Here is a 72,089-nt window from a genome sequence, read left to right on the forward strand (position 1 = left end):
CCAGTCTAGTTCTTCAATATTTGCAGATGTGATCCTTGCTGTATGGGACCATGCATTATCCTGGTGTAACACAACACCTTTACGATTGATTAAAGCAGGCCTCTTTTCTTTCAGTGCAACATTCAAGTGCTCTAGCTGTTGACAGTAGAAGTCTGATGTAATCGATACACTGAGTGGCAGCAACTCAAAGTAGATCACGTCAACAATATCCCACTAAACGCTTAACAAAACTTTCCTAGGGTGGATGTCCATTTTGGGCTGTGCTTTAGTCAGTTTACCTGCACTGAACCATTGTCTGCGGCGCTTAACATTTTTATAAAATATCCATTTTTCATCTTCAGTCACTAACCTGTCCAAAAATGGTGAGTTAGAGTTACGTTCATGAGAGTGCGGAGAACTGCAAATGTCCATTCTTGCTCTGAGGTTGGCTTCTGTCAAATCATGGAGGACCCATTTTCCAGGTTTTAACACCTTTACAAGATGTTGCAGATAACGGTGAACTGTTGAATGGGTTGAATTAAGCTTCTGTGTTAGTTCTTCAGATGTTACAGCACAATATTCATAAAGTGCAGTCAGTAGCAAGTCATTTTTAAACTCAACAAGACAATCTGAACGTGACGCATCACTTAAGCTGTAGTCACCTGATCTGAACTTCTGAAACCACCTTCGGCATTTTCTTTCAGTTAGAGACTCCGCAACGTAAACACCTTGAATGTTTCGTGTAGTTTCTACTGCACTATTGCCTTTTTTAAACTCATAAAGCATTATATTCCTAATGTGTTCCTCAGACACATCCATCTTTATAAGGGTTTATTTGATTAATGATCTGAAAAAGTGGAGTTGGGTTAGTATATTTTATTTGTCTGAAAATTTTTATACACGTCCTACTACATATTTTAGTCATTAAAGCCTTCTACAAAGACAGAAATGATGATACATTCCTTTCCAAAAGTACTTACAATGATGATGTAATTGCAGTATTTATTTTGAAACGCAGTGTTTTTGAATTAGATGGCTTTCATATCACCATCTTGGTGGTCCATTTTAACGACCTTATATATAAAACTGCTTCCAAGTACAAGCATGATATTTTAATATCTAAAAAAAGCCAACGTCCAAGTTTATTTGTTTTTTGTTGTTTTTTTTTCAAATCTAGAAATGATATTTATAATAAAACAAAACTCAATATGAAATAACCAGGCTTTTCATGACGTTCATCTGAATGGGTGAATACGTGTGGTCTTCTTATCCTTACTTTCCTCTACACAAGAAGAAAAACTCGTATACATTAGTAATGTTAGATGTGTGTGTATATTTATTTTAATTCATTTTAAATATCCTTTGTCTATTAAAGATTTAAGTTTAAATCTGTATTATAAGTAAAGGAAAATAAATGAATAAATATTCAAACCTGTCAGCTTATACATATCGACCGTTTGTTTACTTATTCGACTCCTTCAATGAACCTCTCACCAACCATGTCAAGTCTCCAACACTATTACATTTATTTATAGTCTAGGCCCACAACTAACTACACGCACGTCATCTTCCAACCACGATTGCCCCTGATGATTAATTACTTCTACAGAACCAATTAATTTCAAATCAAAACAACTAACAGATAGAAAAGAAAGGCTTACGAGATATAAAACCAAAACCACTGTCAAGCTATACTGACTGACAGAATATAATCAATCGTCCATTCTTCGCCACTGGACTGTGACACAAATGTCGCTTTTAAACACTTTAGTATACTGAGGAGTGTGTATAGCAAAGAAATGTTAAACATGAAGAAAAGATTGTGAACTCGTAAGATACGTCCTGAATTAAACGCGAAGCAAACAGCTTCACCTTTGCAACTAAAATATTTCTGTTTCGTGAAAGCTACTACCAGTTCAACAATGAATAGGTCAAGCTTTATACGACTCCCAGTATGTTGGTGCGGTAGTTTCACGTATCTTCAGTAATCCAGTTAATAATAGATATCTCTGGTAAAGAAGTCAGATGGAATTGCAAACAGATCAAGTTAAATCACTAGATATTCATTATTAGATGACAGTGAAAACGGTCCCTTTGGTTGTTGTTTTTTCCGATGTAGCAAAGGTAAAACTAAACACCAGAAACCCTCTACCAAAAGAATAACTTAGCTGTTTAAATCAACAGTGACGATACAGCTTTGAATGTTTGCTCAAATAGATGTCCTACAAAGTTACCTATTGATACGATTTTATAATAAAAACAACTAAGTCGAGAATCAGTGGAAACGCAAAATAACTAACCATGAATGTAGTGAAAGACACGATAAATAGTCACAATCAGGGTAAGCATAAAATGATTAATAAACAATCAGTAGAAACACAAGATAATTAACCTACAATCAGTGTAAACACAAAATAATATATTGGCACTCAGTGAAAACACAAAACAGAGAGCCATGAACGAAATGAAATACGAGATAATTATTCAGTAATGAATGAAAATAATAATAAATACGCGGGCTGACATTTATAGATGACGCAATAATGACCTGCCAACCGCTATATCGAAATAAAAGACGATTTCTTAAAGTATAAAATGATAGATTTCACTTTCAAACTGTCGTCATAAATGATAATAAAAGTTGAATCTGGCATTACCTGCTGATCTGGAACCAGACTAGAACAACTTATTTTCTCACATGTATTTGATGTATTACATTTTAGTAGCACGTTACTATAGTTATTAGTTTGATGAAGAATGGTGATGAATATTATTGTAACAACTATTTATGTTCAGAAAAGCGCCTTGAAAGTAGTGAAGGTTTTTACAGGAGGTAAGCAACATTTATCATTTTAAAGTTAAATTGAGCTGTTAAACAATGTAAAATAAGTAAAAAAAGAAGCAAGTAAAACATTATGAGAGATAACATTATGTTATATAACACAAAATATGTATAAAGTGTGAGTTTAAGGTAATTTCAGCTTTTTAAATATAGATTTTCACGCGTATGTGCTGATTATAAATAAAATATTAAAATGTTTTCGACAGGTGAATATGCAAATATATGAAAACTCGAGCAAACAATCAATAACCATTTTTAAGCTGAACAAAATCGGAAACAGGTGTTGCAGTTACCTGTATATTGTAAGTATGATAACACATAAATAAACATAACTCAATAATGGATAGAGATGGCTCTGATTACAAGTGTAGTGAAACAGTTAATTTAAACTTGCTCGGAGTAATAATTCAGCTATTATAGTACACTTTTTACACTAATTTACGTCTTCAAATTGGCAAGTACCTTTCAGTGTTAACCGAGAGGCTGGTGTATTATAGTTTTAATACTCTAGGAAAATGTAGATGATTTAATTTCTTCGTCCGCACATGAACAACAACCCAAATGACATTCATCAATTTCAAACCGTGAAGTACGTACATCAGAAACTGTTTATGGTTAGACATTCCTCTGTTGGTGACATAATTAACAACCTTCGTTGTGGTAATAGTAGCAGAAAACAAATGAATTGTTTCTGTGCTATTGGGTAAACAAAATATACTCTTAGGAAAAGAGTGTTTTCACAGATTCCTGTAGATAAATATGCTTATTTGTTGTTGTTTCTTAAATTTTATTTAGTACGAAAATCTTTCCTCTCTTACCTGTGAATGAACATATTTACATAAAATAGAATACTTTATAAGTTAATTACATGGTTTATACACGTATTGTTGTGAAATAAAAGGTGTCTGGTAACTAAATTAACCTGCGACAGAAAAGTTGAAGGCTTAGTTTCTAAGATAAAACTAATCTGATGAAGCCGTCTGGTGTTAGAACCAGTAATAAAACGAATTTAAATCATTTATGATAAATTTGTTTTTCGTATGTTATGAATTTTAGTGTGTGAGTACAACCAACTTTTAACTTTCAGGAAACGTCGAAACGAGAATGACAAAGAAATTTTAGTTAAAAAACATGCTAATTTTTGTTTTTTTATCTAGTTGACTTACGTTTTTTCTATGAAAATTGTTTGAATTTTGCAAGGAAAATCATCAAGAAACTGTCTAACGATTAAACAGTACAAGGAAGCAAAACACGGTTGTACGAACATGTTGGTCAATCTGGAATCGTTAATAAACACCTCAGTTAAAACTAGTATGAAATAATAAATCAATCGCATGTTATCTCCTATATGTAGTACTGGAAACGTCTGTGCTTTATCAGGCTGTCTGAGATGCAACAAAGATAACAGTGGTAGAAACGCTAACATATTTCTTCACAACCAGTTAAAATGTAATGCACGGTAACAAACACGTCATTTTTTATTATTTTAAAAAGGTTTTGTATCAAGATTTTTTGTTTTTTTTCATAGTCAAACACAAAGCTACACAATGGGCTATCTGCGCTGTGCCCACTACAGGTATAATAATCAAATCAGATTAAGTGTTAATGATAATACTTCGATCAAACTTAAAAGCAATAATTGAAAATGCAAGGTTTAGGCGTTCGTGGTCTACATCAAATCTGAGAAATAAAGTTACGTATTAGGCTTAGTAATCTAAAGAGTTATACGTAATTAAATAAAACTTGAAAATAAGAAACCGTGAAGAAAAAAAGCATGGATAGTAAAACAGGTAAGTAAACATAGTATTGATATAACACAAAAGATGTGTTTATATAACACTCAGTGTAAACACAGTACTAATATACAACATAATAACACAGTTGCAGGCAAGAATAGTAAAATATTAAAACGCTCAGTTACATAAGTTACAAAAGTGAAAAAAAAGAAACATCATTGAATATAGATATGAAACTTTGTACACCATATTTGATAAAGAAACAACTAGAGCTATAAATGATATCCGACGTGTATCTAATAAAACTGTAAGTACTATGAAATATACACACATTTCCAGAAGGTCATGTTGCAGTGAGTTTGTCCATTCTCATGTCCAGAACTTTGGAACAGTTGGAGCTTCTATTGTCAGTATTATGAATATTGTTTTATAAGTACAGTCTAAAGGAGTAAAACTTCCATGAGCAGTTAAAAATTCCAAGGGCATTTGTTTTTTATCTATTATTAAGTACAGTGGGCTATTACGGGTATCTAAATCCGCATTTTGTTTCTTTTATTACGTAAATAAATCATCTTCTTGAAATATAATATGTTAATAATATTACATAACAATAAATAATTGCAATATTCATATTCTAATACACTGCCAGAAGAACGCGGATAAATCATTTGTCAAATAACAAAACGATAAACATTCACATAAACTATCACTGTAACTTCTCACACAGTAGGGCCCGGCATGGCCAAGCGTGTTAAGGCGTGCGACCCGTTATGTGAGGGTCGCGGGTTCGCATCCCCGTGGCGCCAAACATGATCGCCCGTTCAGCCGTGGGGCGTTATAATGTGACGGTCAATCTCACTATTCGTTGGTAAAAGAGTAGCCCAAGAGTTGGCGGTGGGTGGTGATGACTAGCTGCCTTCCCTCTAGTCTTACACTACTAAATTAGGGACGGCTAGCACAGATAGCCCTCGAGTAGCTTTGTGCGAAATTGAAAAAAACAACAAACAAACTCACACAGTACGTTTCCCTGTAGAGCCTCATTCATCAAATGGGCGTGACTGATAGGTTGTTTTAGAGCTTGAACTATAGAAGTCAAAAGAGATTTTACTTTGAAGTCTAGCTTTAAAGAAATGTACAAAATGTGCACGAACACAACATGTCAAAGCCTTAGCATGTGCAAAATACATCACAAATTTTGACAAACACGTAGAGAAGCGGAACAGTTTGTTATGGTGTGAACTCAAACCAGGTAAATATCTAACCAGAGCCAACAATCGTTTTTATTAATCTAATAAAATATGACCCAAAACTATATCCAACAAACAAAACATCAAAGCCTACAAATCCTAGACACTGAATAAACAAATGAACTATAGCTTCGCGAGTTCACTACAGAAGGAACATAACCCTATTGGATGTATAAAAATGTGAAGCAATTTAACATTTGTAGTCACCGCATGATACCAAAGAAGATAGTCTAAATGACAGTAGAAATAACATACAAAATAATCAAAAGGACTTTTCCAAAGAGGCGGCCAATCGATATCAGCTACAATGTGGTACGTGAAGATAAAAGCTATTCTACAATCCGAAAATTTCCTTGTTAAAGAAAAACTGAAATAAAGAAAATCCAAACCATCGTGCTTTTTTGTTTTGTTTTTGAATTTCGCGTAAAACAACACGAGAGCTATCCGCGCTAATCGTTCCTAATTTAGTAGTGTAAGACTAGAGGGAAAGCAGCTAGTCGTCGCCACCCACCGCCGAATAAATAGTGGGATTGACCGTACCGTTATAACGTCCCAATGCTGAAAGGGCGAGCATGTTTGGTGTGACGGGGATTCGAACCCGCAACCCTTGGATTACGGGTCGAGAGCCTTAACTACCTGGCCATGTTGGGCCCCATTACTGTGTGTAAAATACAAAATACACGTATAAGAACACACCTAAAAGTTGAAAGAAACGTTTAGTAACAAACTCCACAGGTAGCACACTATTGTTAGAAAAAAACAACAACTGATAACAACCTATTCCTGAGAAAGAAAAAACGAGGTGTAACTTAATAATGTAAATGTTGGAGTCAGTGATTCCCACAGCAACAAACTGAGCAAATAAAACGTCAACCCACGGTTATTGACAAGATTAGGGTGGTTTCAGGGTATCAAAAAATTATTAGTAGACATATGATACCCCCCAAAAAACGGTTCACAATTTTACAGATCTCAGTAATATATGGAAGTAAAAGTTGTACGAAACGTGGAACTGTTTGATAAGATAAAACATCAACACAAGAGTGCATGTCACCAAATAGTCCTGAATAAAAGTCTAACAACGACTGTAGTACCTCATGACACTGTTTCAGAACACAATTCAATAAGCTTATTTACGAAACCTAATTTCTACAAAATTGAGCCAACCTTCGCGAAGTGGTTTAATCAATACTTCATAACGAATACTGTGAATACCACAATTCCATAAAAACTTCAAAAAATCTGTAATAAAACAAGAACAGACTCTTCCATATGTAAAACCTGAAGATGATTTCATAACATAGAGGCCGCTAAAGCATTAACCATCAGCACTGTACTCTTCAAAGATGATTCTTTGTGCCACCAGGATGTTAAAATATGAGTAACACGTCGACAAATATCACGTAAATTTATATCACAGCACAATCAGGTTGAAACGGGGTACCAAGAACTTTTACCGTTTTTATTCGTTTATAAGACGATTCGCTTATAAGACGGGTCCCAACTTCACCTGAGAGATTGTCGATATTCTGTTTAGACTCGTTTATAAGACGAAGGAAGGAAAGCAGGTAACGAGAGAAAAGTGAAAAAAATGGAAATTAATAGAAACCTAATTTTGGGTTTCGTATACGATATTTCGATTTCAGATTAGAAGGAGAAAAATAGAAGAGATAGAAAAGTGAAAATAAATGAATAAATCCAAACTCGGTGTTCAAGCGTTTAATGGAATTTCATCAACTATTTTATTTACTGTATGATAAATATTCATATTTAAAACACATAACAAAGAACAATCTAACGCACAAAACTTATCACAACATATTTCAGTTTCAAAGTACGTTTATGCTAACTTTTAAACCACATTTCTTCAAAGTATTAAAAGAGTTTACGCAAACTGCACTTTAATAGAACACAGCAAATCAGTATGCAAGTTATGAAATTCAAAAGCCTTCAAATTATTCGTTGTCGCTATCTCCAAACAGTTCATAAAACTGCTCCTCGGACAATCCATCATCGTAGAGGTCACATTCCTCCGTGTTCTCCTCCTGCTCTACATCATCTCTGCCGCCGATAAACTCACTGAAAAGTTCATCATCCTCACTGCCGTCAATGGAATTCGAAATTCCGCATTTGAGGAACGATCTGATAAACTGAGTGAACTAAATTTATTTTCTATGTCTGTAGACCTTGTCTATAAGACGGGCCCCCCAATTTGAGCCAGAAATCTCGAGGAAAAATCCCCGTCTTATAAGCGAGTAAACACGGTAATTGTTAGGAGGATACTGTAATCCTTTCAAAATACCACATCTCGAGGGACCCTAGCCACAGACCCTTACTCTTCCATACAGTTGACAAACTTATGTAACTAAATCTATATAAGTGGCATCATTGAGTGTCAAAGTTGTGTGGGCAGCGTGTTGACACACCTGATGAAAATGGAAAAATCAGAAATATCATTGTGCTTAATTATCATATTAAGGTTCCGCACAAATAATGTACAACAAAGTCGACAGAGGGCACCCCTGGTGAAAATCTCGCAGTTAGCAAAATATCCATTATATTTTACAATACTAGAAACTCCAAAATAACAGGCAATATTCCACCTGAGGAAGTTATCCCTAAACTCACATCTGTTAAACAGAATCTCTTCCTGTTGTTTTAGGTCGAGATAATCCATCAACAACTTCGAAATGAGGGGTACTCCAACTACATCCTCGCCCGGAATACACCCGGACTGGTCCTGTAACATGACATTACCAACAACGCGAGACAACCTATATCTTATAGCCATAATTCAGAATCGTTAACGGACGACAGTTCTCTTGTTTCTTACCTTTGGAAGCAAAATAAGTATTCCACGCTTCATACTATCAAACAAAAAATCCTCCTGTAAAACCTGTACAAAATCTGGAGATGGATTTCCTTTAGAATACTGCAAGATCCTAACTTCATCAACCCTGATATCAGCATCACATATAAGACAATCAGAATTGCTCAACTTGGCGGATACATAAGATAATATCTCTACTAAAGGTGGACCTTCATCATCCTCCAACCTAAAAAGGGTGGAATAAAAGTGGCGTGGAATAGTCCTAATATCTTTAGAATCAGAAACTAACACACTCTCTGGAGTGAACACATGCCGTATTTCCAATTCTCTGTTCAGTAAGTAGGAAATACTTGCTGGAACGTTCACCCTCTTCAAACCACCTCACATAAGACATTAATACTATACCCTCTATCCTTTACATATCTAATTCCTCCTTCTCAGCCTCCACATCGTAGTTTTAGATGGGGCCGAAAAGAACAGGATGAAATCAAAATATGCCCACACTCTATTGTCCTGTTTGAATACGCTTGGCCTGTGTTATAAGTACGAGCATCCTACAACCTGACATACCACTGACAAATATCCTGAAGATAAATAGGACATCCTCGACTTTGTTGTAGTAAAAAAAAAGAATTGTTTCAAAATAATCAATCCCTCAACAAACGATTATTAAAACCCAGGACCACGAGGAACAGTATTAAATCAAGGCAGCATGACCCGTCTGGGGAAACCAAAACCTATTAAAAGGCAACACATTAGGCCTAACCAAAATTTTATCAATCTGAAATTCAATTACGATCCTTGAATTAACTTCCTCCAAGTAGAACTATGTGTATCGCTATAAAGAAAACTAAACACACCTGAAAAACAGAAAGTACCTACCAAGTTATTGAAACTGTGACGACTAGCATCGCAACAATATTTTACTGGAAATTTATCTGACAGGATGTCCGCAACACGATTAAAATATCCTACTACTACTACCAAGTTTTTATCTGTTGGAAAAGTGTAATTAAACCATTATGAAACCTAAACTGTACCATTAACTGCACAATTAATAGCAACAACTCTCCTCAGTTGATCTCCATGATACAAAATGAGAAACTAAGTGATTAACAAACACTATACCCCCTGTCTACATTTACTGCATTAGACAGAATAAAAACACTAACCTGACCAAAACTTGCTAATCAATTGAAAATGGTCATTTGTAAAAAAATGTCTCTTGGAAACAATTCATAGGAAAGCGAGAACTGAAATGTTAAATATTTTCTGTTTTTCAAGTATCTTCAACCCGTTAGTGTTCACCACCCATATTTCAAATGGAAAGGACATAAAATAACAAAAGCATGTCTGAAAGTTAAGCCCCCCGCTAGTACAGCGGTATGTCTTCAGATTTACAGCGCTAAAATCAGCGGTTCGATTCCCCTCGGTGGGCTCAGCAGATAGCCCGATGTGGCTTTGCTGTAAGAAAACACACACTGAAAGTTAAAGTCTATCAGTAGTGTTTTTTTCACACGAGATAAGCGAGTCTTATACCGTGAAGCATTATCGTTTCTATCCGCTAGGCGAACATTACATCCACCTTTTAACCACTTCAAAGTTTTTTTTTCAGCTTTGTGGGGTAGAGAACTCGTGCTTAACATTGTCGGTGTTCGACTCGTAATCTGAGGGTTGAGGGTTTGAATCCCCGTCGCACCTAACATGCTCGCCCTTTCAGCTGTGGGGGCGTTATAAAGTTACGGTCAATTCCACTATTCGTTGATAAAAGAGTAGCCCAAGAGTTGGCGATGGATGGTTATAACTAGCTACCTTCCTTCTAGTCTTACACTGCTAAATTAGGGATGAATAGCACAGACAGCCCTCGTGTAGTTTTGCATGAAATTCAAAAACAAATAATTAATAATGTCCAGCAATGAAGACGTTTATTCACCTTTTGCTTTCTTCCCCAACGGCACAAACAGTATCACCATGAAAACTTCCAGATTGTTCCCGAACCTTTGTTCTTCATCATGTTCAGTACACACGAAGAGCATGGTTGAACGAACCCAATATCTGTGGCAGCAGGAACATTAATGCTACTGTCCCACCCCTACAACCTCAGAACCTAATAGTGCTTCAGGTTCTCTCCTCCTTCCGACAACTTGACCTTGCCAATGATAAGCCAGCTAGGGTTAGACCTTGGACAGATGATCCTCAGTGAAACACAATACACACACGTTGTTGGTGGTAATGTTTTATTTTAATAAAGAAATTTTAACCCAAAGGGTCCAACACTTTAATCACGTAAAATAAAGATGTACGGGAACCACATTCACAAACCTAATACCATTATAAATTCCATGGTCCCGTTTCCACACGATATCACTCTTAACTTCACACTCGAAGTCGTTTAACTTACAAATAAAACTGTCATCAGTGACTGACTTAGATAGACTAAAAACCTAAACAGTCAACGTAATAATGGTCACCCCTTGAGCCATATAATTTTCACCATGAATATTAAGTCCAGAATCTAGCAGAAGGTGAACGTCTTCGGTTAAAATAAATTTAACTCTGGACGAGGTCCAATGGAATCAGAATCAAACTGAATACGAACGGCTTGTATAACCTCGCTTTGATTAACATGAGGTGCCCCCACAAACACAGTTATCTTCGTTAGATCTAAAGAGCCATACTGTCCACCTCGAACATCAGTAGAGGTTCGGTACAGGAACCAACACACTCGAAAAACTAAACAAAATAACAGATTGCAACTCGCGAAGAAAAAAAAGAAAAAGTCGTAAAGCACAAATATAAACAGTAGCCGATTGAAAACATGTCTTTTCAATCCGCAGGCATGCAGTTGTGTCAGCAACAAAAGCTGCTCGTAAAGAAAAAGGGGGAGCAGTTTAAAGGCGAAGACTATGGAAAATATTGAGACTTAATAGGACATGTAATGTTGAATAAATCGTGTTATAATTGTTTAGACGATGGATCACTTTTATATAATCAACCTCAATTTCCTCAACTCATTCTTAGTACTAACTATAGATGACACTATGTAACAAAATTTTTACTTTTTCTTGTTCCTGGACAGAAAGTGCTAAATCCCCAGTTGTCTGTGCCTAAAGTAAACGGAAAATACCTATTTTTCTCTTCAAACTTTGCTTTTGTGACCTGGGAGTGTATAACGAAAACATGAAGGGAGACTACATTTGGGGGCTGATACGTGAAAGTGATTTACATTACAGTCGCAAATCTCGAAAAACTACTCACTTCTATATATTTTTGTTCATTTTTGTATAACTTTAGTATAAATACATGTAAATCTTGATTCATATGTTGTTTTATTCAGACCTTATATAAATGAAAATGTGCAAATTTGCTCGTTTTTATATAGAAAATAGGTTAATTACTAAATTTCATTATCCAGGTCATAAAGCAAAGTTCAAAGGGAATAATGGCCATTTTCTGTACTTCAACAACATACGCGATTAAGAAATAACACATACTATCCAGGAACAAAATTTGTGTTACACAGTGTTATTAAATATGTTTTTGTTATGAAGATTAAAATGCGTTGTTTCATCAGCTGGGCGCCTTCGTTATTAGTGGTGTTTTAGGCCGTAATCCCACAATTGATATAAAACGTATTGGGAACCAAATTTCGTCATATTAAAAATATTCTGGTTCTTCCTATGAATAAACGTAGTTTCATTTAATTGATGAGAACAGAATTTTAAAAATCAGATATATGTAAAGATATGGCCTTTAAAAATCGTACCGCTAAAAATAAGATATTGCATTATAATATTCACACTGAAACATGGAGATATGACAACACGTATACACTGAAACCTAGCGTTAGGAAAAGGTATATACATTGAAACTTGATAATGTGATAACACATACACTATAATCTGGCTCATACACACTGGTTCATTTTTACTTATCTAACCTGACACTCTTGCACATATTACCGATAGTTTAATTCATACTGACTTGATATTCAGTTTATATTGACTAACACTGTTTCAACAGTTTGGTTCACACTGACTTATAATGAGTTTATATCAACTAACATTGACTCAACAGTTTGATTCACACTGACTTTCGATGACTTTATGTTGAGTTTATATTGACTAACATTGACTCGATAGTTTGGTTCACAATGACTTACATTGACTTGATATTGAGTTCACATTGACTAACATTGATTCGACAACTGGATTCACACTGACTTAATATTGAGTTTATATTAACTACCACTGACTCAATAGTTTGATTCATACTGACTTGCATTGACTTTATATTGACTCAATAGTTGCATTTCTATTGAATTACCTTGACTTATTCATCAGGTTCACAATGACTCGGTAGTTTAGCTCTCCGCACAGACATAAGTCGCTACTCCTCAAAGTGACTGCTTCACAACTTACAAAAATAGATTTTCAAGTGAAAGTTGTGAAAAACCTATATCTCAATAGAAATATTTTAAGATAGGGATAATGTGCTGACGAGATCCCAAGAGGGCGCTAGTAAAGTCAAAGAGCTATACAAAGCTGTGTCTTGACGTCACTGTCACTATGACGACGGTATGGAATAGATGAGCCTAAAGCGTTATGTCAATTTCTGTTATTTTCACAATATTTTAAGAGCTTAAAATAATACATAGACAAGTCTGTGTATTACTAAACTAGTAAATACCTTTCTTCTGCTCTCCACGATCTCTGACAAATTCAGAGATATAACAGCGTTAAGTTATTTAACGGCGCTGTCCGTACAGTCTGTTACCTAGGGGAATCCAATGTGTTCGAATACGTCATCATGTCGATGACATAATGGGTTTCCATAGCTACTCTTTTGAACAGTAGTGGTGTAGTATTGTCTGATGGAAGTATTTAACCACATATGCTGTTTCTACCATAAGCTAGTTAACATGAGGAAAGATTCCAAGCCTGGAATTTTTCAAACAGTTTCTAAAGACGCGCGTGCGTACTTACGTAGATAGCTGTCAGGTGCAGATTGTCAACAGACGAGAGTTCAAAAACATCAGACACCTACTGGGTAAAGCGCGGGAATCATGGCCTCTGTCGCCGCGTGGCTTCCTTTCGCTCGCGCGGCTGCTATCGGATGGGTGCCAGTTGCTAACAATCCACTCCCCGCCCCTCCAGTAACGAAAGCCAAAGCCAAAAAAGACGAAAAGATTATAATTAATATCAGCGGGCGCCGTTTCGAAACGTGGCGGAATACGGTAGAGAAGTACCCCGATACGCTGCTGGGCTCAAACGAAAGAGAATTCTTCCTGGACGAAGAAAGCCAGGAGTACTTTTTCGATCGAGATCCGGACTTGTTCCGGCACATTTTAAATTATTACCGCACGGGAAAGCTCCACTTCCCAAAACACGAGTGCCTGATGGCGTACGACGAGGAATTGGCTTTCTTCGGTGTTATCTCGGAAGCGATCGGGGTCTGTTGTTACGAAGAGTATAAAGACAAAAGACGGGAAAATACCGAGCGAATCATGGACGACAAATTGTCGGAAACGAACGAACCGAACGATACATCCGGTTATACAATCCAGGAGAAAATGTGGAGGGCGTTCGAGAACCCTCACACGAGCACGGCGGCTCTAGTGTTCTATTACGTAACCGGATTTTTCATCGCGGTGTCGGTGTTGGCTAACGTTGTAGAGACAATTCCTTGCGGAGAGAGCTCAGACACAGGAGAAAAAATATCCTGCGGCGACATCTACAAGACGGCGTTTTTCTGCCTGGACACCGCCTGCGTCATGATATTCACAGCCGAGTACCTACTGCGCTTGTACGCAGCTCCGAGCAGATGTCACTTCATCAGGAGTGTCATGTCTGTTATTGACGTGGTCGCTATCTTACCCTACTACATAAGTTTGGGGATGACCCATAACGAAGACGTTTCGGGAGCATTCGTTACCCTGCGAGTATTTCGTGTCTTTCGCATCTTCAAGTTTTCCAGACACTCCCAGGGACTGCGTATCCTAGGGTACACCTTGAAGAGCTGTGCCTCGGAACTAGGGTTTCTCGTCTTCTCCCTGGCTATGGCTATCATAATTTTCGCTACCGTCATGTTCTATGCAGAAAAAAATGTAAGAGAAACAAACTTCACCAGTATACCCTCATCTTTCTGGTACACAATTGTTACCATGACCACCCTGGGGTGAGTGAATCTTAATTATATGTTGTATCTCTTTATGTCATTAACTCAGCTGTCTGATACACTATAGTTACCATAACAACCATAGTGTGAGTGAATCTTACAAATACGTTGTATCACTTTATGACGTTTTCTCAACTCTTTAATACCCTACAGTTACCATAACAACCATAGTGTCAATAAATCTAATAAATATGTTATATCTCTTTATGCCATTCACTCAGCTATTTAGTACACTATAGTTGCCATGACTACTATAATGTGAGTGAATCTCATAAATACGTTGTCTCACTTTATGTCTATTTTAATGAAGTTCTTGACGTTTTTGTTGTTGTTTTTTTAATTTCGAGCTACACGAGGGCTATCTGCGCTAGCCGTCTCTAATTTTTCAGTCTAAGACTAGACGGAAGGCACTTAGGCATCGTCGACCACCACCAGCTCTTCGGCTACACTTTTACCAATGGATAATGGGATTGACCGTCACATTATAACGCCCCCACGGCTGACAGGGCGAGCATGATTGGTGCAACGGGGATTCGAGCCCGCGACCCTCAGATAACGAGAGAACGCCTTAACCCACCTGGCCATATCGGGCCTGTTCTTGACGAAGAAAGATAGAACTGTTCCTTACCTGGATGTCTCTATTTTAATAAAGTTCTAGACGAAGAAATCTAGAACTGTTCCTTACTTAAATGTATATTTTAATGAAGTTATTCACGAAGAAGGCTAGAACTATCCCTTACTCGCATGTCTATTTTAATAAAATTCTTGACGAAGAGAGGTATAACTGTTCATTACTCGCATGTCTATTTTAATAAAGTTCATGACGAAGAAAGATAGAACTGTTTCTTCTCTGGATGTCTTATTTTAATGAATTTCTTAACGAAGAAACCTAGAACCATTCCTTTCGTGGATGTCTTCTCACAATGAAGATCTCGACCGAGATAGGTGGAACTGTTCCTCATCTGGATGTCTTATTTTAATAAAGTTCTTTACCAAGAAAGGCAGAATTATTCCTTATCTGGAAGTCTTACTGTAATAAAATTCTTTATCAAAAAACTAGAACTCTTCCTCATCTGGATGTCTCTATTTGAATAGAGTTCTTCACGATGAAAGCTACAACTCTTCCTTACGTGGATGTCTTATTTTTATAAAGATCTTGACCGAGATAGGTGGAACCGTTCTTCATATGCATGTATTATTTAAATAAAGTTCTTCAACAAGAAAGCGAGAACTGTTCCTTATCTGGATGTCTTGTTGTAATGAAGTTCTTCACAAAGAAAGCAACAACTGTTCCTCATCTGAATGTCTCTATTTGAATAAAGTTCTTGACGAAGAGAAATTGAACTGTTCCTTATCTGAATATCTTATTTTAATAGAGCTCTTCACCAAGAAAGATAGAACTATTTCTTCTCTGGATATCTTATTTTAATAAACTTCTCAACGAAGAAAGCTAGGACCGTTCCTTTCCTGGATGTCTCTATTTTAATAAAGTTCTTTGACGAAAAAATCTAGAACTGTTCCTTACTTGGATGTCTATTTTAATGACGTTCATGACGAAGAAAGGTAGTACTATTCCTTACCTGGCTGTCTATTTGAATAAAGTTCTTGACGAAGAAAGATAGATCTTTTCCTTCTCTGGATGTCTCTATTTCAATAAAGTTCTTGACGAAGAAAGCTAGAACTGTTTCTTAACTGGATGTCTATTGAAATAAAGTTACTGACGAAGAAAGATAGAACTGTTCCTTACCTAGATGTTTATATTTTAATAAAGTTCTTGAGGAAGAAAGCCAGAACTGTTTCTTACTTGGAAGTCTATTTGAATAAAATTCTTGGCGAAGAAAATTAGAACCGTTCCTTATCTGGATGTCTTATTTTAATAAAGTACTTCATCAAAAAAGATAGAACTGTTTCTTCTCCGGATATGTTATTTTGATAAAGTTCTTGACGAAGAAAGCTGGAACTGTTCCTTACCTGGATGTCTATTTGAATAAAGTTCTTGACGAAGAAAGATAGAATTGTTCCTTACCTGGATGACTTACTGTAATAAAATTCTTTACCGAGAAAGCTGGAACTATTCCTTCTCTGGATGTCTCTATTTCATTAAAGTTCTTGACGAATAAATACAGAAATGTTTCTTACATGGATGTTCCTATTTTAATAAAGTTCTTCACCAAGAAAGATAGAACTGTTTCTTCTCAGGATGTCTTATTTTAATAAAGTTCTTGGCGAAGAAAGCTAGAACTGTTCCTTACCTGGATGTCTATGTTAATAATGTTCTCACCAAGAAAGCTGGAACTGTTCCTTATCTGGATGTCTGTATTTTAATAAAGTCCTTGACCAAGAAAGGTGGAACCGTTCTTCACCTGGATGTCTTACTTTAATACATTCTTTACCAAGAAAGGTAGAACTGTTCCTATAGTTAATGTTAAGATCAAAGAAACAAAATCTTCCCACTAGAAGTATAAAACCCGATTTATAACAGTCTGAGCCCCTCAGACTTACCTCTGAGCCGTCGGGGGGAAAGTCTTTAAAAGTAAATAAGGTGTTTAATTCAGCTTAAACATGTATACTCTGACAACATACCGCCCGTTATTGAGTCTAGCTGGCGGTAAATAAAACATTTATATGTAATATATAAATATGTAATATTCTGATGACATTCCTACACACAGTTTACCAGATATCAGTTGTTTGAGTTTGTATATGCGCTATTTAGAAAAACATGAATTTCCAAAGTAAATCCAAGGTCGGTTTGTTTTTAGTAGAGTATCCAAGGTAAACCCAACGTAGAGATGTTACGTTGCTACATCTTACCCTCTCGATATAATCAAGATAAAGTTGCATCAACATAATGTCTACTTAAAAGAGCAAATCAGCTAATACCAAATATATCCTGGCCAAACACTTGTCAGGAAATCATGTATATTCTTAACCACGACCAATAGAAAACTAACAATATCTTTGGTTACGTGTCGGTAGCAATGCCTTGAACGGATATTGGTTGCAATACCTTGACCAGGTGTCTGTAGTAATACTTTGAATGGTTGTCTGTACCAATACCTTGACTTAGTGTCTCTCATATTATTAACCTTGACTAGATGTCTAATACCTTTACTGGTTGTATGTACCAATACCTTGACTACGTTCTATAGCAATACCTCGACTGGTAGTCTGCAGCAGTACCATGACTAGGTGCCTATAGCAATACTTTGACTAGGTGTCGTTAGCAATACCTTGACTACGCGTACTTAGTTATATCTTGATTGGTTGTACTTAATACCTAATAGTACTTATCAAATCTATTTTAATATATTTTAACACCTGATGCTGTTTATCAAATTTATTTTAATATTTTAACACCTGATGGTATTTATCAAATCTACTTCAATATTTTAACATGTGACAGTATTTATCAAATTTCAATATTTTAACACCTGATTGTATTTATCAAATCTATTTTAATATTTTAACACCTAATGGTATTTATCAAATCTATTTTAGTATTTTAACGTCTAATGGTATTTATCAAATCTATTTTAGTATTTTAACACCTGATGGTACTTATCAAATCTATTTTAATATTTTAACACCTAATGGTATTTATCAAATCTATTTTAATACTTTAACACCTGATGGTATTTATCAAATTTATTTTAATATTTTAACACCTGATAGCATTTATCAAATTTATTTTAATATTTTAACATCTGATGGCATTTATCAAATCTACTTTAATATTTTACCACCTTATGGTATTTATCAAATCTAGTTTAATATTTTAACACCCGATTGCATTTTGATTAAACTCCCAGACGCCACCCAACACGCCCTCTATATTTTGTATTCTATATACTCTTCAAAAAAAGAAAAGCAAAAGGCAAAATATGAGACAAATTGTTAACAAGTTTATTCCGGGGACTTCTGTATGACATGTGTGAAACTTTGCACTTTCACTGCTGAACATCCAAAGTCGGCAAAGGCGAAGTCCACGCTCACTAGATGAAGTTTAACGTCACTCAACGTCAATAACGAGTATACCCCCCGTGAGCATCAATAACTGCTTGGCATCTCCTGCCCGTGGAAGCGATGAGATGACGAATCACGTCCTGTGGAATGGCTGTCCACTCAGTCTGCAAAGCTGCTGCAAGCTGAGGTAGAGTCTGCGGTTGAGGTTGTCGCCGTCGCAGACGTCGGTCCAACTCGCCCCAAAGATGTTCGATGGGGTTTAAATCTGGTGATCTGGAGGGCCAGGTAAGAACGTTGATGTTGTGGTGTCTCAAGAAGACAGTGGTGAGTCGGGCTGTGTGAGGACGGGCGTTGTCATGTTGAAAAACGTCGTTGACGTTCACCATGATGGGTTGCACATGGGGCCTAAGAATCTCGTAGACGGTTGCATACGGTCTGATCGGAAATCCTACGCAGCCCTGGTATGGTTGAGGCAGTAGACGTCGCAGTGGTGGTCCTATCCCGAGGGTGACGTAACCGGATGTTGGGATCTTGTGCGGGCGTGGTTACACGAGGTCTGCCAGATCGTGGACGGTCACGAGTTGATCCATGTTGTTGGTGACGATTCCATAGCCTTGTGATGGTGCTTGGGTGGACATTCACAGCTCTGGCAACATCTGATCGAGATTCGTCTATTTCCATACGACCAATGGCGTTGTTGCGTTGTGCTTCAGTCAGTCTTGGCATAACTGTATTGCGTGTCGGTGGCTTAACACTGAGCTATGGAAACCGAGAACCCGTCACTTTTATAGGGATTTTGCACATGTTGCACTTGCAGAACATGCAGATCTCTCAAACAAATTTATTGGACACGCATGCATTTTGGCGAAAATTCCGATGTTTTCCTCCGTTTTCAAAGTGCACAACTTTTATTGTCATTTTGGTCTGACAATCAGTGCCTTAACACGTGTAACATCACATACTCTGAGCTTGTAACGTTATTATATTTCTCTTTAAAATAAGAAAAATATCCCTTTTGCGTTTCTTGTTTTGAAGAGTATAGTTTGCACCGTGTGGTAATGTATTTTAGTAACAAAATGTTAAGACTGTTTACAAGTTTTATGCAAAACATATTTTTGATGACGATTTAATATATTCTAAACAGGTTACAGGAATTAAGATGAACGATTTTATTAAAAAGGTTTTCTTTTAGAAAACAAACAACACTTCTCTCACAAATACCTTGCAATCTGAAAGTTGCGGGCTGTAATCCCCATCGCACCAAACATGCTTGCCCTGTCAGCCGTGGGAACGTTATAATGTGACGGTCAATCCCACTATTCGTTGGTAAGAGTAGCCCAAGAGTTGGCGGTGGGTGGTAATGACTAGCTGCCTTCCCCTAGTCTTACATTGCAAAATTAGGGACAACTAGCGCAGATAGCCCTCGTGTAGCTTTGCGCGAAATTAAAAAAACAAACAAAAACAAAACAAACTCACAAACACCATAAAAACTGATTTATAATTATGCCTCTTTCATATTCTTCTAATACGGTAGTTAAACTTGTTGCGTGCGTTCTAAGGAGATGTTAAAAATCAATAAGTTTTTATTTTTCAAATTAAAGCGCAAAAAGGAACAAATTACAAACTGTAATGTACTTGGCCTTTATGGATTTTATATTAAAGCTACCGTTACTCGGTAAAGAAAAAAAAACATCTATTGCTTTAGAAATATCGTTTAAAGAAGAAACTGGAAAACTTAGCCTTTCCTGTCTTCGATAAATTTGATTAACGTCAGAGAAATAATGAAAACAAAATATTGTTGGCTAGAGAAATAGTGATGTGAATATAGTGTTGTATAGAGAAATAGTGAATAAAACATATTGATGGCTAGAGAAATAGTGATGTGAATATAGTGTTGTATAGAGAAATAGTGAATAAAACATATTGTTGGCTAGAGAAATGTTTCTCATCAAATAAGTTAATAATCATGTGTCATTGTTTTCCAATATAGGGTAGGTGCTTGTTGTTGGGGTTAGAATATTTTACTGATAATAGTGATGTGAATATAGTGTTGTATAGAGAAATAGTGAATAAAACATATTGATGGCTAGAGAAATAGTGATGTGAATATAGTGTTGTATAGAGAAATAGTGAATAAAACATATTGATGGCTAGAGAAATAGTGATGTGAATACAGTGTTGTATAAAGAAATAGTGAATAAAACATATTGATGGCTAGAGAAATAGTGATGTGAATATAATGTTGTATAGAGAAATAGTGAATAAAACATATTGCTGGCTAGAGAAATAGTGATGTGAATATAGTGTTGTATAGAGAAATAGTGAATAAAACATATTGATTGGCTAGAGAAATAGTGATGTGAATATAGTGTTGTATAGAGAAATAGTGAATAAAACATATTGATGGCTAGAGAAATAGTGATGTGAATATAGTGTTGTATAGAGAAATAGTGAATAAAACATATTGATGGCTAGAGAAATAGTGATGTGAATATAGTGTTGTATAGAGAAATAGTAAATAAAACATATTGCTGGCTAGATAAATAGTGATGTGAATATAGTGTTGTATAGAGAAATAGTGAATAAAACATATTGATGGCTAGAGAAATAGTGATGTGAATATAGTGTTGTATAGAGAAATAGTGAATAAAACATATTGATGGCTAGAGAAATAGTGAGACAACGTTTTTCTTTTATAACATGTCTATTTAGTGATTTCTTGTCTACATGAAGACGTAGGAATAAAAACATTTTAAATACAGTAATCAAGTCTTTTCTCTTCTGCTGTCTACAGTTTAGTTTTGAACACAGTAAACGTATCGGAAAAACTGTCGATTAAACTTAGTTACCCTCAACAAGGACAAAAATTTAGTAAAGACATGAAATTAGATTTTAGAACAAAAGTCTGAATTTTAATAAGATCCTAAAAACTATAGAATTTAAGTATTATATCGCTCCCTAGTGGCGAAAAGAAATGTCTTGTGACTTACAATACTGAAAACCGGGTTTCGATACCCGTAATGTGTAGCTTTGTGCTTAACTACAAAACAATCAAACAAGCAATGTATTATAAGAGCGGGAGAGAATTTAAGAGAAATACAGCGGGTTACATACACAGTGTCTCCAACTGTTACCAGGAACTTAACTGCTGGAAACGTTAGTGACTTCATGGAAACAACCAGGACTGGCAGGAAAGTGTGACTAGCTGAATTAAGAAGGTACAATTATTTCATAATAAAGAGAAACTAGCATCTGTCTGCACATACGAAAACACATTTTCTAACACACTACATGCAAGTGTCATCTACTATAAGGTTAAAGTTAAAGATGATATTTATAAGAATAAAGAAGCTGATTGAATATTTAGATGATACCGTTTTCTTGATACTGATATATATTTATACTTACTACATATTACTTTTATTTGACTAAATCGTTTGTAACGCCTGTTTCTCATCAAATAAGTAAATAATCATGTGTCATTGTTTTCCAATATAGGGTAGGTGCTTGTTGTTGGGGTTAGAATATTTTACTGATAATTAACTCGTAACTAATTCACAAGCCACACTTTGATACGGTCGTTGTCAGTACCTACCAAACCATCTGTGGAGGGAAGAACAAGTTAGGACATCTCTGTCAAGGGGACGTGGGGTGTCTGAGACATTGAATAAAAAAAGGGGGGAAAAATGATCTCAGAAACTTAATAGAAACAAAATTCAAAAACACAGATATGTCTATTAATCAATCATACCAGATAAAAAGACTGTGAGATAAATGAAATAATACTAAAATAACAGGGTATGACTATAATGTTTGTCCTTATTGTGTAGCTGTATGTTTCAACAATAAGTTATTATTATTGTAAAGCTATATGTTAGAACAATAAGTTATTGTGAAACTGTATGTTAGAACAATACCTCGTTATTATTGTGAAGCTGTATGTTAGAACAATACCTCGTTATTATTGTAAAGCTGTATGTTAGAACAATACCTCGTTATTATTGTGAAGCTGTATGTTAGAACAATACCTCGTTATTATTGTGAAGCTGTATGTTAGAACAATACCTCGTTATTATTGTGAAGCTGTATGTTAGAACAATACCTCGTTATTATTGTGAAGCTGTATGTTAGAACAATACCTCGTTATTATTGTGAAGCTGTATGTTAGAACAATACCTCGTTATTATTGTGAAGCTGTATGTTAGAACAATACCTCGTTATTATTGTGAAGCTGTATGTTAGAACAATACCTCGTTATTGTTGTGAAGCTGTATGTTAGAACAATACCTCGTTATTATTGTGAAGCTGTATGTTAGAACAATACCTCGTTATTGTTGTGAAGCTGTATGTTAGAACAATACCTCGTTATTATTGTGAAGCTGTATGTTAGAACAATACCTCGTTATTATTGTGAAGCTGTATGTTAGAACAATACCTCGTTATTATTGTGAAGCTGTATGTTAGAACAATACCTCGTTATTATTGTGAAGCTGTATGTTAGAACAATACCTCGTTATTATTGTGAAGCTGTATGTTAGAACAATACCTCGTTATTATTGTGAAGCTGTATGTTAGAACAATACCTCGTTATTATTGTGAAGCTGTATGTTTTGGTCAAAGTGCTGTCAACTAAAGTTACAAACTATGATCCTAACAATCATGTCGTTGGGCTAAAAACTATGATATGACATATTGTTATAGGCGTGGTTTAGGTTGAAGAACCCACATTCTTTACATATATCCGCTCAGAGTTTAGCTGCCTTGGCCAGGGCAATCCTTCATCTCGTTGTACCAAGCAGGATAAGAAGGATCACGTGTGAAAGTTACAACATATTCCCAGCAGTATAAGTGTGCTTTTATAGAAGGGTTAGGATAAATCCTGGGGTTTCCCTGACAGTAGCGACTTTACTTCTGCGGCTGTTTATCCAAAAGGAAATAAAGAAAGAAAGAAAAACTAGCTACGAAAACTTCAATAACATCAAAAGAGTGAATATTGGCTAAGCCTCAAAATTACTAAATTGTAGTCTGACAAAACTAAAATAGGAACTAACCTGTTTTAGTGACTTAAAACTACTTAACAAAGAAAGTTACCAATACAAAAATACTGCTGTCGTAGTAAAGTGGTTCTAGTCACTAGTAAAGTGTTTTGTTTTAATTAACACAAGTATAGTGAAGTGGTTCTAGTAACTAGTAAAGTGTTTTGTTTTAATTAACACAAGTATAGTGAAGTGGTTCTAGTAACTAGTAAAGTGTTTTGTTTTAATTAACACAAGTATAGTAAAGTGGTTCTAGTAACTAGTAAAGTGTTTTGGTTTAATTAACACAAGTATAGTGAAGTGGTTCTAGTAACTAGTAAAGTGTTTTGTTTTAATTAACACAAGTATAGTGAAGTAGTTCTTTCACTAGTAAAGTGTTTTGTTTTAATTAACACAAGTATAGTGAAGTAGTTTTTTCACTAGTAAAGTGTTTTGTTTTAATTAACACAGGTATAGTGAAGTGGTTCTTTCACTAGTAAAGTGTTTTGTTTTAATTAACACAGGTATAGTGAAGTGGTTCTAGTAACTAGTAAAGTGTTTTGTTTTAATTAACACAAGTATAGTGAAGTAGTTCGTTCACTAGTAAAGTGTTTTGTTTTAATTAACACAAGTATAGTGAAGTAGTTCTTTCACTAGTAAAGTGTTTTGTTTTAATTAACACAGGTATAGTGAAGTGGTTCTTTCACTAGTAAAGTGTTTTGTTTTAATTAACACAGGTATAGTGAAGTGGTTCTTTCACTAGTAAAGTGTTTTGTTTTAATTAACACAGGTATAGTGAAGTAGTTCTTTCACTAGTAAAGTGTTTTGTTTTAATTAACACAGGTATAGTGAAGTGGTTCTAGTCACTAGTAAAGTGTTTTGTTTTAATTAACACCGGTATAGTGAAGTGGTTCTAGTCACTAGTATAGTGTTTTGTTTTAATTAACACAGATATGGTGATATGGTTTTTAGTTACTACTAGTGATCTGTTTTTTTATTAATATAGGTATGGTTACACGGTTCCAGCCACCACTAGTGATGTGTTTTGTTTTTATTAACACATATATGGTGACATGGTTCCAGCTACTACTAGTGATGTGTTTTGTTTTTATTAACACAGGTATAGTGATATGGTTTTTAGTTACTACTAGTGATCTGTTTTTTTATTAACACAGGTATAGTGACATAACTCTAGCCACTATTAGTGATGCATTTTGTTTTTATTAACACAGATATGGTGACATGGTTCCAGCCACAGTTATGGGTAAGGTTGTAGGTGGGGTCTGCTCACTGAGTGGCGTGCTTGTCATCGCTCTACCAGTTCCTGTTATAGTTTCAAACTTTTCTCGAATCTACCACCAAAACCAGAGGGCAGACAAACGAAAAGCTCAAAAGGTTTTACTGACTTTTTGTTTCTATCTTAATAAGGAGTTGATGTGAAAGATATCTAAGGCTATTTATGACTGGAGGTCAATATATAAGATAATGTATAGTGGAGAATAATATATAAGGTAACTTATAGTTGGTGGACAATATATAAGGTAATGTATAGTTGGTGGACAACATATAAGGTAATGTATAGTTGGTGGACAATATATAAGGTAATTTATAGTTGGTGGACAATCTATAAGGTGATTTATAGTTGGTGGACAATATATAAAATGATTTATAGTTGGTGGACAATATATAAGGTAATTTATAGTTAGTGGACAATATATAAGGTGATTTATAGTTGGTGGACAATATATAAGGTAATTTATAGTTAGTGGACAATATATAAGGTGATTTATAGCTGGTGGCAATATATAAGGTAATTTAAAGTTGGAGGACAATATGTAAGATAATGTATAGAGGAGAACAATATATAAGATAATGTACAGAGGAGAACAATATAAGGTAATTTATAGTTGAAGGTCAAAGATGAATAATTATTTTCTTGTACTGAAGTAACAGTATTGAGAAATGAGTTATATTTCTTAAAATGGTTTTGATATATTTGTAAGTTAATGACCTGGGAAAGCCAGTGTACTGAAAAACATCACTGACCTTCAAGGACGATGGATTGGTCTAAAAGTATAGCTGTTTAAATCCATCTTCGTTACCAGTTACACTTTATGTCGGAAACAAAAACTAATTTTTCTTTCATTTTTCTCAAATGATCATCCAATATTTAAAAACTGAAATCCTATATAGATCCAAAATACCCCATTTAATAATTATTTACATTTAACAAATATTATTTTTATAAAGACTTAAATGACTTCTGTTTAGACATCCTTAATCTTAATCCTACAGAGATCCCAACATTAACTGATCACTTCCTTTATAATCTCTGAGTCATTAAAAAAACGTATAAACTCTCCCAATCTTCCTAAAAATATTGTAAGAATTGAAATAACAGAACTATAAATCCTACTATTTAAAGATGTTTGTTGCAGTGTGTGCATGTGTATGCCCCTTGACACTTCTTATAATTTTGAATATAGACCTGTCAAATATGTTTAATCAACTAGGTCTGGTTTAGGATGTGTCAAAACATTTTCCTTTTAATAACTCCAATGTTAGTTTAATACAGGTCAATCAGTAGGGTAGCCACCAGGGTTACCATGAGATTTTTCCAGTTTCCTTGTCATTACATAAGGTATACATAGTGTGTACATTCAACATTACTGGCATATTTAGGACAAACAGTGTTTATAGTCATAACTGTAAAACATTAATTCAGCTACTGCATTTTGTTTTTAAGTCCCATCAATTATTTAAAAGATTTCTTTTTCACACATTATTTATACATACACTGCTGGCTAAAATTTTAAGGCCAACGGACATAAAGAAAAAATATGCATTTTGCGTTGTTAGACTCAACCACTTATTTAAGCAGAGCTTCGAAAGATGAAAATAAGAAAAGAGAAAATTAAAAAAACGTTTTTAGCATTTAATAGAGAAAATGTGAACACTATGAAATTAGCCTAAATACTAGCTAGTCAAAAGTTTAAGACCATACTAAAATGAAGCGTTAATCGGTAAACACGTAACGAAATTTAGTCATTTATGTTCAAGCACTAGCATTGTTACCATCTCTCACTGACACCTCCTGTGTTACATTGGGTAAAAACATGTCAAAGGCTAAAAGGTTAACGGAGTTGAAACGTGGCAGAATTGTCAAGCTGCAAAAGCAAGGTCTCTCTCAGCGTGCCATCGTTGGTGAGATTGGGTAAAACTGCTGTTGCAAATTTCTTAAAAGACCCTGAGAGATACGGAACGAGAATTTCAAGTGGTCGGTCCAAGAAAATTTCGCCGGCGTTAAGCAGGAGGATTCGACGGGTTGTCCAGCAAGACACCAGTCGATCGTCGAACCAGATTAAGGCCCTTACGGACGGAAAATGCAGCTCAAGAACAATAAGACGGCATGTACGAGAGAAAAGCTTTAAAAACCGTAAACGTCTTCAAAGGCCACGCCTACTTCCACACCGCGAAATAGCTCAGTTAAACTTTGCTGAGAAGCACCAAACATGGGACGTAGAAAAGTGGAAGAAAGTTTTGTTCTCTGATGAGAAAAAATTTAACCTGGATGGTCCAGATGGCTTCCAACGTTACTGGCACGATAGGTATATCCCACCGGAGACATTTTTTACACGACACAGTGGAGAAGGTTCCATCATGATCTGGGGTGCTTTCTCCTTCCATGGAACAATGGAGCTTCAGGTTATACAGGGGCGTCAAACAGCGGCTGGCTACATTGGAATGTTGGAGAGACTGAATGCCCTCGCTTGTGTGGAAATGACTGGATCTTTCATCAGAACAACGCTGCAATCCACAATGCCCTTAGAACAAAGGACTTTTTCATGGTGAATTACGTGATTCTTTTGTATCATCCAGCGTGTTCGCCCGAACTGAACCCCATTGAAAATGTTTGGGGTGGATGGCAAGGGAAGTCTATAGAAATGGACGTCAATTCCAAACAGTGCATGATTTTTGTGAAGCCATCTTCACCACTTGGAATAACATTCCAGTCAGCCTTCATTGGCTTTAAGATTTTAGCCAGCAGTGTACGAAACAGTAGCCTCTCTCCATAAAATCAGTACATTAATTACATAAACAATTTGCTAACCTTCAGAAAGTTCTCACTGTGTACACCTCTCAGAGAACTTAATCAATGATATGTTACGATGACTAATTCCACTTGTTGTAGCATAAAATGTGTTTTATTAAGTTAACTCTTTACACTTCTTGTAACATGGAACATGTTTTATTACGTTAACTCCACACACTTGTTGTAGCATAGAATGTGTTTTGTTACCTTAACTCCATACACTTGTACCATAGCACGTGTTTTATTACGTTTCTCCTTACACTTCTTGTAGCATAGCACGTGTTTTATTACGTTAACTCTATACACTTGTCGTAGCATAGAATATATTTTATTAAGTTAACTCCGTATACTTGTTCTAGCATGGAACGTGTTTTATTACGTTCAGTTCACTTCGTACACTTGCAGTGTAGCACGTGCTTTATTACATTAACTCCGTATACTTGTTGTAGCATTGAATGTGCTTTGTAACGTTAACTCTACACACTTGTTGTAGTCTAGAACGATTTTTATTACGTTATCTCCATACACTTGTTTTAGGACAGAACGTGTTTTATTGCGTTATCTCCGTACATTTGTCGTAGCATAGAACGTGTTTTATTAAGTTAACTCTATAAACTTGTCTTAACAAGAAACATATGATAACGTAAACTCCATATACACTGTACTTGTTGTAGCACAGAACATGTTTTATTATGTTAACTCTATCCACTTGGTGTAGCATAGAACGTGTTTTATTACTCTGTACACTTGCAGTGTACCACGTGCCTTATTACATTAACTCCGTACACTTGTTGTGGCATTGAACGTGTTTTATTACGTTAGCTCCGTACCATTGTTGCAGCATAGAATGTGTTTTACTACGTTAACTCCATACACTTGTCGAAGCATTGTACGTTTTATTACGTTAACTCCATACACTTGTTGTAGCATAGAACGTGTTCTATTACATTAACTTCCTACGCTATTTGCATGGTACGTATTTAATTACGTTAACTCCGTATACTTTTTGTAACATGGAATATGCTATATTACCTTAACTTTATACACTTGTTGTAGCACAGAACATGTTATTACGTTATCTCTATACATTTGTTGTAACATGAAATGTGTTTTATTATGTTAACTCCATACACTTGTTATAACATAGAACGTGTTTTATTACGTTAATTCCATACACTTGTTGTATCATAGAATGCGTTATTAGGTTAACTCTATACACTTGTTGTAACATGAAGCATGCTTTATTTCGTTAACTCTATGCACTTGTTGCAGCATGGAACATGATTTATTACGTTAACTCCATTCATTTGTTGTAGCATACAACGTGTTTTATTACGTTAACTCCGTCACTTGTTGTAACATGGAACATGTTTTATTACGTTAACACCATAAACTTGTTGTAGCATAGAGCGTGTTTCATTACGCTACTATACAATTGTTGGAACATGAAACGTGTTTTATTATGTTATCTCCACACACTTGTTGTAGCATAAAATGTCTTTTATTACGTTAACTCCCTACACTTGCTGCATAGCACGTGTTTTATCACATTATTTCGGTACACTTATTGTAGCATAGAACGTGTTTTATTACGTTAAATCCGTCACTTGTAGCCCTGTCTTCCTACAGCTGTTGTAGTTTGGAATATATATTTTGTGTCATTTGTTAGGATGTGTCTTTAACGTGTTAATTTTTTACAGTTGAGAAATTATTAAAATCAGACGTACCAGGTTTCACTTGATTCTAAATATAAACTCTGTGACTCCCTGTAAAAATGTTTTCTTAACAAGCACCAAAATAAACTAGTTCTGTTTAATGAATGAGTTTAGTACATCACTTTCATACAAAAGAGGTGAATAACCACATGATCTCTTTTTTATTTTACACGTTTTTACCTGAACAAAAAAATGTCGAACTACATTCGCAAACTGACCTGTTAACATAAACAACCAGATGCCGCTTCTGTATACTGTAACTTTAAAAAAGGGATTTTCTTGCATTTAAGTTGTATTATATTAACAATGTGAACTCAGACCTGCCTCAGTTGAGTTAGTGTTATAGCCACGTTACTCATGTTATATATTTCGTTATTCGTTTAATAATGCTAAGTTGGTTTTGTCACTATACTACTTACGTTATGTATTTCATTATTTGTTTAATAATGCTGAGTTTGTTTGTTTTTGAATTTCGCACAAAGCTACTCGAGGGCTATCTGTGCTAGACGTCTCTAATTTAGTAGTGTAAGAGTAGAGGGAAGGCAGCTAGTCATCACCACCCACCGCCAACTCTTGGGCTACTCTTTTACCAACGAATAGTGGGATTAACCGTAACATTATAACGCCCCCCACGGCTGAAAGGGCGAGCATGTTTGGCGCAACGGGGATACGAACCCGCGACCCTCAAATTACGAGTCGCACGCCTTAACACTCTTGGCCATGCCGGGCCTGCTGAGTTGGTTTTGTTACTATATTCCCTTCGTTATATATTTCTTTATTTTTTTAGTAATGCTGAGATGGTTTTGTCACTATACCACTTACGTTATGTATTTCATTATTTGTTTAATAATGCTGAGTTGGTTTTGTTACAATGTTCCCAACGTTATATATTTCTTTATTTTTAGTAATGCTGAGATGGTTTTGTCACTATACTACTTACGTTATGTATTTCAATATTTGTTTAGTAATGTTGAAATATCCAGGTGATATGTTTTGTTTATAATATCTAGGTGATATGTTTTTTTTCTGTCCAGATGATGTGTTTTGTCTCTAGTGTCTGGTTACTGTGGTTTGTCTGTAGTGTGTAGTTAATGTACTCTATCTGTTGTGTCTAGTTAATATATTCGATTTGTTGTGTTCAGATAATGTGACATACGTAGTATAAATATACATATATGGTTTAGTGAAATTAAATAATTATATCTAAGTGAAGTCAAATGAATAAACAAAATAATGAGGAAGTACTTCATTAAAAACAGCACATTCCAACCTCAGAATAATTATATTATAACCATAAACAAAAACACATTAACATGAAATATAAATAACCTGCACATTTTTAACAAAAGGATCCTACGATACAAGCTACAACGTGGGATTATAAAATGTACCCTAGGTTTCGGAGGTGACTGACAAAGTACAGTTACGACAGAAAGTATTCGTACCACTGCGCCCCGAGTAGTTTTTTGCTTATAACTTAAAAAGTATCACGAGTAGGCTAATAGAAGTAAGTTATATTATAAATATTATACTAACACGCATCTACATATATTTTTATGTAAATTAAACGACAAATAAACTGTGTATAAACAAATAACCAAAAATAGGAGGAGCAGAAAGTGTTCATACATTTCAGAACGTGTGAAAAAACTGATATTCCCGTAAAGATTTTTTTTAGTTTGGTGAATAAACTACATTATACCATTCCAGAACTAGACACTGGGTTCATAATTATTGGAATTTAGCCAGCAAAAAATGCGCAATTTAGCGCCGTCTCCGTCATTATCCGCTTGGTAATCATGGCAAACAGGAAACAACTGTCCAATGATTTAAAAAAACCGAATTATTGTAAAATACAAGTCTCGTGTGTCTCTTTCCGGTATTACTACACATCTTAATGTGGCGAAATCTACTGTTCAAAGCATAATTGCCAAGTTTAAGCTTACAGGATCAACTGCTAACCTCCCTCGTTCCGGACGCCCCAACAAAATTCCAAAGAGAACCAAAAGGAAGGTTCTCAGAGAAGTTAGTAGTAACCCTCGTTTAACACGTAATGACATACAGAAACTGGTAAGGGAAACGGGAGTTGGAGTAAGCACCTCTACAGTTACGAACATGTTACGCTCTTCTGGGTTCAAAGCATGCCGTCCTCGTAGAACTCCATATTTAAAGCCTGTTCATTTAGAAGCACGATTGAGGTATGCAAGAAAGCATGTAGATAAACCTTTTACCTATTGGAAGAGTATTCTTTGGCCAGACGAGACTAAAATCGAGCTTTTCGGTCACAATGATGTGCGCTATATTTTCCGTAGGAAGGGGGAACGAAATCTTCCAAAGAACACCATCCCTACAGTTAAACACGGAGGTGGTTCGATCATGTTATGGGGTTCCTTCAGCTCTTCTGGTGTAAGCAGCCTTCACCGCGTCAACAGAATCATGAAAAAAGAAGAATACGTTGATACATTAGGCACTTATATCAAGAATGATGCTCAGAACTTCCGGCTTTGGCGTCGTTGGATCTTCCAGCACGACAATGACACTAAGCACACATCGAAATATGTGCAATCCTGGTTGCAGAGGAACCATATAAGCGTTCTGGAGTGGTCATCGCAGTCACCTGATCTCAATCCAATTGAAAACGTTTGGCACGAATTGAAGACCAGGGTTCATCAGTGTCATCCGAAAAACTTGCAAGAGTTGGAGGGCTTCTTTAAAGAAGAATGGAAGAAAATACCAGTCGAGTACTGTCAAACGATCATGGACGGCTATGAGGAGAGATTGCGCCAAGTAATTCACCTGAAAGGCTACACAACTGACCATTAAAGTAGACGCACGAACACTTTCTGCCCCTCTTATGTTTGGTTATTTGTTTATAAACAGTTTATTTGTCGTTCAATTTACATATAATTTTATGTAGATGTGTGTTAGTATAATATTTATTATATATTATAGTTTCATTATCCTAATTGTGACACTTTTCAAGTTATGAGGAAAAACTACTCACGATGCAGGGGTACGAACACTTTCTGTAGTAACTATGGGACCCATATTGTGGTGGGGATACACTTCTACCATTCTTAACCTCCAATTTGCTAGTCTCACATAAGAAAATTAGAAACTAGGAAAGCGAGATGTGGGTGCTCAATCCCACAACGTTCCACATCTATATCACCCTTCACTGCCTGCAGACAGTTATGCTCTCCCAAGTTAGAATAAGAAACAAAAAGTAAAAGTGAGTACAGGTTTTTTTTTACTAAGCTTTCATATGTATAAATATCCAGTTTGAAATAAATAGGAATTTGCAGTTTGGGTGTCAAAGTTACGTTCCAAGCTATTGTTTGTGTTATAGTTACTGTTCCTAGACATTGTTTGTGTTATAGTTACTGTTCCTAGACATTGTTTGTGTTATAGTTACTGTTCCTAGGCATTGCTTGTATTTGTGGTATAGTTACTGTTCCTAGCTATTGTTTGTATTATATATATTGTTCCTAGGTATTGTTTGTGTTATAGTTACTGTTCCTGCCAATTGGTTGCATTTGTGTTAAAGTTACTGTTCCAACCTTTTGTTTGTATTTATGTAATAGTTACTGTTCCTAGCTAATGTTTGTGTTATAGTTACTGCTCCTACCTGTTAGTTGTATATGTATTATATTTATTGTTCCTAGCTATTGTTAGTATTTGTGTTATAGTTACTGTTCCTAGGTATTGTTTGCATTATAGTTACTGTTCCTAGGTATTATTTGTATTTGTGTTATAGTTACTGTTCCTAGGTATTCTTTGTATTTGTGTTATAGTTACTGAAAACAGCTATTACCATGTGAACTGGATATTTTAACACGTGTTTCACAATAAGCAAATATTTCCAAGTTGTATAGTGATATAAGTAGGATATTGACTACTATTGCATCAGTTGTATCTCAGTCAACCCCGTATTAAGAGAAAGACCTTATCAACACAGGAAAACAGGATGGTGATATGTTAGTCGTCATATATTCTTCCCAACATTAGTTCTATACTAATAACCATCGTAGAAATACATGTATTTACAAACTCAAATCACTATCTGACTTAACAAAACTTTATACAATTGTATCAACAGAAAGACATTTTCTACATGATAGATGAAATTGTTTGTTTTTTAGAAAGCAAGACTGGCAAAGATCAACATAGCTAAAGCAACAAGTGGGGCTGCATTTATTAAAGAGAAGAAAGCTATAAAAGCTCAACTTCAAGCTGTTCCTTCTGCAGAAGAAATGGAAGATAGAACTGAAGATATTTTTAAACTTCAACATCATCATCTTCTCGAATGTTTGGAGAAAACTACGGTAAATATTTTATATATCACTTATAACAGTGAAAGCGCTTCATTCTTAGTGATAAAACCAACATATATAACTACTCCATGTTAAAACATCAACAGATACAACTACTTTGTGTTAAATCACCAGCAGATATACTTAATCCAATATAAAGCACCAAAAGATATAACTATTCAGTGTTAAAACACCAACAGATATAACTACTCTGCATTAAAACACCAACAAATAAACTACTCTGAATTAAAATGCCAACAGATGTTATGTTAATACACTGATTATTGCAGTAAGAAGTTTAAATATTCATTTAAGATGCTAGATGACTACACAATCTTAAATATTTACTGAAGATTCTAGATGACTACATCCACTCAAATATTTATTAAAGATGCTAGATGACTACACTAACTTAAATATTTACTAAAGATGCTAGATGACTACACTCACTTAAATATTTATTGAAGATGCTAGATTACTACACCCACTTGTTTTAATAAAAATTAGGAAACTAAAATATCATTGTTCTACTTTTGTCAGTTTCCTTCTTTGAAATTGTAGTTTGATTTTTCTAACGTATTGTCTGTTGTCATTCTACAATTTCAAGGATGAGGATCAAGTTTATCGGGTATCTTTTATACTCTATTGTGTTGCATTAAAGTAAACTTGATATATTTCAGTAATGTAAAAATGCTGACAAGACAGAAGTTTGAAAAGCCACTAATAATAAAAATTGGACATCTGAAAATATTTATATGATGAATTTGTTATGTTTCTACAAGTTAGTGACTGTGGTAATAATTATATTTTTATCGTTAACATTTTCTAGACATAAAATTTGGGTCCATCATTTTAAATAGTAAGTAATATCATAATTTATAAAAGTATTTGAAAAAAAAATGTATCCCTCAGACATTTTCAACTATATTTGTGATTTTGTAAGACTTTTCTTTACTAAAATAAATGTAAGACACCTCAGTATCTTACTGGCATATCTAGTGAAAATTTTATCATGTTTCTTTAGAATGTTGTTTTGTTTAAAATCAAAGCACTGACTTAGTTTGTGTTGATACATTCCAAGTAATTTGTTGGTGTACAAGATGTTTGTTATGATAAATCTGACATTAATTGAGTGAGAAATATGTTCCTGTGTCCTTTATGTATTTTAGTATATCACTACGATTTGAATTAACTTTGTTATAAGCCAGTTTTAAAAACCACAATCTCTACTAAACGTTTTTTGAATATCTTAAAGTTTACTCCAAAATTTACAATTTTGAACTAAAATCGTTTTTCATGTCTAAAATGAACAGGACAGAGAATTCGTGGAGATAGAAGTCTCCTTCAACGGTCAAGCTAATAGACTTGAGCCCACACCTTCTCTCTCTGCAAAGCCTTTTGTCTCATCTCATGAGAACATTCTACGGTCATGCTGTGGGAGGTGTTGTAGGAAGAAAAAGTACCAGGTATGGTGTATAAAAGTACCAGTAAGGTATATAACGTTATATTGTAAGGTATATAAAAGTACTGGTAAGGTATAATAAAGTACCTGGTAAAGTATATAAAGGTACCTGGTAAGGTATAATAAAGTACCTGATAAGGTATACAAAAGTACTGTTGAGGTATAATAAAGTACCTGGTAAAGTATATAAAGGTACCTGGTAAAGTATATAAAAGTAATGGTAAGGTATATTAAATTACCAGGTAAGGTACATAAAAGTGCCTGGTAAGGTATATAAAGGTACTGATAAGGTATATAAAAGTACTGGAAAGGTACATAAAAGTACCTGGTAAGGTATATAAAGGTACTTGTTAAAATATATAAAAGTACTGGTATGATACATAAAAGTACCTGTTAAGGTAAAAGTAGTACTGGTAAGGTATATAAAAGTACCTGGTAAGGTATATAAAGGTACTTGTTAAAATATATAAAAGTACTGGTATGATACATAAAAGTACCTGTTAAGGTAAATAAAAGTACTGGTAAGGTATGTAAAAGTACCTGGTAAGGTATATAAAGGTACTTGTTAAAATATATAAAAGTACTGGTATGATACATAAAAGTACCTGTTAAGGTAAATAAAGGTACTGGTAAGGTATATAAAAGTACCTGGTAAGGTATATAAAGGTACTTGTTAAAATATATAAAAGTACTGGTATGATACATAAAAGTACCTGTTAAGGTAAATAAAGGTACTGGTAAGGTATATAATATTTCAATGGTTTGAAAACATATAATTCAAAACAAAGTGCGTTTATAAACCATCAACCACAAACGACTAACTGTACACAACTTTGATATTATGCAACACTTAAGCTAAACTGTCTGACTACGGTCAAGCATAGCCATCTCTTGACGAAAGGAAAGGAAATCAGCCACTACTCGCGTAGTTAAACATATACGGAAATCGTCATTTTGATAACGTACCCACAGCATAAAGCAAGCAGCATAATAAGTTACGTATTTCAGGCTCGAAAACTCTGACACTTTCGGCACAACAACTACTAGATCACGCCTGGCACATTGGTCAAACATATACAAGAGTAGTGACTATCCTTAAACAGCTGTACGGGCCAGTGAATCATTAAACCAAACCGTCGGACATTTACACGTGATTTTACATCATTTAGAATAGTGTGATGACTAACCACTAGCACTTAGAGTGACCTTGATTTTTGAAATATGCGAACTATAAATGTTCCAACGTTTCACAATTACACAGCAAGAGTGATGCACGTAAAAAGATCTGAATAAAGAACTCACGGTAGTAATGTTTTTTTAATGTTAATAAGGTCATTGAAACCTTTATCTAGCAGCAAAGTTAAAATAAATTTTGATATCTACACGCCATTTTAATGTGAAATGCAATTAGATGTTGATATTAGATTTTTCATGTCCAAACCCCTGACTTTAAACCTTGACCGATCGAGAGATCATTGATTTTACTGATTTTTAAATCTCAAATTTGTAGTCTTAATAAGCTTGTATGAACATGGTTGAATATGGAAATGAAATGATTTGATCGGTTTATAATCAGCGATCAAATTTTTCTTAATAAGGTGGTGCAGTTGTTAGGCTGAAAGCACTAGCCACATTACTGTATTTGTTGTTAGTGTCGAAAAACTACCATATCTGTTAGAGCAGAGGAACTAGCATATCTGTTAGTGCTGAGTAACTACCATATATATGTAAAAACGGCTGGTATGAGTTGAGAATTTTTTTTATGTTGTTCGTTCCTTTAGATAAAAAAAAAATTCTCAACCCATACCAGCCGTTTTTACATATATATTTTTCTCTACAAGTGGGTTTTCTCGTCATGACGGATGAGTAACTACCATATCTATTAGTGTCGAGAAACTACATTTGTTAGGATTAGTTACTACCACACGCTAGGTGTTGTCATAAAGGCGCATCTCTAGGTGCTATCTGACATCAGTTATTTATTGGATATGTTAAAAAAGACATCTCTAGGTGCTATCTAATATATCTAAGGTATAACATATGTCATAAAGCGACATCTCTAGGTGCTGTCTGATATAATCAGTTTATAACATCTATAACAAATACAAATCACTATATTTTGTCCAAAAACATTTCTGTACCCCGAGCTCCTACTCCTACTCTTCTGGTTATTTATTTATTTATACTTTCTTTGATTGACAACAATTTATTACTCCTATTATCAGTTACAAAACTTTCCCTAAAATTCCCTGGTCTTTACCTGTATTTCTAATAATATTTCTGTTCTTCAACTTGTTACTTAAATTGTTCGTGATTCTTTTTATTTTTTTCAGTTGCGAGTCGAGTGTGACTTAGTGGTTAGTATGCCAGATTAGAGACGTGTATGCCAATGTTCAAGTCCCGTGAACGCCAAAATAAAAATTACGTTCCACACTTTGAGGCCATAGGTTCATTATATGGTTTATGGAAAGGTTCACTATTCAGGTAGATAATGAATCCCAAGAATTATGAGGGTTGGTGCCACTGACTACATGTCTTCCACCTAGTGTATCAGCTCAAAATTAAGAATGGCTACCCCAGATACTGGAAAAACAGATTCTTAGTTCCACATGTCCTAGTTACTTAACTATTTAATTAGATTATATCAAACAGCTATCTTGTCGATCAGAATTTAATGATAATAGACGAAAATATTAATAACAAAAGTCATAAGTAATGTGAAAGTAAAAGTTTAACATATGTAGTTGTTGCCAAAAATATCAAAAATAATTTACATAATAAAATAGAACTGAATAATAATTAATATATTACACAAAATAAGATTAACATACGTCACCGGCCATCACTGTGTTTCAAGAATACAGACCACCAACCATTATCAGTTATTAACAACAACTTAGGCTACCAGCCATTATCGTGAAGTAATATCAATGCAGACCCAATATTTCTAACCATTCTTTGTTAAAGTTATTTGTTTTGTCACTATATTTATAGCCAAAGCGGGTTATATACTTTGATTCCTTTCTGTAGGAACATTCTAGTGGAAAAACAATACAAGATGATATTCAAGTACAAGTCATGCCAAGCACGACACCTGCTTCTGGTGATCTACATCGTCGCAGTTTGACCCTGTCGAGGTATAGTTTAAACAACCCAATGCCTGTAGTTACTAGTATCAAGACACTAGCTGAACGTGGTGTTGGGATGAGAACTATTGTTACTATGTCTCAGCCAAGTCCTAATTCCGAGACAGAAGCAATTTTATCTACTGAGACGACAAGCACAGCAACTCCGTCTCCTGGGAACACAAGCGTGGTTCGTATATCAACACTTTAATGTAATATAATAAGTTGATGGAGAAGACCATCAATAACTTCAAAGTGACATCAGTAGTGATCCATTAACTTCAAAGTAAAGATGTGATCTTAATGGAGAGACATCAGTAGTGGTCCACTAACTTCAAAGTGGAGATACGATACTAATGGGGAAACATCAGTAGTGGTCCACTAACATCAAAGTGAAGATGTGGTCCTTGTAGATAGACATCACTAATGGTCCACTAACGTCAAAGTCAAGATAAGATCATTGTGGCCCACTGGAGTATTGTGTTTATACAATCTAAAACAGATCTACCTGCAGCTGCCTACCTTGATACATATCCTTTCTTCTCCATACCATGTTATCTGGGAAGATATGCCAAACTTCTCACATATCCTTTCTTCTGTTACCATGCTATACCCGTGATATACCCACAGCTGCCTATCTTTGTACATATTATTTCTTCCCTGCACCATGCTATATTGGGGATGTATCCAGAACTGCCTATCTTTGTATATATTCTTTCTTCTATGTACCATACCATACCAGTGATGTATCCAGAGCCGCCTACCTTTGTATATATCCTTTCTTCTCTGTGCCATGCCATACCAGGGATGTATCCAGAACTGCCTACCTCTGTATATATCCTTTCTTCTCTGTGCCATGCCATACCAGGGATGGAACTGCCTACCTTTGTATATATCCTTTCTTCTCTGTGCCATGCCATACCAATGATGTATCCAGAGCCGCCTACCTTTGTACATATCCTTTCTTCTCTGTACCATGCCATACCAGTGATGTATCCAGAGCCGCCTACCTTTGTACATATCCTTTCTTATTTGTACCATGCCCATGTATACTAGGGATGTATCCAGAGTTGCTCATCTTGGTATGTATCCTAACTTCTGTGTACCATGTTATAACGGAAGTGTAGCAGGAGATACCAACCTTTCCACATATCCTTTCTTCTCCGTGTTACGTTATACGTGAGATGTAGAAAGAACTTACGTTCTTATGCATGTTTTATTTTCAGCTTCAATTTTTAACGGAGACATACACAGCTACAGCATATGTTTTACTGTTCAAACCATTTGGGACTAAACGTGGTTTATGATCTATTGTTCGACTATAAACATATGGCAAGTTGTTTGTTCATTAAAGAAAGAGTTTAGTAGACAGAAGCTGAACCTCACCTGACAACAGTGCTGTTTTTAAATGCACTTAACAATTATTGTTTTACTCAAGATTTACATCTGAGTAAAAAATCAGAATCCAGAATTTTCCGCTTTTTGAATGAAATATGGAATAGTTTAAGTAGTTTTTTATATCTCTGGTAATAAATATGCAAACCTTGGTGTTGAACCCTAAACTTGTAAATACTGGTCTTGAGAAATTGACAAATATCAGCCATTTTAGCCATTCCATTATGGGTTTAATATCACAAATATATAAAAAATATATCACTGGGTGGTATATTTTGTTTATAATTACTCTATGCAGTTATACTGATTTGTCATTACTACAAAACAGTGTTAATACAAGTCAGATGGAATAGAAATCTGTGATTTTTGTAATGCTCTAGGAATCATAAATTTACAGTCAAAACAATTTGATTATTGTTCGTAAAATCAATGTGTATATATATATATATATATCTAAATTCAAACAGATAGCATTCACTACATAAAACTGATTTTCTCTTACTAAAATTTCAAAAAATATTTTTAAAACTCTCTTTTAATCCTCAAGAATATAAAAACCCATTTCATTGCCAAATTTTGCCTGAATACATTATAACTGCTTTTTCCTTGCTAAAGTCTTTGCAGTTATAAAATCTACATTTTTCGTTAGTCCTTAAGAATACAATATTTTTTCCTTTTTTGATAACGGATAATTATGATTTGTAGCACCTAAAAGTCAGCTTTGATTAACTTTCTAGAACAGAACCAGCCAAAATAATATTCTGCTTAGTTGTTAGGTTCGTTTCTTAGAGAGGTAGTGATTTGAAGTAAAAGAAGCTTGCATTGCGAGAATCAGGCCTAGCACTTACCGTAAAACAACAGATAAAGTTAAGCATTATGAGAGATCAGGCATGAACCGTAAAAAGTCATAATATTAAGCATTGTAAAATAACAGGTCCAGCACTTACCACAAAATACCAGATGATGTTCGACATTATGAGATATCAGGCCCAGCACGAACTAGTTACAGCGCCATTAAATCATCGTCTGGTGAGCACAGTAGGCAAACACATAATAAAGATAGTGATTTATTCTGTGTATATATTGAGATAAATAATATTTGATAATATAATATTAAGCTTTTATTTATTAGTTTTATGTCTGAAATGCTTTAAATATCAATACTCCCGCATTAATGTATAGTTATAAATTATACAAACAGACTTGAAAAGGTATGTAATAGCACATCTTACAGTAAACAAGGATTAACTTTGCACCTAGTATCCACCATAGGACAGTTTTTGGCGGTATCTCTCGGTTGTACTACAAACCCCGATGAAACCTCAATGGCGAAACGATAACTGATATATAAAGTTTTGTTATTATCTGACGCGTATAAAGATTCTTTTTTCTCTTTCTAACCTTCTTACCAAAATGTCTAAATCCCTATAATATGTACCAGGGGCGTAAATTTTTTACACCCGATGGGGGAGTATGATTTTTGCAACCACTTATGTGGACTGTTCAATTTGCAAATTGGTAATCTTTGAACCTGAAAGCTGTAAGCATGCAGTCACAGAGTCATTTTGTTGCCACGATACTTGGATGTATACTTAGTCCTACTGACTGATACTTACGAAGTTACGAACTATAACTTAGATGGAAAAGCTTAGAAGCACGTCTATATTAAAGATGTACCTTTCGGCTACTGAAAAAGCCTACATCTAGGCCTAATTATGTAATTCGATTGGTAAAAACACGAGGATCACAAGAACAAACACACAATTTGTAGGCTTGTGATGCAATAAAACAATTCAACAGACCAAACTGTAGGGGGGAATGATTGTATGCACCATACCCCACACCTAATTTGAAAGGGGATATATACCCTCCACCCCCCCCAGGATCTACGCCTCTGATATGTACTAAAAAGTATGAAAAAAATACATAGCTGTAATACGCGCAGAGCAGTAATTGACCACAAAAATTGTCAGAAGGACTTCAGTTTGTACTTTAACACGTATGAAATGCAAATATGCTATTTTAAGCCTTTTAAATTCCTTAACTTTCCATTACATATGGAACCGAAAGCCAATGTAATATGACTTTTTGTAGATACTTAAAGATCGTAATAAATCCAGAAAACTTGTTTAGCATCGGAAAGGAAAGCGAATAGGTTGATATTAGTTCGTACACGGCATCGGAAGAGGTGTGGTGAGAAGTGTTTATAGACAGTGTGGTAGCAAAATCACTCGTTTCCCACATGTTACGACTATCACAGACTGCAAATTTCTCCGAAAGCAGGGAAGTTAAGTGCACGTCCTTATTTCACACGCGTAAGGTGTGCGACTCGTAATCCGAGGGTCGCGGGTTCGCGCCCGCGTCGCGCTAAACATGCTCGCCCTCCCAGCCGTGGGGGCGTATAATGTGACGGTCAATCCCACTATTCGTTGGTAAAAGAGTAGCCCAAGAGTTGGCGGTGGGTGGTGATGACTAGCTGACTTCCCTCTAGTCTTACACTGCTAAATTAGGGACGGCTAGCACAGATAGCCCTCGAGTAGCTTTGTGCGAAATTCCCAAACAAACAAACAAGTACGAAGAGAATAAATAATATAAGTTATCAGATAATGAGGGACTTTCAGTAACTTTAGTGAACATTTTAGTTAAGAAGAACCTGGTAATTGGCTCTGCGAAATGTTTTCAAAAAGGCCTAATTCTTAGATAACGTGATGCAAACATCACGTAAACTTATTCAAATTTCTAGTTTTCCAATATGTATACATATGAATAAATTTTTGTTTGTTTATTTACTAAAAGCTACTCAAAGACTGTTTCCCCTAGCTGCCCTTAATTTAGAGGTGATAGATAAGAGAAAAGACAACCACTCAACACTACCTACTGCCAACTCTTAGGCTACTCTTTATCAACGAAAAGTGGAATTAACTGTTTCATCTTAACGCCCTCATGACTGAAAGGTCAAGCATGATCATTGATGAGATATTAAAAATAATATGCCAATATCACTTTTCATGTATTTAGTGGTACAAATAGTTTGCAAATAGATTAATTTTAAGATCATGAGATGTAAGCCATGAGTAATGTATTCAAATAATGAGACAAAATATTCTTTCAGCTACAGTTTTCCCCTAATGGCAATGCAGTATATCTCCGCACTCACACCGCTAGAAACCGGGTTTCGGTACCCGTGGTGGGCAGAGTAAAGAAATTCCATCGTGTAGCTTTGTGCTTAATTCTAAACAAACAAAAGCAAAGCTATAATTTTGTCAGTTTTATATTAACTTCTAACATACCAGCACAATATATGCAATCTATGCATTAAATAACGTTGCAAAAACGTATGAAGTTAAAGACTACGAGATACCAGTTCTTAGTTCTTAGATACTTTTAAAACAAATACTTAAAAATCTTCTTAGTTCAGATAAGGATGTTCGCTTCTTGTTAATCAATGAAACAAGAAACAAAAGTTGATGTATAGGCTAACTCTTGATCCTCGGCGATTTGCTAAACGGTTTCGACTAATTTTAACAACTTAACAGGTTAGTGATGACATGATATGTTAAGTCTACATTTCTGCAGCATGCCTAGCATATTAGCCCAGATTTCTAGCAGTATTTGAATCAGGTCAAGCATGTAAGCTTAGGAGTTTAGCAGGACTTAAATCAGTCTTAACATGTAAGCCTAGGTTTCTGGCGGTTCTCGAACCAGGCCTTAACATGTTAGCCTAAGCTTCTAGTGATCCTTGAACCAGGCCTAACATACAAATTCAGCTTTCTAGTGATTATTAAACAAATTTGTGATTAATTCAAGTTTAAATCAATATGTGTATGAGTACCATGGAAATGAATCTGTTATAGTACGTGACAAGTATAAATACAAACTGTTTTTCTCTTGGTTGGTTATCTACGTATCTATCACTATCCTTTAACGATATTCGGAGAGCTTATTTGTACAAACTATTTCCCCGTTGGCTGATTGTCTACATACCAATCACTATATTAAAGTTTCAGAATATCTAGTGAGCTTATTTGTACAGAATATTTATCTGTTGGTTGCTAATGTACATGCTCATTGCTCTCTTTTTAGGACAATTATGTACTTTGTTTTTTATAGAGTTATGAACCTTCTAATATCCGATCTTCCACTGCGTGAGTTCGTTAACGTTGTTCCAATTTATTCTAACCAAAATGAAGATCCGTTAGGGATGCTGTACAGATTTGGATGTCTTTAATGTGTATTTATGTATAAAAATACAAATCTTTGCATTTTTATCAATTGATAACTAGATCTTTACATCTAAATATAATAATTTTGAAACTATATATATTATATATACACATATATTCTTATTGTATTATAAGCTCGCTCTAATTAGATGTGATTTGAAAATTTATGCAATTTTTATAAATTCCGTATTTTGCACAATTCACTAATGTCTTACTTGTCTTAAATTTTGAATCTTCTTGTGTCACCTGAAAGTGCCTGACATAATTAATCACATAACCTTATCACATCCACACCCGAGTATCCATTTTTCGAATAGGATAACTAACAAATATATCTTCTTTTAAAGTATGCATAAACAAGACTGTTTTAATAACTCCTACATGAAAGGGTGTAGTGATAAATTGATAACTTCTCAACTAGCTCTATTTGTGCGGAGGAACTCGATCTTGTAAAAGAGTGTGCTAAAAAATATACCTAGCGGGATCAAAACAGTGTGAGATAATGTGTATTCTATATTTTGCGATACGAAGAAAAAGTCATAATAATGTATTAAAGTATGAAAATATTTCTTGCAACATTGTGGGGTGTATAAACTTTGTATATAATATATAGTGCAGCTGAATATTGAATGATTTTTTTAAAAATTATTTTCATCAATAACTTTAAGACGTATTAATGTTGATTATTATCTGGTTAATTAATTTTTAAACGTGGATATTTGATATAACTTAATATAAACCTGAAATCTATTTAAAACCATTCAGGTTTCATCGAAGGGAAATTAACGTGATTTTTAACATTTGTCCTTTCAAGACGGACGTAGTTAAAGGCTTATTGTTATTGCAGTTATTTATTAACTCTAACTGTTCTCTTTTGAAATATACATGTTAAATCTCCGTTTCAAAATATATTGTATACTCTTTCTGTGTTTATGTTTTGCAGTGTAATCTTAGAAACAGCTTATTGTTTAATAACACCAATTACCTTAAGAAATATTTTCCTAATATGCATATGTTCTGGTGAGTATGCTTTCAAAATAAAGCGAGTAACAATGGTAAGTCCCCCAAGTCTCTGTGGATGTTTATGTCATCATTAGTAATAACAAATAATTCGAACGATTGTTTCAAACCATTCCTCTCTCTACACATTAGTCACGAACAACGTAAGGGCTATGTTATCGTGAAAAGTATATAGATTTAACATACTGTACTTATACGCTAAGGCTGTTCTCGACAACATATGAATTTTTCACGGCTTTTCAGTTTTATTATTTCATGTAAGAGAGAAAGGAAATAACTTGTAATTTTTCTCGGTATTATGTAATATGATTGTTATAATTTCAGTTTGTCGAGAAAATTTCTGAGGATAGGAAGAATTCGGTTATGAAACTGAAATATCCCTTCTTGTCTGGCTGAATCTCAGTGTTGGTTAATACAACTTAATCCGTGATATAGCTCTTGTTATTAGGTTGTATCTCAGAGTTGGTTAAGAACTACTCATAAGAGGATGTAATTGAGATTCAAAGTCGAAACATTGATCGCTTAGTAAGGAAATGGGGAAATTATACAACTTATTATTTTAGTCGTATATATTACTTTCTAAATCAATTCAAAAACATCTCTAATGAATATACACCAGATCAAAACAAGAAAAAAGTATACAGACAGAACTTACTCTGAAATTTCTATTTTACAGCGCTTGAGAAAGTTTCGAAACGCTGCTCGTTTCGTTACTTTGTTAAAGTTTTTCAGTAAAAACTGTGATTTTACTTGTGTTCAGGATCTCTAGATTATATCTTAAGACATAATATTAGTAAAAGTTTTCGTTTAAAGCTGATTTTAATGAGATACTTGTACTTCTCGATTTTTCCGTTTCATTTTCTCTTGTATTTTTGACAAGCTGTTGATAATAAATCATTATTTCTGACAATCACAAACTCGTACACAAGGTGGCGAGGCTGTTTTCTTACTTTAAACACAATTCTCCCTGTGCAATTTCTCTAAGTGACTGTGATTGCTATGCTTTTCGTTTTTTGATGCAGTAACCATGGTTATATTAGTGTTCTCCGAGTTCCATGAAATGAAAACGAATTAAATTTTTGTTTATTAATAATGACCTGTGCTTAGTGGAAGTGGAATAGAAAACTTAAAATTGGTCGATGTATTCATGGAGAGAAGAAAACGATTTTTCATAATAGTACATGCATGGCGCGAGATAAAGTCGTTTATCTTACCTAAATTTAGAACATAGTTTTCATTTCTTTCTTTATGAAGTTCCCTAAGAACTACCAAAAATTTGACGAAACACGTTAAAAGCAGTAACACTCGAGCTCACTGAAAAACGAAGTTAGAAGCACGGAAACTAATTAAGGAAAAATAAATCGTGAACCGCAAGTTTCTAAATACAAAGTACGATACGGTGGTAACGTTAATATTGTAGATATGACCATTAATGTCTGGACTACAATAAGGTAGTAACATTAATATTGTAGACATAACCATTAATGTCTGGACTACAATTAGGTAGTAACATTAATATTGTAGACATAACCATTAATGTCTGGACTACAATAAGGTAGTAACGTTAATATTGTAGACATAACCATTAATGTCTGGACTACAATAACAGAGATGCCAACTATTTCAAATGACTGAGCGTAATGATTGTAGACAAAGCTCTTTCACGGTTTTAGTCCTTTTAGATTTGCCAGAAACAAGACAATCTGGTGAACGAGGCAAACGCAAAACGCAAACTAACGTGGCAGGGGTTTAGTTTAGAGAGAGAGAAATCAGAAGAGTTCTCTCTCCAACTGGGGTGTTCAGGAACCCCAGTTCCTCTTCGTCCCCTTACATGAGAAATGTTTTAAAATATCCGTGGAATTTTTACTTTATTTTTAACATTTCAAAAAATGGAGTGGTGTATTTGTGAGTGAGAGGAAGAACGGGAGAACTGGACGAAAGCAGCGAAAGTGAAGTGAGCCAGACCTTGGCTCGAGGACGGAGTACACTGGCGGCTGGCGAATTGATTTTTAAAATTTACTGTGATTGATTAGATACCCTGTGACTGGGTAAATGGCCCTTTTCAGAATGAGGCTGGGACCTACAGGTCCGATGCCAGAGATTTTGCTGTGGGGGAAAACGGGAGTACCCCGAGAAAACCCACTTTCAAGGCTTGGGCGCCGAATAATCTACCCAGACCGTGCCCGGAAGTAGCTGGGAAGAAAGAAAAACAGAACAAACAGAGGAAAAAAAACAAAAAAACAAACTGATGAACTATGTTGGTGGTATACGTGGAAACTGTTAGCTGCAGTCTTGCAGATCGGGTGGTAATTTCATCATGAACTTGTTTCCACACTTGAAGCCCATTGGTGCATGTGAGAAACGTGGTCTTGGTGGCGGAACTACTGGCTGTTCTTCGGTGAGTTGTTCTTCGCTGGTCTGTGATACTTTGTTTCTTCTCGAGATTTTGGTTTGAGTTTTCTGCGTGGAGGTAGATTGTTTTTCAGTTTGTGCTGTCGCGTCGATGGTTATCTTCGTAATGGTTTGAGTCTGGCTGGTTATTGAATTCTGTGGAACTGGGATTGAAATCTGGCATGAACTGTCCTTTTTCTTTCTTGAACTACTGGAACTTGGCGTGTTGCTAACAATGGCAATTGTCGTCTTCTGAGTCGGGTTGTCTGAATCCGTCTTCATGTTTCTTCTAATACGGTCTGGACTCGGCGGTATTTTGGTAGTTTCATGTTGGAAGATTTCCGTTGGTTGTTTGCGATATCTGGGTGCTTTGTTTGAACCAGTATTGAGTGGTCGTCGATGTGGGCGTTCGGCTCTAAAATGAAATATATGATAATAACAGCCGTCTCGTAAAATACAGTCAGCACTGTACTTCGACGTTGTCACTATCTTCATGAAGTGTATGGGATGATTACTGTTCTTAGAATAAATTCGATGAACTGCATATACCTTGGCTTGTATTTGGGGTTCTATGGTTTGTCTAATTTCTTCTGGTTGAATTGATGGGTCGACGCCCCTGAGGAATACAGAATAAAGATTGACTGGACTTTTAGTAGGGGAACAACTTACTTTAAATTCAGTGTTCCATGGCTGGCACAGATAGGTTTGGTCTGCAGTAGTGGCTGTGAACGAGGCCTCTTTTTTCCATCTTGTGAACGATCGCATTGGTGTTTTATGCCGCTTAGAAAACGAGAAATACCCATCTACACGAGCGCTGATTGGTTGACAAGCACTGATGACGTAACTATGGATTACCCCACGTACCCAGAATGGAGAAGCACCGCACTCAAACTATTGGTAGACGTCGGAGATACAAATATTATTTATTATTTCAAACACAAACATGATTATCGTAAGTGACCATTTGGGCTATATCTTTTATTTATTATCAAAAATTTTTTTTCTCACTAGAAATTTTCTTTTCACCCCTTTCAAGCCCTGGGGGAACAATTTATCACTTTATTGTATAGGCCTATATAATATATAATAATTTGGGAGTTGCAACAAGTCGTAATATTTGTCTGTATGAGCGTATAGTCGTAATGTATACACCAAAATCGTAATGATTACGCTCAAATCGTAATGGTTGGCATCTCTGCAATAAGGAAGTAACATCAGTATTGTAGATATAACCATTAATGTCTGGACTACAATAAGGTAGTAACATTAATATTGTAGATATAACCATTAATGCCTGGACTACGGTAAGGTAGTAACGTTAGTATTGCAGACATGACCATTAATGTCTGGACTAAGATGACGTAGTAATGTTCATATTGTAGACATAACCATTAATGTCTGGACTACAATAAGGTAGTAACATTAACATTGTAGATATAACCATTAATGTCTGGACTACAGTAAGGTAGTAACTTTAATATTGTAGACATAACCATTAATGTCTGGACTACAATAAGGTAGTAACGTTAATATTGTAGACATAACCATTAATGTCTAAACTACGATAAGGAAGTAACATTAATATTGTAGACATAACCATTAATGTCTAGACTACGATAAGGAAGTAACATTAATATTGTAGATATAACCATTAATGTCTTGACTACAGTAAGGTAGTGACGTTAGTACTGTCGACTAAACCATTAATGTCTAGACTACGATAACGTAATAACATTAATATTGTTGACGTAATAGTAAATGTCTAGACTACGATAACGTAATAACATTAATATTGTTGACGTCATAGTAAATGTCTAGACTACGATAATGTAGTATTATTAATATTGTAGACATAACCATTAATGTCTGGACTACAAAAAGGTAGTAACGTTGGTATTCCAGACATGACCATTTATGTCTGAACTAAGATGACGTAGTGATGTTCATATTGTAGACATAACCATTAATATCTTGGCTACAATAAGGTAGTAACATTAGTATTGTAAACATAACCATTAACGTCTGGACTACGATGCTGTGGCATCGTTAACAGTGTAGACATAATCGTTAATGTATGAAAATGCAACATATTACCTTCATCTATAGTAGTTAAAGAAATTATAATATATTACCATCTGTTGTAGCAGTTAATGAGAGTATAATATTATCTTCAGCTGTAGCAATTAATGAAAGTATAGCATATTACCATCTGTTGTAATACCTCAGTTAACAAAAGTGTAATAAATTAACGCGTTCTGTGGCATGTCAGTTAACATCAGTGTAACATGTTAGCTCGTGCAACTGTAGTTCACATGAATAACTCATAATATTTTGTACAATGTTTAAATAAAAAGAAATGGACAGATATACAATACTGCAGCTACCAGCTGGAAGTAACCAGCGTCTTGGTACATGGAAATGGATAGAGCTACAAGAATCTGAGACTAATTTATTATCGTGAGCTTTTCAACTTCATCTATGAAATTAACTCAAAACTTTTCTTTAATATTAATTTGTCTCAGAGAAACATCATAGTTTCAAGGCACGGTCATGTTGGGCCTTGCTGAGCCCTTAGGTGATTTATGTTATAGCTCATAGTAACCCTTGAGGAAGTGATTATTAAGAAAACGGTAACGATATACAGGTTACAATATATATAACCATAATTTTTTAAGCCATAAACAAAATACGCTGCATATTTTTCAAAAGGATCCTAGGTAGAAGCTACAACGTGTGATTATAAAATATATCCTAGGTTTTGGAGGTGACTACCGAAGTACGACCCACATGTGGTGGGGATACACCGTTTATCAGTCTTAATCTCCAATTCGCTAGTTTCACATAAGAAACTAAAAACTAGAAGAGCGAGATGCGGGTGCTCAAGCTTCCCACGTCGCGCATTTATATCACCCTTCACTGGCTGCAGAGAATTGTGGGAAGGTGACTGCTCTCCCGAGTTAAAATAAGAATAAGAAAAATAAAAGCATAAAAAGATGAAAAAAATGAAAATAAGGTACTTCCATTTAGGGATAAGTAAGATAAAACATACCTCTTGAAGTTAGCATTCCTGCCCCCAGTACGGTAGAGGCACTAATTAACACATCAGTAAAGCGATAGTTTAAAACGCAAACGGATTTGGCAGGGGTTTAGTTTAGAGAGAGAGAGAAGTCTGAGGAATTCTCTCCCCAACAGGGGTGGTCAGAAATGTTGTGGTTTCTCTTCGTCGCCGCTCGTGGAAGATTATTTACTTTTACGTGGAAGTTTTATTGTAATGTGGTTTGACTTGTTTAAGGTAATTAAATGAGATGGGGCGTTATGAAAATGACGGGTGAGAAAGGGGTCCAAGACAAAGGTGGCACTAGGGAAGTGAGACAGGCCGGAGCCCGTAGTTCAAAAAGCTGAAGAGATATCAACTCAAACGGCAACGGTTCGTGGCCGGGCAAGAATATTGCCTTGACTGGAATATAAAGATCCAATGCCTGAGATTTGGATGAGAGGGAAAACTGGAGTGCCCCGGGAAAACCCACTTTCACAGGACAGGCGCCAAATGTTTTACAAGATAGCAATGTCGTCTGTGTACTGTGAATTGTACGTGTGAGTTAGACAAGGAAATAATGTAAAGGACTGGCAAAAGGACGGATCCTTTGGGCACTCCTAGAGTTATTTTGAAAGATTTTGATAAGATTTTGTTCACTCATACTTCAGCTGTTCTATCTGTTAGGAAGTTTGATATTCATTTGATAATAGATTAATTTACTTTCAAATTACTTAATTTGTACTTAAAGGCGTTATGCCAAACACTGTCAAATGTTTTTTAATGTCTAAAAATACGCCTATCCTAACCTGATTGTTATTTAATGCTTTGAAAACTGATTCAGTGAGTCGTGTGTGATAGTTTATTATTTAAAATCGTGGCAGGTATTCCGATTTAACGCTTAGCATCTTAAGAAGAGATGCAAAGCAATTAAGGGAGCTCAGAAGAAGCCTTCTCTTCGTCCTACTCATAAAGTTAAATTTAACTGGGCTAGTGATTAATGGCTAAACCGACAAGATTTAAAGTTAACAAGAATATGCTGCAATCTGGTGGCAAAGGTTCGTTGGTGGTTCGAAAGAGGTTAAATATTGACCCTTAAAATATAAAAACAAAAAAACACAAGAAAATAGAGATCTATAGATTATTTTAATCAATTACTTTAACTTCTATATCTAAATAATGTGTATCTCTTTAGAAATTGAAGTATTTTCAATTTCTAATTCTGTTGGATAAATGGTGTAAATATCATATTTATAACTATTTATGCAGAGATACTGCTTCTGTTTGTAAACATTCTGTTATGATACAGAAAAGATACAACTGTACTGTTGTGAAGTAGAGAAGATGTATACAACTGTTCTGTTACGAAGTAGAGAAAATATATACAACTGCTCTGTTGTGACAAAGAAAATATATACAACTGTTCTGTTGTGAAATAAAGAAAATATATACAACTGTTCTGTAACGATGTAGAGAAAATATATACAACTGCTCTGTTGTGACAAAAAAATATATACAACTGTTCTGTTGTGAAGTAAAAAAAATATATACAACTGTTCTGTTCTGATATTGAAAATATATATAACTGTTCTATTGTGAAGTAGAGAAAATATATACAACTGTTCTGTTATGAAGTAGAGAAGATGTATACAACTGCTCTGTTGTGACAGAGAAAATATATACAACTGTCCTGTTGCGATGTAAATAAAATATATACAACTCTTCTTTTGTGAAGTAGAGAAAATATATACAACTGTTCTGTTGTGATGTAAAGAAAATATATACAACTGTTCTGTTGTAACACAGAGAAAATACATACAACTGCTCTGTTGTGACATACATAAAATATACACAACTGTTCTGTTGTGATATTGAAAATATATATAAATGTTCTGTTACGAAGTAGAGAATCTACATACAACTGCTCTGTTGTGACAGAGAAAATATATAGAACTGTTCTGTTGTGAAGAAAAGAAAATATATACAACTGTTCTGTTGCGATGTAAAGAAAATATATACAACTGTTCTGTTGTGAAGTAGAAAAAATATATACAACTGTTCTGTTGTGATATTGAAGATATATACAACTGTTCTGTTGTGATATTGAAAGTATATACAACTGTTCTGTTGTGAAGTAGAGAAAATATATACAACTGTTCTGTTGTGATATTGAAGATGTATACAACTGTTCTGTTGCGATATAAAGAAAATATATACAACTGTTCTGTTGTGATATTGAAAGTATATACAACTATTCTGTTGTGAAGTAGAGAAAATATATAGAACTGCTCTTTTGTGACATAGAGAAAATATATACAACTGTTCTGTTGCGATGTAAAGAGAATATGTACAATTGTTCTGTTGTGAAATAGAGAAAATATATACAACTGTTCTGTTGTGATGCAAAGAAAATATGTACAACTGTTCTGTTGCGATGTAAAGAAAATATATACAACTGTTCTGTTCTGACATTGAAAATAAATACAACTGTTCTGTTGTGAGTAAAGAAAATATATACACAACTGTTCTGTTGCGATATTGAAAATATATACAACTGTTCTATTGTGAAGTAGAGAAAATATATATAACTGTTCTGTTGTGAAGTAGAGAAAATATATAGAAATGTTCTGTTATGAATTAGAGAAAATGTATACAACTGTTCTGTTAGGATGTAAAGAAAATATATACAACTGTTCTGTTGCGATGTAAAGAAAATATATACAACTGTTCTGTTATGAAGTAGAGAAAATATATACAACTGTTCTGTTGTGATATTCAATATACATATAACTGTTCTGTTGTGAAGTAGATAAAATATATACAACTGTTCTGTTGCGAAAATGTATGCAACTCTTCTGTTGATGTAAAGAAAATATATACAACTGTTCTGTTGTGACATAGAGAAAATATATACAACTGTTCTGTTGTGATGTTAAAGAAATATATACAAGTATTCTGTTGTGATGTAAAGAAAATATATAGAACTGTTCTGTTGAAAAGTAGAGAAAATATATACAACTGTTTTGTTGTGAAGTGGAGAAGATGTATACAACTGTTCTCTTACCAATTAGAGAAAATATATAGATCTGCTCTTTTGTGACATAGGGAAAATGTATACAACAGCTCTGTTGTGACATAAAGAAAATATAAATAACTGTTCTGTTGTGATGCAAAGAAAATATGTACAACTGTTCTGTTGTGATGTAAAGAAAATATACAACTGTTCTGTTGTGATGTAAAGAAAATATATACAACTGTTCTGTTGTGATGTAAAGAAAATATACACTACTATTCTGTTGTGACAGAGAAAATATATACACTGTTTTCTTGTGATATTGAAAATATATATAAGTGTTCTGTTGTGAAGTAAAGAAAATATATACAACTGTTCTCTTGTGATGTAAAGAAAATATATACAACTGTTCTGTTGTGATATTGAAAATATATATAAATGTTCTTTTGTGAAGTAGAGAAAATATATACAACTGTTCTGTTGTGAAGGAAAATATATACAACTGTTCTGTTGTGACATAGAGAAAATATATACAACTGTTCTGTTGTGATGTAAAGAAAATATACACAACTGTTCTGTTGTGACAGAGAAAATATATACAACTGTTCTGTTTGTGAAGAAAATATATAGAACTGTTCTGTTGTGAAGAAAAGAAAATATACACAACTGTTCTGTTATGATGTAAAGAAAATATATACAACTCTTCTGTTGTGATATTGAAAATATATATAACTGTTCTTTTGTGAAGTAGAGAAAATATATAGAACTGCTCTTTTGTGACATAGGGAAAATGTATACAACTGCTCTGTTGTGACATAGAGAAAATATATACAACTGTTCTGTTGCGATGTAAAGAAAATATATACAACTGTTCTGTTGTGACATAGAGAAAATATATACAACTGTTCTGTTGTGATGCAGAGAAAATATATACAACTGTTCTGTTGCGATGTAAATAAAATATATACAACTGTTCTGTTCTGATATTGAAAATATATACAACTGTTCTGTTGGGAAGTAGAGAAAATATATGCAACTGTTCTGTTGCGATGTAAAGAAAATATATACAACTGTTCTGTTGTGATGTAAAAAAAATATATACAACTGTTCTGTAGCGATGTTAAAAAAATATATACAACTATTCTGTTGTGACAGAGAAAATATATACAACTGCTCTGTTGTGACATACAGAAAATATACACAACTCTTCTGTTGTGATGTAAAGAAAATATATACAACTGTTCTGTTGTGAAGTAGAGAAAATATATACAACTGTTCTGTTGTGATGTAAAGAAAATATATACAACTGTTCTGTTGTGAAATAGAGAAAATATACACACTGTTCTGTTGTGATATTGAAAATATATATAACTGTTCTGTTGTGAAGTAGAGAAAATATATACAACTGTTCTTTTGTGAAGTAGAGAAGATGTATACAACTGTTCTGTTATGATATTGAAGATATATACAACTGTTCTGTTGTGAAGTAAAGAAAATATATACAACTGTTCTGTTGTGATATTGAAAATATATATAACTGTTCTGTTGTGAAGTAGATTAAATATATACAAATGTTCTGTTATGAATTAGTGAAAATGTATGCAACTGTTCTGTTGCGATGTAAAGAAAATATATACAACTGTTCTGTTGTGATGTGAAAATATATACAACTGTTCTGTTGTGATGTAAAGAAAATATATACAACTATTCTGTTGTGACAGAGAAAATAGATACAACTGCTCTGTTGTGACATAGAGAAAATATACACAACTGTTCTGTTGTGACAGACAGAAAATATATACAACTGTTCTGTTGTGAAGTAGAGAAAATATATACAACTGTTCTGTTGTGAAGTAGAGAAAATATATACAACTGTTCTGTGGAGATGGAAAGAAAATATATACAACTATTTTGTTGTGATATTGAAAATATATACAACTGTTCTGTTGTGAAGTAAGAGAAAATATATACAACTGTTCTGTTGTGACGTAGAGAAAATATATACAACTGTTCTGTTGCGATGTAAAGAAAATATATACAACTGTTCTGTTGTGAAGTAGAGAAAATATATACAACTGTTCTGTTGTGACATAAAGAAAATATATACAACTGTTCTGTTGTGATGTTAAGAAAATATATACAACTGTTCTGTTGCGATGTAAAGAAAATATATACAACTGTTCTGTTGTGACAGAGAAAATATATACAACTGTTCTGTTGTGAAGTAGAGAAAATATATACAACTGTTCTGAATTTGTGATAGAACTGCTCTTTGTGAAAAAATATACAACTGTTCTGTTGTGAATAGAGAAAATATATACAACTGTTCTGTTGTGATGTAGAGAAAATATATATAACTGTTCTGTTGTGATAGAGAAAATATATATAACTGTTCTGTTGCGATGTAAAGAAAATATATACAAATGTTCTGTTGTGATATAGAAAAAATATATACAACTCTTCTGTTGTGATGCAAAGAAAATATATACAACTGTTCTGTTGTGAACTGTTCTGTTGTAAAGAAAATATATACAACTGTTCTGTTGTGATGTAAAGAAAATATATACAACTGTTCTGTTGTGATAAAGAAAATATATACAACTGTTCTGTTGTGAAGTAGAGAAAATATATACAACTGTTCTGTTATGAATTAGAGAAAATATATACAACTGTTCTGTTGTGATGGAGAAAATATATACAACTGTTCTGTTGTGAAAGAAAATATATAAGTAGAGAAAATATATACAACTGTTCTGTTGTGATGTAAAGAAAATATATACAACTGTTCTGTTGTGACATAGAGAAAATATATACAACTGTTCTGTTGTGATGTAAAGAAAATATATACAACTGTTCTGTTGTGATGTTAGAGAAAATATATACAACTGTTCTGTTGTGATAGATTGACATAGAGAAAATATATACAACTGTTCTGTTGTGATGTAAAGAAAATATATACAACTGTTCTGTTGTGATGTAGAGAAAATATATACAACTGTTCTGTTGTGATGTAGAGAAAATATATACAACTGTTCTGTTGTGAAGTAGAGAAAATATATACAACTGTTCTGTTGTGACATAGAGAAAATATATACAAAAAAAGTAGAGAAAATATATACAACTGTTCTGTTGCGATGTAAAGAAAATATATACAACTGTTCTGTTGTGACATAGAGAAAATATATACAACTGTTCTGTTGTGATGTAAAGAAAATATATACAACTGTTCTGTTGTGATATAGAGAAAATATATACAACTGTTCTGTTGTGAAGTAGAGAAAATATATACAACTGTTCTGTTGTGATGTAGAGAAAATATATAGAACTGCTCTTTTGTGACATAGAGAAAATATATACAACTGTTCTGTTGTGACATAGAGAAAATATATACAACTGTTCTGTTGTGACATAAAGAAAATATATACAACTGTTCTGTTGTGATGTAAAGAAAATATATACAACTGTTCTGTTGTGATGTAAAGAAAATATATACAACTGTTCTGTTGTGAATGTAAAGAAAATATATACAACTGTTCTGTTGTGACAGAGAAAATATATACAACTGTTCTGTTGTGACAGTAAAAAATATATACAACTGTTCTGTTGTGAATTAGAGAAAATATATACAACTGTTCTGTTGTGAAGTAGAAAATATATACAACTGCTCTATTGTGACATAGAGAAAATATATACAACTGTTCTGTTGTGATGTAAAGAAAATATATACAACTGTTCTGTTGCGATGTAAAGAAAATATATACAACTGTTCTGTTATGATATTGAAAATATATACAACTGTTCTGTTGTGAAGTAGAGAAAATATATACAACTGTTCTGTTATATACAACTGTAGAGAAAATATATACAACTGTTCTGTTGTGATGTAAAGAAAATATATACAACTGTTCTGTTGTGACATAGAGAAAATATATACAACTGTTCTGTTGTGATGTAAAGAAAATATATACAACTGTTCTGTTGTGATGTAGAGAAAATATATACAACTGTTCTGTTGTGATGTAAAGAAAATATATACAACTGTTCTGTTGTGATGTAGAGAAAATATATACAACTGTTCTGTTGTGATGTAGAAGAAAATATATACAACTGCTCTGTTGTGACATAGAGAAAATATATACAACTGTTCTGTTGTGATGTAAAGAAAATATATACAACTGTTCTGTTGTGATGTAAAGAAAATATATACAACTGTTCTGTTGTGATGTAAAGAAAATATATACAACTGTTCTGTTGTGATGTAAAGAAAATATATACAACTGTTCTGTTGTGATGTAGAGAAAATATATACAACTGCTCTGTTGTGACATAGAGAAAATATACACAACTGTTCTGTTGTGATGTAAAGAAAATATATACAACTGTTCTGTTGTGATGTAGAGAAAATATATACAACTGTTCTGTTGTGATGTAAAGAAAATATATACAACTGTTCTGTTGTGATGTAGAGAAAATATATACAACTGTTCTGTTGTGACATAGAGAAAATATATACAACTGTTCTGTTGTGATGTAGAGAAAATATATACAACTGTTCTGTTGTGATGTAGAGAAAATATATACAACTGTTCTGTTGTGACAGAGAGAAAATATATACAACTGTTCTGTTGTGAAGTAGAGAAAATATATACAACTGTTCTGTTGTGAAGTAGAGAAAATATATACAACTGTTCTGTTGTGATATAGAGAAAATATATACAACTGTTCTGTTGTGAAGTAGAGAAAATATATACAACTGTTCTGTTGTGATGTAGAGAAAATATATACAACTGTTCTGTTGTGACATAGAGAAAATATATACAACTGTTCTGTTGTGATGTAAAGAAAATATATACAACTGTTCTGTTGTGATGTCATGAAAATATATACAACTGTTCTGTTCTGATATTGAAAATATATACAACTGTTCTGTTGTGAAGTAGAGAAAATATATACAACTGTTCTGTTGTGATATTGAAAAAATATATAACTGTTCTGTTGTGAAGTAGAGAAAATATATACAACTGTTCTGTTGTGAAGTAGAGAAAATATATACAACTGTTCTGTTGTGACATAGATAAAATATATACAACTGTTCTGTTGTGATGTAAAGAAAATATATACAACTGTTCTGTTGTGACATAGAGAAAATATATACAACTGTTCTGTTGTGATGTAAAGAAAATATATACAACTGTTCTGTTGTGACATTAGAGAAAATATATACAACTGTTCTGTTTTGACATAGAGAAAATATATACAACTGTTCTGTTGTGACATAGAGAAAATATATACAACTGCTCTGTTGTGACATAAAGAAAATATATACAACTGTTCTGTTGTGATGTAATAAAGAAAATATATACAACTGTTCTGTTGTGATATTGAAAATATATACAACTGTTCTGTTGTGAAGTAGAGAAAATATATACAACTGTTCTGTTGTGATACTGAAAATATATATAACTGTTCTGTTGTGATGTAAAGAAAATATATACAACTGTTCTGTTGTGACAGAGAAAATATATACAACTGTTCTGTTGTGATGTAAAGAAAATATATACAACTGTTCTGTTGTAATGTAAAGAAAATATATACAACTGTTCTGTTGTAACAGAGAGAAAATACATACAACTGTTCTGTTGTGACATAGAGAAAATATATACAACTGTTCTGTTGTGATATTGAAAATATATATAAATGTTCTGTTACGAAGTAGAGAAACTATATACAACTGCTCTGTTGTGACAGAGAAAATATATAGAACTGTTCTGTTGTGAAGAAAAGAAAATATATACAACTGTTCTGTTGTGATGTAAAGAAAATATATACAACTGTTCTGTTGTGATATTGAAAATATATACAACTGTTCTGTTGTGAAGTAGAGAAAATATATAGAAATGTTCTGTTATGAATTAGAGAAAATGTATGCAACTGTTCTGTTGGGATGTAAAGAAAATATATACAACTGTTCTGTTGTGACATAGAGAAAATATATACAACTGTTCTGTTGTGATTCAAAGAAAATATGTACAACTGTTCTGTTGCGATGTAAAGAAAATATATACAACTGTTCTGTTGTGAAGTAGAGAAAATATATACAACTGTTCTGTTGTGAAGTAGAGAAAATATATACAACTGTTCTGTTGTGATGTAAAGAAAATATATACAACTGTTCTGTTGTGACATAGAGAAAATATATACAACTGTTCTGTTGTGATGTTAAAAAAATATATACAACTATTCTGTTGTGATGTAAAGAAAATATATACAACTGTTCTGTTGTGATGTAAAGAAAATATATACAACTGTTCTGTTGTGATGTAAAGAAAATATATACAACTGTTCTGTTGTGATGTAAAGAAAATATATACAACTGTTCTGTTGTGAAGTAGAGAAAATATATACAACTGTTCTGTTGTGATATTGAAAATATATACAACTGTTCTGTTGTGAAGTAGAGAAAATATATACAACTGTTCTGTTGTGATGTAGAGAAAATATATACAACTGTTCTGTTGTGATATAGAGAAAATATATACAACTGTTCTGTTGTGATATTGAAAATATATACAACTGTTCTGTTGTATATAGAAATATATACAACTGTTCTGTTGTGAAGTAGAGAAAATATATACAACTGTTCTGTTGTGAAGTAGAGAAAATATATACAACTGTTCTGTTGTGATGTAAAGAAAATATATACAACTGTTCTGTTGTGATGTAAAGAAAATATATACAACTGTTCTGTTGTGACATAGAGAAAATATATACAACTGTTCTGTTGTGATGTAAAGAAAATATATACAACTGTTCTGTTGTGAAGTAGAGAAAATATATACAACTGTTCTGTTGTGATAGAGAAAATATATACAACTGTTCTGTTGTGATGTAAAGAAAATATATACAACTGTTCTGTTGTGACATAGAGAAAATATATACAACTGTTCTGTTGTGATGTAGAGAAAATATATACAACTGTTCTGTTGTGATGTAAAGAAAATATATACAACTGTTCTGTTGTGATATACAAGAGAAAATATATACAACTGCTCTGTTGTGACATAGAGAAAATATATACAACTGTTCTGTTGTGATGTAAAGAAAATATATACAACTGTTCTGTTGTGATGTAAAGAAAATATATACAACTGTTCTGTTGTGATGTAGAGAAAATATATACAACTGTTCTGTTGTGATGTAGAGAAAATATATACAACTGTTCTGTTGTGATATAGAGAAAATATATACAACTGTTCTGTTGTGAAGTAGAGAAAATATATACAACTGTTCTGTTGTGAAGTAGAGAAAATATATACAACTGTTCTGTTGTGATGTAGAGAAAATATATACAACTGTTCTGTTGTGATGTAGAGAAAATATATACAACTGTTCTGTTGTGACATAGAGAAAATATATACAACTGTTCTGTTGTGATGTAAAGAAAATATATACAACTGTTCTGTTGTGATGTAGAGAAAATATATACAACTGTTCTGTTGTGATATTGAAAATATATACAACTGTTCTGTTGTGAAGTAGAGAAAATATATACAACTGTTCTGTTGTGAAGTAGAGAAAATATATACAACTGTTCTGTTGTGAAGTAGAGAAAATATATACAACTGTTCTGTTGTGATGTAGAGAAAATATATACAACTGTTCTGTTGTGACATAGAGAAAATATATACAACTGTTCTGTTGTGATGTAAAGAAAATATATACAACTGTTCTGTTGTGATGTAAAGAAAATATATACAACTGTTCTGTTGTGATGTAAAGAAAATATATACAACTGTTCTGTTGTGATGTAAAGAAAATATATACAACTGTTCTGTTGTGTTCTGTTGTAGAGAAAATATATACAACTGTTCTGTTTGTGAAGTAGAGAAAATATATACAACTGTTCTCTTTTGAAATAGAGAAAATATACACAATTGTTCTGTTGTGACAAATAGAAAATACAAACAACTGCTCTGTTGTGACAGAGAAAATATACACAACTGTTCTGTTGTGATGTAAAGAAAATATATACAACTGTTCTGTTGTGATGTAAAGAAAATATATACAACTATTCTGTTGTGACAGAGAAAATATATACAACTGCTCTGTTGTGACAGAGAAAATATATACAACTGTTCTGTTGTGATGTAGAGAAAATATATACAACTGTTCTGTTGTGAAGTAGAGAAAATATATACAACTGTTCTGTTGTGATGTAAAGAAAATATATACAACTGTTCTGTTGTGATGTAAAGAAAATATATACAACTGTTCTGTTGTGTGAGTAGAGAAAATATATACAACTGTTCTGTTGTGACATTAGAGAAAATATATACAACTGTTCTGTTTGTGATGTAAAGAAAATATATACAACTGTTCTGTTGTGACATAGAGAAAATATATACAACTGTTCTGTTGTGATGTAAAGAAAATATATACAACTGTTCTGTTGTGAAGTAGAGAAAATATATACAACTGTTCTGTTGTGAAGTAGAGAAAATATATACAACTGTTCTGTTGTGATGTAGAGAAAATATATACAACTGTTCTGTTGTGATGTACAAAAGAGAAAATATATACAACTGTTCTGTTGTGACATAGAGAAACTATATACAACTGTTCTGTTGTGATGCAAAGAAAAATAGTACAACTGTTCTGTTGTGATGCAAAAAAAAATAGTACAACTGTTCTGTTGTGATGCAAAGAAAATTAGTACAACTGTTCTGTTGTTGTGATGTAAAGAAAATATATACAACTGTTCTGTTGTGAACTGTTCTGTTGTGAAGTAGAGAAAATATATACAACTGTTCTGTTGTGATATAGAGAAAATATATACAACTGTTCTGTTGTGATGTAAAGAAAATATATACAACTGTTCTGTTGTGATATTGAAAATATATACAACTGTTCTGTTGTGAGTAGAGAAAATATATACAACTGTTCTGTTGTGAAGTAGAGAAAATATATACAACTGTTCTGTTGTGAAGTAGAGAAAATATATACAACTGTTCTGTTGTGATGTAGAGAAAATATATACAACTGTTCTGTTGTGATGTAGAGAAAATATATACAACTGTTCTGTTGTGATGTAAAGAAAATATATACAACTGTTCTGTTGTGATAAGAAAATATATACAACTGTTCTGTTGTGATGTAAAGAAAATATATACAACTGTTCTGTTGTGATAGAGAAAATATATACAACTGTTCTGTTGTGACATAAGAGAAAATATACACAACTCTTCTGTTGTGATGTAAAGAAAATATATACAACTGTTCTGTTGTGACATAAAGAAAATATACACAACTGTTCTGTTCTGATGTGAAAATATATACAATGTAGAGAAAATATATACAACTGTTCTGTTGTGACATAGAGAAAATATATACAACTGTTCTGTTGTGATGTAGAGAAAATATATACAACTGTTCTGTTGTGACAACTGTTCTGTTGTGAGAGAAAATATATACAACTGTTCTGTTGTGATGTAGAGAAAATATATACAACTGTTCTGTTGTGATGTAAAGAAAATATATACAACTGTTCTGTTGTGAAGTAGAGAAAATATATACAACTGTTCTGTTGTGATGTAAAGAAAATATATACAACTGTTCTGTTGTGACATAGAGAAAATATATACAACTGTTCTGTTGTGATGTAAAGAAAATATATACAACTGTTCTGTTGTGATGTAAAGAAAATATATACAACTGTTCTGTTGTGATGTAAAGAAAATATATACAACTGTTCTGTTGTGACAGAGAAAATACATACAACTGTTCTGTTGTGATGAAAGAAAATATATACAACTGTTCTGTTGTGAAGTAGAGAAAATATATACAACTGTTCTGTTGTGAAGTAGAGAAAATATATACAACTGTTCTGTTGTGATATAGAGAAAATATATACAACTGTTCTGTTGTGAAGTAGAGAAAATATATACAACTGTTCTGTTGTGAAGTAGAGAAAATATATACAACTGTTCTGTTGTGATGTAATAGAAAATATATACAACTGTTCTGTTGTGATGTAAAGAAAATATATACAACTGTTCTGTTGTGATGTAAAGAAAATATATACAACTGTTCTGTTGTGACATAGAGAAAATATATACAACTGTTCTGTTGTGATGTAGAGAAAATATATACAACTGTTCTGTTGTGATTAGAGAAAATATACACAACTGTTCTGTTGTGATGTAAAGAAAATATATACAACTGTTCTGTTGTGATGTAGAGAAAATATATACAACTGTTCTGTTGTGATGTAAAGAAAATATATACAACTGTTCTGTTGTGACATAGAGAAAATATATACAACTGTTCTGTTGTGATGTAAAGAAAATATATACAACTGTTCTGTTGTGATATTGAAAATATATACAACTGTTCTGTTGTGATGTAGAGAAAATATATACAACTGTTCTGTTGTGAGTAGAGAAAATATATACAACTGTTCTGTTGTGAAGTAGAGAAAATATATACAACTGTTCTGTTGTGATGTAAAGAAAATATATACAACTGTTCTGTTGTGACATAGAGAAAATATATACAACTGTTCTGTTGTGATAGAGAAAATATATACAACTGTTCTGTTGTGATGTAAAGAAAATATATACAACTGTTCTGTTGTGATATAAAGAAAATATATACAACTGTTCTGTTGTGAAGTAGAGAAAATATATACAACTGTTCTGTTGTGATATTGAAAATATATATAACTGTTCTGTTGTACAACTGTTCTGTTGTGAAGTAGAGAAAATATATACAACTGTTCTGTTGTGAAGTAGAGAAAATATATACAACTGTTCTGTTGTGACATAGAGAAAATATATACAACTGTTCTGTTGTGAAGTAGAGAAAATATATACAACTGTTCTGTTGTGACATAGAGAAAATATATACAACTGTTCTGTTGTGACATAGAGAAAATATATACAACTGTTCTGTTGTGATGTAAAGAAAATATATACAACTATTCTGTTGTGACAGAGAAAATATATACAACTGCTCTGTTGTGACATAGAGAAAATATACACAACTGTTCTGTTGTGAAGTAAAGAAAATATATACAACTGTTCTGTTGTGACATAGAGAAAATATATACAACTGTTCTGTTGTGATGTAAAGAAAATATATACAACTGTTCTGTTGTGATATTGAAAATATATACAACTGTTCTGTTGTGAAGTAGAGAAAATATATACAACTGTTCTGTTGTGAAGTAGAGAAAATATATACAACTGTTCTGTTGTGATGTAAAGAAAATATATACAACTGTTCTGTTGTGATGTAGAGAAAATATATACAACTGTTCTGTTGTGATAAGAGAAAATATATACAACTGTTCTGTTGTGATGTAAAGAAAATATATACAACTGTTCTGTTGTGACATAGAGAAAATATATACAACTGTTCTGTTGTGATGTAAAGAAAATATATACAACTGTTCTGTTGTGATAGAGAAAATATATACAACTGTTCTGTTGTGAAGTTAGAGAAAATATATACAACTGTTCTGTTGTGATATTGAAAATATATACAACTGTTCTGTTGTGAAGTAGAGAAAATATATACAACTGTTCTGTTGTGAGTAGAGAAAATATATACAACTGTTCTGTTGTGAATATAGAAAATATATACAACTGTTCTGTTGTGATATAGAGAAAATATATACAACTGTTCTGTTGTGAAGTAGAGAAAATATATACAACTGTTCTGTTGTGATATTGAAAAATATATACAACTGTTCTGTTGTGAAGTAGAGAAAATATATACAACTGTTCTGTTGTGACATAAAGAAAATATATACAACTGTTCTGTTGTGATGTAAAGAAAATATATACAACTGTTCTGTTGTGAGTAGAGAAAATATATACAACTGTTCTGTTGTGATATTGAAAATATATACAACTGTTCTGTTGTGAACTGTTCTGTTAGAGAAAATATATACAACTGTTCTGTTGTGATGTAGAGAAAATATATACAACTGTTCTGTTGTGAAGAAAAAGAAAATATATACAACTGTTCTGTTGTGATGTAAAGAAAATATATACAACTGTTCTGTTGTGATATTGAAAATATATACAACTGTTCTGTTGTGAAGTAGAGAAAATATATACAACTGTTCTGTTGTGACATAGAGAAAATATATACAACTGTTCTGTTGTGACATAGAGAAAATATATACAACTGTTCTGTTGTGACATAGAGAAAATATATACAACTGTTCTGTTGTGATGTAAAGAAAATATATACAACTGTTCTGTTGTGATGTAAAGAAAATATATACAACTGTTCTGTTGTGATGTAAAGAAAATATATACAACTGTTCTGTTGTGACATAAAGAAAATATACACAACTGTTCTGTTGTGATGTAAAGAAAATATATACAACTGTTCTGTTGTGAAGTAGAGAAAATATATACAACTGTTCTGTTGTGATGTAAAGAAAATATATACAACTGTTCTGTTGTGAAGTAGAGAAAATATATACAACTGCTCTGTTGTGACAGAGAAAATATATACAACTGTTCTGTTGTGAAGTAAAAGAAAATATATACAACTGTTCTGTTGCGATGTAAAGAAAATATATACAACTGTTCTGTTGTGATATAAAGAAAATATATACAACTGTTCTGTTGTGATATAAAGAAAATATATACAACTGTTCTGTTGTGATGTAAAGAAAATATATACAACTGTTCTGTTGTGATATTGAAAATATATACAACTGTTCTGTTGTGAAGTAGAGAAAATATATACAACTGTTCTGTTGTGAAGTAGAGAAAATATATACAACTGTTCTGTTGTGATGTAAAGAAAATATATACAACTGTTCTGTTGTGATGTAAAGAAAATATATACAACTGTTCTGTTGTGACATAGAGAAAATATATACAACTGTTCTGTTGTGATGTAAAGAAAATATATACAACTGTTCTGTTGTGAAGTAGAGAAAATATATACAACTGTTCTGTTGTGATAGTAAAGAAAATATATACAACTGTTCTGTTGTGATTTGAGAAAATATATACAACTGTTCTGTTGTGAAAAAGAAAATATATACAACTGTTCTGTTGTGATGTAGAGAAAATATATACAACTGTTCTGTTGTGATGTAAAGAAAATATATACAACTGTTCTGTTGTGAAGTAGAGAAAATATATACAACTGTTCTGTTGTGATGTAAAGAAAATATATACAACTGTTCTGTTGTGATATAGAGAAAATATATACAACTGTTCTGTTGTGAAGTAGAGAAAATATATACAACTGTTCTGTTGTGAAGTAGAGAAAATATATACAACTGTTCTGTTATGAATTAGAGAAAATATATACAACTGTTCTGTTTTGATGTAGAGAAAATATATACAACTGTTCTGTTGTGATGTAAGAAAATATATACAACTGTTCTGTTGTGATGTAAAGAAAATATATACAACTGTTCTGTTGTGAGTAGAGAAAATATATACAACTGTTCTGTTGTGATATAGAAAATATATACAACTGTTCTGTTGTGAAGTAGAGAAAATATATACAACTGTTCTGTTGTGAAGTAGAGAAAATATATACAACTGTTCTGTTGTGACATAGAGAAAATATATACAACTGTTCTGTTGTGAAGTAGAGAAAATATATACAACTGTTCTGTTGTGACATAGAGAAAATATATACAACTGTTCTGTTGTGACATAGAGAAAATATATACAACTGTTCTGTTGTGATGTAAAGAAAATATATACTACTATTCTGTTGTGACAGAGAAAATAGATACAACTGCTCTGTTGTGACATAGAGAAAATATATACAACTGTTCTGTTGTGAAGTAAAGAAAATATATACAACTGTTCTGTTGTGATGTAGAGAAAATATATACAACTGTTCTGTTGTGATGTAGAGAAAATATATACAACTGTTCTGTTGTGATATTGAAAATATATACAACTGTTCTGTTGTGAGTAGAGAAAATATATACAACTGTTCTGTTGTGAAGTAGAGAAAATATATACAACTGTTCTGTTGTGATGTAAAGAAAATATATACAACTGTTCTGTTGTGACAGAGAAAATATATACAACTGTTCTGTTGTGAAGTAGAGAATATGTATACAACTGTTCTGTTACGAATTAGTGAAAATATATAGAACTGTTCTTTTGTGACATAGGGAAAATATATACAACTGCTCTGTTGTGACATAGAGAAAATATATACAACTGTTCTGTTGTGATGTAAAGAAAATATATACAACTGTTCTGTTGTGATAGAGAAAATATATACAACTGTTCTGTTGTGAAGTAGAGAAAATATATACAACTGTTCTGTTGTGATATTGAAAATATATACAACTGTTCTGTTGTGAAGTAGAGAAAATATATACAACTGTTCTGTTGTGACAGAGAAAATATATACAACTGTTCTGTTGTGAAGTAAAGAAAATATATACAACTGTTCTGTTGTGATATTGAAAATATATACAACTGTTCTGTTGTGAAGTAGAGAAAATATATACAACTGTTCTGTTGTGATATTGAGAAAATATATACAACTGTTCTGTTGTGAAGTAGAGAAAATATATACAACTGTTCTGTTGTGAAGTAGAGAAAATATATACAACTGTTCTGTTATGATATTAGAGAAAATATATACAACTGTTCTGTTGTGAGTAGAGAAAATATATACAACTGTTCTGTTGTGAAGTCAAGAAAATATATACAACTGTTCTGTTGTGATATTGAAAATATATATAACTGTTCTGTTGTGAAAGAAAATATATACAACTGCTCTGTTGTGACAGAGAAAATATATACAACTGTTCTGTTGTGAAGTAAAGAAAATATATACAACTGTTCTGTTGTGATGTAAAGAAAATATATACAACTGTTCTGTTGTGATATTGAAAATATATACAACTGTTCTGTTGTGATATTGAAAATATATACAACTGTTCTGTTGTGATAGAGAAAATATATACAACTGTTCTGTTGTGACATAGAGAAAATATATACAACTGTTCTGTTGTGACATAGAGAAAATATATACAACTGTTCTGTTGTGACATAGAGAAAATATATACAACTGTTCTGTTGTGATGTAAAGAAAATATATACAACTGTTCTGTTGTGATGTAAAGAAAATATATACAACTGTTCTGTTGTGATGTAAAGAAAATATATACAACTGTTCTGTTGTGATGTAAAGAAAATATATACAACTGTTCTGTTGTGAAGTAGAGAAAATATATACAACTGTTCTGTTGTGATATTGAAAAAATATATATAACTGTTCTGTTGTGAAGTAGAGAAAATATATACAACTGTTCTGTTGTGAGTAGAGAAAATATATACAACTGTTCTGTTGTGAAGTAAAGAAAATATATACAACTGTTCTGTTGTGATGTAAAGAAAATATATACAACTGTTCTGTTGTGATATTGAAAATATATACAACTGTTCTGTTGTGATATTGAAAATATATACAACTGTTCTGTTGTGAAGTAGAGAAAATATATACAACTGTTCTGTTGTGAAGTAGAGAAAATATATACAACTGTTCTGTTGTGATGTAAAGAAAATATATACAACTGTTCTGTTGTGATGTAAAGAAAATATATACAACTGTTCTGTTGTGACATAGAGAAAATATATACAACTGTTCTGTTGTGATGTAAAGAAAATATATACAACTGTTCTGTTGTGATGTAAAGAAAATATATACAACTGTTCTGTTGTGATAGAGAAAATATATACAACTGTTCTGTTGTGAAGTAGAGAAAATATATACAACTGTTCTGTTGTGATATTGAGAAAATATATACAACTGTTCTGTTGTGATGTAGAGAAAATATATACAACTGTTCTGTTGTGATGTAAAGAAAATATATACAACTGTTCTGTTGTGACAGAGAAAATATATACAACTGTTCTGTTGTGATGTAAAGAAAATATATACAACTGTTCTGTTATGAAGTAGAGAAAATATATACAACTGTTCTGTTGTGATGTAAAGAAAATATATACAACTGTTCTGTTGTGATGTAAAGAAAATATATACAACTGTTCTGTTGTGATGAAAGAGAAAATATATACAACTGTTCTGTTGTGAGTAGAGAAAATATATACAACTGTTCTGTTGTGATATAGAGAAAATATATACAACTGTTCTGTTGTGATGTAAGAAAATATATACAACTGTTCTGTTGTGATACAACTGTTCTGTTGTCAAGTAGAGAAAATATATACAACTGTTCTGTTGTGTGAAAATATATACAACTGTTCTGTTGTGAAGTAGAGAAAATATATACAACTGTTCTGTTGTGAAGTAGAGAAAATATATACAACTGTTCTGTTGTGATGTAAAGAAAATATATACAACTGTTCTGTTGTGACATAGAGAAAATATATACAACTGTTCTGTTGTGATGTAAAGAAAATATATACAACTGTTCTGTTGTGATGTAAAGAAAATATATACAACTGTTCTGTTGTGAAGTAGAGAAAATATATACAACTGTTCTGTTGTGATGTAGAGAAAATATATACAACTGTTCTGTTGTGAAGTAGAGAAAATATATACAACTGTTCTGTTGTGAAGTAGAGAAAATATATACAACTGTTCTGTTGTGACATAGAGAAAATATATACAACTGTTCTGTTGTGATGTAAAGAAAATATATACAACTGTTCTGTTGTGATAGAGAAAATATATACAACTGTTCTGTTGTGATGTAAAGAAAATATATACAACTGTTCTGTTGTGATGATAAAAAAATATATACAACTGTTCTGTTGTGATGTAAAGAAAATATATACAACTGTTCTGTTGTGAAGTAGAGAAAATATATACAACTGTTCTGTTGTGATGTAGAGAAAATATATACAACTGTTCTGTTGTGAAGTAGAGAAAATATATACAACTGTTCTGTTGTGATATTGAAAATATATATAACTGTTCTGTTGTGAAGTAGAGAAAATATATACAACTGTTCTGTTGTGATGTAGAGAAAATATATACAACTGTTCTGTTGTGATGTAAAGAAAATATATACAACTGTTCTGTTGTGATGTAAAGAAAATATATACAACTGTTCTGTTGTGATAGAGAAAATATATACAACTGTTCTGTTGTGAAGTAGAGAAAATATATACAACTGTTCTGTTGTAGAAAATATATACAACTGTTCTGTTGTGAAGAAGAGAAAATATATACAACTGTTCTGTTGTGATGTAGAGAAAATATATACAACTGTTCTGTTATGAGTAGAGAAAATATATACAACTGTTCTGTTGTGAAGTAGAGAAAATATATACAACTGTTCTGTTGTGATGTAAAGAAAATATATACAACTGTTCTGTTGTGACATAGAGAAAATATATACAACTGTTCTGTTGTGATGTAAAGAAAATATATACAACTGTTCTGTTGTGATGTAAAGAAAATATATACAACTGTTCTGTTGTGACATAGAGAAAATACATACAACTGTTCTGTTGTGTTGTAGAGAAAATATATACAACTGTTCTGTTGCGATGTAAAGAAAATATATACAACTGTTCTGTTGTGATGTAGAGAAAATATATACAACTGTTCTGTTGTGATGTAGAGAAAATATATACAACTGTTCTGTTGTGAAGTAGAGAAAATATATACAACTGTTCTGTTGTGATGAAAATATATACAACTGTTCTGTTGTGAAAAGAAAATATATACAACTGTTCTGTTGTAACAGAGAAAATACATACAACTGCTCTGTTTTGACATACAGAAAATATATACAACTGTTCTGTTGTAAAGTCGAGAAAATATATACAACTGCTCTGTTGTGACATAGAGAAAATATATACAACTGTTCTGTTGTGAAGTAAAGAAAATATATACAACTGTTCTGTTGTGATGTAAAGAAAATATATACAACTGTTCTGTTGTGAAGTAGAGAAAATATATACAAATGTTCTGTTATGAATTAGAGAAAATGTATGCAACTGTTCTGTTGTGATGTAAAGAAAATATATACAACTGTTCTGTTGTGACATAGAGAAAATATATACAACTGTTCTGTTGTGATGTAAAGAAAATATATACAACTGTTCTGTTGTGATGTAAAGAAAATATATACAAGAAAATATATACAACTGTTCTGTTGCGATGTAAAGAAAATATATACAACTGTTCTGTTGTGATATTGAAAATATATACAACTGTTCTGTTGTGATGTAAAGAAAATATATACAACTGTTCTGTTGTGAGTAGAGAAAATATATACAACTGTTCTGTTGTGAAGTAGAGAAAATATATACAACTGTTCTGTTGTGAAGTAGAGAAAATATATACAACTGTTCTGTTGTGAAGTAGAGAAAATATATACAACTGTTCTGTTGTGAAATAGAGAAAATATATACAACTGTTCTGTTGTGATATTGAAAATATATACAACTGTTCTGTTGTGAAGTAGAGAAAATATAGATAGAGAAAATATATACAACTATTCTGTTGTGACAGAGAAAATATATACAA

The 72,089-nt window shown here is 33.1% G+C and overlaps 1 protein-coding gene across 1 annotated transcript; it reads left to right on the forward strand.

The window, feature by feature from the left end:
- The first annotated feature begins 13,223 nt into the window (after positions 1-13,223).
- Positions 13,224-46,618, forward strand: LOC143244096 (potassium voltage-gated channel protein Shal-like). Its single transcript, XM_076488164.1, has 5 exons — positions 13,224-14,811; positions 25,025-25,187; positions 33,743-33,925; positions 35,227-35,379; positions 38,406-46,618. The coding sequence occupies exons 1-5, from the start codon at positions 13,700-13,702 to the stop codon at positions 38,709-38,711; spliced, it is 1,917 nt and encodes a 638-aa protein (XP_076344279.1). The 5' UTR covers positions 13,224-13,699; the 3' UTR covers positions 38,712-46,618.
- Positions 46,619-72,089: the final 25,471 nt, after the last annotated feature.

This window comes from Tachypleus tridentatus, chromosome 2 (assembly GCF_004210375.1).
Source record: "Tachypleus tridentatus isolate NWPU-2018 chromosome 2, ASM421037v1, whole genome shotgun sequence".
NCBI classification, from domain to species: domain Eukaryota; kingdom Metazoa; phylum Arthropoda; class Merostomata; order Xiphosura; family Limulidae; genus Tachypleus; species Tachypleus tridentatus.

What these genes read in the sequence shown, in the direction of transcription:
- LOC143244096 (XM_076488164.1), top strand. Translation starts at nt 13,700, where the DNA reads ATGGCCTCTGTCGCCGCGTGGCTTCCTTTCGCTCGCGCGGCTGCTATC. An exon ending in ACAAACGAAAAGCTCAAAAG is followed by an intron (nt 25,188 to 33,742) that starts GTTTTACTGACT and finishes TTTGTTTTTTAG; the next exon opens with AAAGCAAGACTGGCAAAGAT. An exon ending in AATGTTTGGAGAAAACTACG is followed by an intron (nt 33,926 to 35,226) that starts GTAAATATTTTA and finishes TAAAATGAACAG; the next exon opens with GACAGAGAATTCGTGGAGAT.